General features: G+C 34.6%; 1 protein-coding gene across 1 annotated transcript; it reads right to left on the bottom strand.

The window, feature by feature from the left end:
- Positions 1–12,653: 12,653 nt before the first annotated feature.
- Crisp1 (cysteine rich secretory protein 1) lies at positions 12,654–37,784 on the bottom strand. The gene is made up of 8 exons (XM_026400902.1): positions 37,707–37,784; positions 34,973–34,975; positions 32,654–32,782; positions 28,988–29,078; positions 27,450–27,598; positions 22,168–22,265; positions 19,993–20,081; positions 12,654–12,781 (listed from the first exon to the last, which is right to left on the bottom strand). The coding sequence occupies exons 1-8, from the start codon at positions 37,770–37,772 to the stop codon at positions 12,654–12,656; spliced, it is 753 nt and encodes a 250-aa protein (XP_026256687.1). The 5' UTR covers positions 37,773–37,784.
- Between the last annotated feature and the right edge of the window lie 34,305 nt (positions 37,785–72,089).

Genomic DNA, 72,089 nt, shown 5'->3' with positions numbered 1-72,089 from the left:
ATAAACACCAGGCCTAATTAATAAAATTATTGAGGCATAGACAAGGGACAAGCTGAACAGACCAGAGGGGCAGAAAAAAAAATGTTATGAATGATACAAGTGTATTTAGAGACTTGAGTTATGATAGAATTGGCAACACAAATAAACAAGGAAAGAGTTTATTTAGTAGACAGTATTTTGATAATTTGGTTTACTCTAAGTAAAATTACACTAAATTTTACTTTATCTAAGTATAAAAGAATTATTTTAAGAAGTTCATGATGTGGAAATATTTTATTGAAAACTTAGCATCAGTTGAGTCTAGGGGTCCTGAATTTCTTTCAGCCCATTATTGTAAGGAGTTTCAGGGAAGATTTTAAAAATTCTAACAATTAGATGGTACCTGCTAATGGAGATGAAGATTATTATGCAACTAATGGTAGTAAATGGCCATTTTTTTCACAATAGAAAAATTCAAAATTATCTAAGTGTGGTCCTGTCAATGTGATTCATTTATGATTACATATTGTTTGTTATTCTATTGTTTATAGAAAATAATACCTTGGTGTTATTTTTAAGGAAGAAATCCCTTGTTATTATGTGGTGTTGTGTCACTTTGTGCCTTATGTTTTCCAATTCTGTCTGTCTGTGTTTATGCTATGGGTACCATCAATGAAAATCTATTTAGCTTTGGTGTTTAGAATTTTTTCTAAAGTTACTACAAAGGAGAAAATAGATTAATTTATAAATGATCACATACTGTAAGAACTTCTTCTTAGAATATCTGCAATTTAGAATATCTGGAATATAACCTTCCATGCCAGATATATGCAAATATATTATGCAAGGTATTAATATTGTTTTAAAAAGTTAATAATCACAATAAATGAAAGTAGGTAAAACCAATAAAGTTTTCAGACAATTCATATTTTATTGTTCAGAAGAAAACAACTGCTTGCTAAAATTCTTTCCACTGGAAGATTTTATGCATATCACATGCCATCATGGTTTGTTCCTTCATAAACATGTTTAAATCATCTCCAAATTTATAAGATGTATTATAAGATGAAGGATATCACACACACCCAAAGAGAAGATATTCTCTACTTAAATATCCAGTCTTAATCAACTAATGAGATTTGGAGATTTTTTAAAAAATCATATAAACAGAAGATTATCAAACATCTATCCTTTTCCATGAGCAGATAAATGACCCATTTCCAGAGTGAATTCAGTCAAAAATCTCTATTCATGTCTACAGAAAATTTAAAAAGTTGACTTATTTGCATAATAGTGAGCAAAGATGGGTCCATTTCTTCCAGGTTCTCTCTCTTAAAACAGAAAATGCCAAATATAACTCAAATACAATTACAGAAGACTCCTGAAGGTAGAAGAAGAGGTACCTGTGAATACTGAAACTCAAGGAAGAACATAACAATTGAATCCTGTATCTGTCCACAACTGGCAAAGCAGAAGCCTCGACCAATATGTAAAAAACAAACAAACAAACAAACAAGCAAAATCACCAAGCATAGTACACTCTCTGAAGTAGAGTAGAAAAAGCATGGAATTATAGAATGAGAAACGTTTTGGTCAACACTTGCCCAAACCTAGTCCTACACAGAGAGAAAACCTCCCCACTTACTTATGGTTTCTCTGGGGTCCAATTGAGAGACCTCAGCACATCAAAATTAAATTTCTAGAAAACAATGGCAAAGAGGAGCTTTGAAAGCATCAAAAGTGAGACATTAATTATATGGAAACATTAATTCAATAAGGAGACTTACATTCTGAAATTACAAAGGCAAGGGAGAAGAATCAACCCAAATCATTATCCTATTCTATACGCAATGAAAATATCCTTCAGAAATAAGGATAAAAAAAGACATTCTCAGATGAAGGGAAACTACTATAGTATGCTGATAGCAAACCTGCCCTAAAATAATGGCTAAAGAAAGTTCTCTATAAAGAAAAATAATTCTAACAGAAGGTGGCTTAGAATCCCACAAAAGAAAGAACAGCAAAAAAAAAAAAAATAGATTTTAAAATAAGGTAAAGTATACTAGAGTATACTTCTCATGAGTTTCTTAAATTTGGGTGGTTGAAAGAAAACTTGTAAGAATTTTTAGAGAGGTGTTTAGTGTCAATAGGGCAAATAATAATCCTTTTTAGAATTCCAAGGAAGGGAACTTTCTATACTACATTTAAGTATTAAAACCGCATTACCGCTAGATTGATGAATGATTTTCTATTTCATATATGTTACATGCCTATGTATAGAAAGAAGGAAAGAAACTACTAAGAAAATTACACCAGGGTAATAAATTGAAAAGAGATCATCAAAAATATTCAACTACTTTAGAGGAAAGCAAGGATAAAGAGCAGAGGAACATGAAACTGATGATACAAATAAAAAACAAATATAACAGCACACTTAGGTTTAAATATTAATAGTTTTAGAACGAGGAAGGGGAAGATTAATGCCATAGTTCAGTAAATTGAGTTTGAATTTTGGACAATATCACAGGGATACATTTTCAAGAAATTTTCATTAAAAAAAAAAAAAAAGGAGTAGCATGGATCCTGGGACTCTGTGCACATACCGATAGTTTCTCTACTGAAACAGAAGCAGCACTAGAGACAAGTAACTACAAGCCAGTGGACAGCTCTGTGTGTTCGCCATTTTTAAAAGTGCTTAACAATAGCCTAGCCTAATCAGTAAGCACCATATAGACTATAAGATATCAATAAGATAAGGTAGAATTATAGGATAAGTAGTGTTAAGCTATTCTAGTTATAAGCTACTTAAGATAAGTTAAAAGTAGTTGTTAAGAACTTAGTCTCAGTGACTCCATCTTAAAAGAAACTATCTTAATTAGAATGGGCAGTTAACACAATTATGAATCTTTAATTGTTACAACCTCTACCCAACCACAAACGTCAACACCACTGCCACCAAAAAATCCCCAGTGACTGCAGACAGACCCTTGCAACCTTGTAGCTGCCGGCATAACTGCTAACTTTAGCCTCTGTAACCAACTCTGCTTTGCAGATCCCTGCACAGGGAGAAGTGGTTTTTATCATTAAAAGGCTTATGTGCACGGAGTGGGGCACTGCACCCTGAATAGCATCTTGCTGAGGAGCAATGCCAGCTGGCTAATAAAGACTCCAATTTGGACAAAATTTGGACTGAGAGTGTTTTCTGAGCGATCGGCCCACAACAAATCCTGCTTGTAGAATGATAAGAAGAAATGAAAAAGAAAATAACTACAGGCTAGTGTCAGAATATTTTAAACATGTAATTATTCCTCCCTCTAGTGGCCCATTATTTCATTGCCTCTGAATTTCAGAAGTAGAGGCCTTGGTGAAAAATCTATTTCATTCTGTGCAGCAATGAGGAAGTCATCTGAAATTGTTGGGAGTCAGTGTCCCCACCTCAGATACTGAAAATGTCTAAACACCTAAAGGCAGCAAGTATTTGAAACAGTAATTTTCACCATGCACAATTTCAAGCCAGAAACCTAAATATAATTGATATTTGCTGGTGTTAAATAATTTTCATACCTTTCAGAGATTATTGGGCTTTATTTAAAGTATATACATATTTAAAAGACATTCTCCACTGGATAATATCCAAGAATTTGGTTCATTTTGCATTTAGGGAAGCTCTAGTATTTGTAAAATTTTACAAATAATTGTAGAGTTGTTAATACACAAAAGGCAATTATGTATATGACTCATCAACATTTCATGGGTTAAACCAGGCACAGTGGCTCATGGCAGTAATCCTGGTGTCTGGGATCGAGCATTTGAACTTTGAGGCCAGTCTCAGATATTTAGAGAGATTTTCAGCAACTTGTGTCAAACCTGTCTCAATAAATAAAAAGGAGTGGGGATGTTACTCAGTGGTAAAGATACCTTAGGTTCAATCTCCTGTACAAAACAAAACAAAACAAAACAAATAAATCACCATACCGATTAAGTAAACCACCAGATGATTCTGTTGAGCCTTACTAAATGCAGTGTGTATATCCTGCCATCTTGTGGTCTTGTGGAGTCACTTTTCTGTGTTTAAGGGGTAATGAATTCTGATTTTTAAATTCAAGAAAATATGAATGAAAATTTATCCCATTTCTATGTGAGACTGTTGGCTCCACATTAGTAGAATTTCTATGCTGCTTTGTCACTTTCTTCCCATAAAAACAAGCAGATATAAATGTAGGAGAGACCCTTGGTGAAAACTCTATTTCATTCTGTGTGGCAATGAGGAATCCAGCATTTAGACCTCTGGGCTGTTCTAAATGTAGGGGTTGCACCACATCCTCACTGTTTTTCAACACTCTGGCATGTATGAGCCCAGAAATGATCTGATACCTCCATTCCCTTGGCAATGAGGGGACAGTTGTGCCATTTTACATTAAGGGAAATAAAGTGCTTTCGATGATGCCCCAAATATTTAGGCTTTGAGTGCATTTTGAGAATTCATTATTAACCCTACTATAGGCACTTGTCAGTGTGGACATCTTGGAAGATCCCATTATTTTGTCTCCGTATGAATCTACATAGATTATAAAATACCAATATATAGTAGTGTATCATAGATTATAATATAGCACTATATGATAGTGCTCTTAGAACAGAGTTAAAAGTGTATTGTCTTCTCAGGGCATCATGTTGGCATTCATTCACCATTCTTTGTGATATAGGTCCATTTTCATGTCTTGCTGCTACCCATTGTGACCCAACAACCTAATCAATTTTTGATCCCATCTGCTGTTTTTTTCTATGTTTTCTCCACAGGTCTTGTTGACCTTGATTAATACATGTATACACATCACACACACACACACACACACACACACACACACACACCAGTTTTGGGGCACCTGTCCCATGATCACATTATCTCCACCCAACAGAGACCCTGAGATATATTATAGGCTTTTCCATGCTATGAATAAATGTGCTGCTGATCTATAAACACTCATGATAAGCTGTGGTCACGGGAGTGGTATTGGGGAACATTAAAATAATTGCATCATCTGTCTCATCTTTTCTTGAAGATCTTTTGTCAATAAAGCACATTTAAGGTCACTCAATTTTCATCTTTGAAGCAAACTGTAGTTTCTGTTTCATGTTATTTCCAAGGAAAGGACATTACAGAAACCTAAAGAACTTTCTTTTATATATACTTCCAGAAGGAAAGGGTGTATTTATCGAAGAAAAACAATCTCACTGACACAACAAAGATCATGAGATCATGTATTTGGCTTTATTGTACTCACACTAATTACAATGTTTCACTAATATTCACATTCATAAATATTTATGTCCTCATTTGAAAAAAGGCAAGAGTTTGGGCTTCTTGATCACTGAATATATTGATACTTTACAGCACTAAAAACTCATAATTTTAAATTTTTCTTCTACTGCCCTTTTTTCTCATATAAAGTTACAAAACTTGATATTATTAAATTGTATTTATGCAAGTTTTTTAAAAATTATAGGTCCACCAGTGGTGTATACAAATGGTTGTTTCTCTGTACTTCTCTGATGGTGGGTCTTAACCATTTATTTAACTAATTACTAGCTGGACAAAAACAGCACCTTTTAAACACCAGATATTTTCTTAAGCACTATACATTTTAATTCACTTACCCACTACCATAAATCTATACAGTAGATTCTATAATTATATCTGGATTTCAGATGAGAACAAAGAAGAATTGTCTTGCTTATAGTCATGGGTAATTCTCAAGAGATGAACGGGTTCTTTGGTTCTTGTTTTGGGTGACAGTTTGGTGTGAGATGTCCCCTATGAGCTCCTGTGCTCTTTGTTCCCTTCCTCCCCTCTGCTTCTTGGCTGCCAAGAATTGAGCAGCTTTCTTCTTCTGGTCACTTTGGCCATGATGTACTGCACCACCTTGGACCCTGAACAATGGAGTTGATCATCTATGGACTGATACTGTAAAACTGTGAGACAAAATAAACTTTTCCTTCTATAAGTTGTTCTGGTCAGGTATTTTGGCCACAGGGATGCAAAGCTGACTGACACATCTTACCCTGAATATATTTCAGTCTGGAGACAACAAAAACATGAGGGGTTTATTTAGTGAAATATAAATGACACTATGAAGTGTGTGGAGTGGGCTGTGTCCAAGAAAGGATGAGGTTTCCAGCCAAGACTTACTGTACCTGTACCAATTTTGCCTTGTTGGAAATTTTCCCATTTAGAATTTGCCCATTTTTTTTCCAGATTGACAGGGAGCTCTCTGGCCACAAGAAAGGTAGGGTCTGAGCAGTGAAATGGCCAGTTGTGTGCTGCTCTGGAGCAGACCCTGAATTTTCTTTTCCTATCTCTCCTGCTCATGTCTACTTAGCTACCTTCTCCAACAGAAGTACATGCTGTCCCCTGATTTCACACCACTGGGTGACATTACTGCCCAGCCACGAACTTCTTCATTATAAACCTAGAATCAGTTTACTACTGTGAAATAACAGACTCCAACATTGTTCAAAGCAGTATTGTTTCTGCTTCAAAATCATTTGTTAATACTTTTTTTTTCTTGTCTTGTAACTAAATAGAATCTATACATCTGGGATAGACACTATTGTATGATACAGAAGGAGTCACTGGCATGGCTTGCTTTCATAAAGTGCCTAAATTGTACTTTTTTTTCCAAAATATTGAATTGAAATGGGTAAAGAAACCCAAAAATATATTTTCGTACTAATTTAAACTCAAATTATTAAAATTTTAGCAAATATATTTAGCTTTCACTTACCATATCAAACCTTAAAGGATAACACTAAAAGGAAAATACTAAATAATACTAAAAGGAATATTTATAGAATTAAGTACCTACATTTAAAAAAGAAAGATCCCAAATAATTATTCTACTGCAATATCTCAAGTTCCTAGAAAAGGAAGGGTAAACTAATTCCCAAATCAGTAGAACACAGAAAATAATTAACTTCAGAACCAAAATTAAGGAATAGAGAACAACAACAACAAAAATACAAAAGATCAATGCAACAAAGACTCCTTACTTTGAAACCTTTGGACATGCTAAATAAAAGAAGAGAGAAGAACCAAACCAACAAAACAACAGATGGAAAAGGAGTTATCACCACAAAAACATTCATATATGAAATCAGAGGATCATTAGAAACTATTTTGAAAATCTATTTTTCAAAGAATTAGAAATCTAGAAGACATTGACAAACATGTAGACACATATGAATTGTCCAAGTTGAAACAGGAAGATATAGAAAACCTAAACAGACCAATATTAAGCAATGAGATTGAAGAAGCAATTAAAATTCTTCCACCACCACCAACAAAAATAAATCCCAGTACCAGATAGATTCTCATCCAACTTCTACCAGACCTTTAAAGAAGAGTTAATGTCAGATTTTCTCAAATCATTCCATGAAATAGAAGGGGAGGAACACTTGCAGTAAATTTTATGAATGCAGTATAACCCTGATATCAAAAACAGACAAAGATGCCTCAAAGAAAGAAAATAACAGACCAATATCCCTGATGAACTTAGATTAAAAAAAAATTCTTAATAAAATGGTAGCAAACCACATTCAAAACACATTAAGAAGATAGTGCACTATGATCAAGGGGGCTCATCCAGGGAGGCAAGTTTGGTCTAACAACTGCAAATCAATAAATATAATTCACCATGTAAGTAGAATAAAGCACAAAAATTATGATTTATCTCAATAGATGCAGAAAATGCCTTTGACAAAATCTAGTATAATTCATGTTTAAAATGCTGGAGAAACTAAGGAACTTACCTCAACATGTGAAGACTATATATGACAAACCCAAGGCCAATGACATACTGAATGGAGATAAACTGAAAGCATTTCCTCTAGAAACAAGAACACCACAAGGATGCCCATTCTCACTACTCCTATTCAACATAGCCCCAGAAACTCTAGCATGAAATCAAAGGGATACAACACGGAAAATAAGAAGTCAAATTATCTTTTGGCAGATAACATGATCCTATCTATATCTAGAAAACTGATAAACCTCCACCAGAAGACTTCTAGAGCTAATCAACAAATTCAATAAAATAACAAAATATAATATCAATATACAAAGTCAACAACTTTCCTATATTTCAATAGTGAACCTGTTGAAAAGAAGTCATGACAACTATTTTCTTCACAATAGCCTCAACAAAACAAATGCAAGCCAGAAGCATTGGTTCATGCCTGTAATCCCAGAGGTTTGGAAGGATGAGGCAGAAGGATTGCAAGTTCAAAGCCAGCCTCAGCAACCTAGCAAGGCCCTAAACAATGTAGCAAGTCTCTATCTCAAAGTAAATAAATAAATAAATAAATAGATAGATAGATATGGCTTGGTGGTCAAGCACCCCGGATTCAATCCCTTGTACAAAAAAAAAAAAAAGAAGAAAGAAAAAGAAAGAAACAAACAAACAAACAATAACTTGAGAATTAATATAATTAAGGAGGTGAAAGACTATGGAACAAGGAAAACTATAGAACACTGAAGAAAAAAATGACAAAAACTTTGGAAAATGAAAAGACGATCTATATTCTTGAATAAGCAGAATTAATAGTGTCAAAATGGCCATCTTATCAAAAGTGTTATACAGACTCAGTGGTATCCACATCAAAACACCAGTGACATTTTTCACAAAACTAGGATAAAGAGTCTTAAATATGTATTTGGAAAAATGTAAGACCCAGAATAGCAAATGCAATCCTAAACAAGAAAAATTACACTGGAGGTATCACAATATGTGAACTCAAATTGCACTACAGGTTATACTAACAAAAACAGCATCAAAATAGACATGAGGAACAGAGTACAAGACACAGAGACAAACCCACATATTTATAATCATCTGACCCTTGACAGAGGTGACAAAGATATATGTTGGAGAAAAAATAATCTTTTTAACAACTGCGCTGTGAAAACTAGATATCCATATGTAGACTAACAAGTCTTGATCCCAACTCTCACCCTGCACAAAAGTTAACTCAAAGTGGATCAGAAATTTTTCAACTGCTAGAAGAAAATAGATCAAAACTCCAACATATTGATATAGGCACAAACTATCTTAACAATACCCTTAAAGCTCAAGAAATAAAGCAAGTATCAATAAGAGGAATGGCATCAAATAAAAAAGCTTCTGCCCAACAAAAGAAACAAAAGCATAATTTTTTTCCAGCTACTCCTGCTCTAGGGGATTAATATCCAGAATACATAAAGAACTTATAAATTTTAACAATAACAAAAAATATTTCAAACAATACATAGGTAAAATAATTTAGTTATTTCTCAAAAAAATATGTACAAATGACCAACAAATATATGAAAAAAATGTTCATTATCCCTGGGAATCAGGGAAATGCAAATCAAAACAGCACTGAGATTTCATTTCATTCTAGTCAGCATGGCAATTATCAAGAATACAAATAACAATAAATGTTGGAGAGGATGTTGGGAACAAGCTATACTCATACATTATTGGTATGAGATGGACTGAAAATCAGTACAACACTGGAAAGAAAGATGGAAATTCTCCAGGAGACTAGGAATTGACCTACCATATTACCCAGTTATCCCACTCCTTACTATTTGTCCAGAATAACTAAAATCAGCATACTACAGTGATACAGGCCCATTGATATTTATAGCAACACAATTCATAATAGCCAAGTTATAGAACCAGTCCATGTGCCTGTCAACAGATGAAGGGGATAAGAAAATGGGGGATATATACATAATGGACTCTTACTCAACCATTAAGGGCATTTGCTAGTAAATGGATGAAACTGGAGAACACTGTGTTAAGTAAAACAAGCTAGACTCAGAAAGTCAAATGTCAAATGTTTTATATGAAGAAGCTAATACAAAGTAAAAAAAAAAGGAGAGGTGGATATCATGAAAATAGAAGGAATATCAATGAAACAAAGAAAGGATATTGAGGAAGGGGGGAAGGAATGAGAAAAGGGAAGAAATACAGGATGAATTTTATAAAATCATACTATGTACATATACAAATATACCAGCTGAATTTCACATTTAGATATATCCATAAAGTGCCAATTAAAAAATAAATAAATAGAAGAAACAGCAGTATAGTAGACAAAGGACTAATATGGGGATTGGGGAGGGGAGGGAAAGTATAACATTGGAGATTGAAATGGGACAATTTAAATGCCAAACATTATGTCAAAACGAATGCCCCCATTATATGTAACTACAGGCACTAATAAAAGCATTAAAAAACCCCAACTTTAAACCTTCAACATAGTTTTACAACTTTGTTTATTCAACAATAATTCATCACTCTAACCCTAGTCTTCCCTAAATTTACAAATAGAAATTGCTCGGGTTCATCTGGCACTAACAATATATTATTCATGTTTCTTTAGGGACTTATTTATTTCTAGTACTTTTCTAGAGGGGTCATGCACATCTGAAGCAACCACAATGGTCCACAGTGATTGGTCCTTCTGATCTTACAGGAAGGCTTTGAAGTGAGTTGCACAGAGTAAGAGGCAGGGGGTTATTGGAAAAGGTGAAGGTGAGTTCCCACAGCATATGCACTGAGTAAATTGTCTCCGGGGAGAAGAGCATAGGTCTCACACAGTCTAGGTTTTTAAGCAATTTGAGTCCCTTCCTAAGGGAAGTAAGTTGTCTTACCTCTCATACACGCTTTTGATTAATTAGTGGCTTATTACCCTTTGCTTGAGTGTTTGTATAACCCTTAGCAAATTTTTTCTATATGGGTCATGAACACTGATCATATGATATAGCTATGACTTGACATTTGAAACAAATAGTTTCTTTAAAGGGATATAATAAGAGTGTTTGCCACATCCATACCCCTTATTGCACTCTCTTCACAGTTTATTTCTTAACAGAATAGAGCTCTAGCTGATCTTCAATATTACCCGTCCTGCTAAATGGATGGGAGAACATGTTAATGAATGCGGCAATGCTCTCTAATGTACAAGGAACAGGAGGAACCTTAAGGTTGATATAAAAATACACCCTGCAGGCAGCACATATTAAAGTTTATGTGGGCAGCAATGTGTCAAAATTTAGTATACATTCTTGTTTGTAAAAATAAGTTAAAATTATTCAAAGAGCTTGAAATACATTAAAGTGAAGTGTAAATCAAAAAAAAAAAAGGGATATAATAAACTATGGGAGAGATTTGACAAACCAAGCTCCACTTTCCAGATGCTTGTCTTCATTGATAAAGTTCCTGTTATTCAGAGTTCCATAACATACAGACTCACTTTGATGTATATGTTCAATGTCCTCTCTGTAAATTACCTCTTTCATTGTTCTCACTCTACACACCTGTTCATGGATGACTATCTACCTGAAAATACTACATAATGTTTTGCATATCTTTTCCAATTTTTTGAAATGAGGAAAATATTATCCCCTATATATGTAGTACACCTTGTAATTAATCATTGCCAAATACATATGTTGTTAAATTTATGGCCCATAAACCTTTTTTCCCCCATGCTTCACAAATGTTTACCCAGGAATGGCAATGAAACATTTAATACACTTCCAGGTAAGCAATTGTTTTAGTCAGTTTTGCTTTGCTGTGACCCAAAGACCTGACCAGAATGCACAGAGGAGGAAAAGTTTATTTTTGTTTCATGGTTTTAGAGACCCAGCTCATGGTTCACTGACTGTATAGCTTGGGGACACAGGCTAGGCCAAATCATGATGGAAGGCAATGGAGGAAAAGAGGGAATCAGGCCCAAGCACCAGGAAGCAGAGAAAATTTCTGATCACCTGGGACAAAATCTAAACCACAAAGCATGACCCCACTGATCTGTCTTCTCCAGACACATCCTATCTGCCTAGAACTACCACTCAATTAATGCATATTAGTGGATTAATCCATTGATAGTTTACAACTCGAATAATCTAATAATTTCCCTTCTGAACATGTTTGTTATTATCTCACACATGAATTTTCAGTGGACACCTCATATTTAAACCATAACAGTGATGTTTTCCCTGCAATTTGAGACTTAATTCTTTTTACTTTGTAGAATTTGTTTTAATGATTGATTTAAAATAGAGGTAAAATTTAAAAGTAAAGAATTAAGTTAATTCTGTAAGGAAGACAAGCATCAGGTTGGTTGATATCAGTGGAGAAAACAGAAGGACGCTCAAAAAGTAATACACAGCTTTAACACAGATAATTGTTAAGAGATGAAGTTATGTCATTGGTTGAATTATGTCAATGTAAGAAATGTAAATCGCATTTTAAAATTTGAGAAACATGTTATACTTGACCTTTCACTTAAGTAATAAGAAATTTTAAACTAGCTTTGTTTCCCGATGTATCAGAATAGGAGTGTGGCATTGATGAAAATATACTAATATCTATAAACAAATCTTAAAAATTAGGACCTTGAGTGCAATTAAAAACAAATTAAATTCAGCAGGCATCACTGGAGTAAATAGGGTAAAAATGTATGATGGTGCAACTTTGGAGGTTGAGGCAGGACTATTATTTGACTCCAGGGATTTGAGGCTTTGAGATCAGCTCGGGCCACATATTAAGAAAAGAGGGGTGGGTTGGGGAGATCCAGAAGGCATCTCATTTTCACAACACAGAATAGTTGCACATAACAAAGGGTTATTTTATCTCAGTCTTACACAGACAAGTAGCTTTGCAGAATAATTTAACAGATGGGTGTTTACATCCAAGGATTTTTACTTTTGTCTTGCAATCGTTGTATTCATCATAGTAGAGGCAGGGATTAGCTGAAAGAAAATGGTATTTTCTTTAAAAAATCACAGTCACTGAAGAAAGAGATCATTCTTTTAAAGACATAGATAAATTTTATTAATAGTAACTAATTAAATTTGATAAGCAAGAATAATTAATTCTGAATAGAAAACAAGCAATGACTTAAATGAGATCTCCATGAAGGAAAATATAAAATTCTTGTCTTATTCTAAAACGAGCTTTTTCCATGACAGATTTTTTGATACATTTACCTTTAAAGACATCAGAGATGAGTAATTTTCCAGTTACCTTGTCATTTTGAAAGTACCAATAGTATTAACAATATAAAATAAATGATAAAAGTTTAATTCATCCTTATTAATTTACACTATATTTCTTAAAGACTATGGATTTGCTTTGTATTATTAAAGATAACATACAATGTATCTAAAAACTGAATAAAGAGCGATAAAGGAAGATGGCAACTTAGATAAATCCACAGTGCTGGAGCAGCTTGGCAAGTATGAATTTAATCAACAGTTCTGCAGTGGCAAACTTAGAAGCATTGGAAGTTAAAAATTAATACTTGTACTATACTGAACCTATGCATTGAAACTAAGATATACTGAAAGAGGAAGAGGACTCTATCTAAACAGATATGCAAATCCCAAACCTCTGAAAACATGAGCAATCAGGCAAACAAGTCTTCCCAAATGTTTCAGTCCCCAAAGGACCCCACAGATGTGGAACTGGATGAAATTTCAGAGAAAGACTATAGAATATTAAAATGATTAATAAGTTTAAAGAATATCTCAGAAATGAATTGAAGCAAACACAGAAGATGAAAGATGATTCCAATAAAGAGATAGGGATTCAGAAAACAAACCAATCAGAACTCCTGGAAAGAAGTGAGATACAATAAATTAAATAAAAAGTTCACTTGGAAGTATCACTAACTGTTTAGTTAGATAAAAAACAGAACTTCAGTCTCTGAAGACAGGGTACAAGAATTTGAACACTCACTGAAGAGTAAAGAGAAATAAAATACAATAAAAGACCATGATCAGAATATACAAGAATTCAGGGACAACAGTAATGGGTCAAACTTAAAAGTTAATTGGAATTGAAGAGAGCATGGAGATATAGGATAGCGTTTTTCAGAAACTTTTCAATAAAATAATAGCAGAAAAATTTCTAAGGTTTAAGAATTAGATGGGCATCCACATATAGGAAACGTATAAAACCTCAAGTAGAATCAGAAAAGAACTTCTCCAAGACACATATAATCAAAATATTTAATATAGATATGCTCTCTCTATATATATAATTATATATATTATATATATAATATTTTTATGCTCTGCATAAAAAATGGCATAGCACATTTAAAGGTAAATATTTAAAGGCTCATTTCTGAATTCTCAACTCAGACTTTAAAATCCAGGAAGGCCTACAAAAAGATAGCCAAAGCTCTGAAAGAAAACAATTGCCAAACAAAATTTTTATATCCAGAAGAGCAGTCATTAAAAATTAAAGTACAACTGAAGATTTTCCAAGATAACTAATAGAGAGCATGACCACTGAGCCAACACTATAGAAAATACTGAAAGTATTTCTACCTAAAGAAGAACTTAAAAATAAACCTAAGATCTCTCAAATGAATGAAACCACTAGAAGAGGTATCAAGAAAATAAAAATTAGGACTTAATTAAAAATACAAAACAAATTAAAATGGCAGAAAATAATAGACCTCTATCCATAGTAACCCTAAGTATAAATATTACAAACTAAAATGAACATAAGACATCTATAGAATATTTCACTTAACAAAATTTGAATTCATTTTTGTTTCAGTAGCACATAGAACCTTCTCCAAAATAGATAATATCTGAGCTGACAGTGTAAATCTTAGAAAATTAAAAAAATAGAATCATTCTTTGTATCTTACCAGAATATAATAAAATGAAATTAGCAATCAACAGCAAGAAATAATAGAAGCCATATAAACATATGAAAACTGAATAATAATCCTTTAAATGAGGAATTGATAATAGAAGAAATGAGAGGAGAAATTTTTAAAAAAATCCTAGAGTCAAGTGACAATAGTGATACAACACATCAAAATTTCTGAGACACTCTGAAGGCAGATTTTAGGAGGAATGTTTATTGCATTAAGTGCCCACACTTAAAAAAATAAAAAGCCAGATCTTCTCTGTTGAGTTCTTTATCTTTTTTTTTTTTTTTTTTTGAGCCAGAACACAATGGAGGGCCACCCTGTGCCTACCAAAAAAAAAAAAAAAAAAAAAAAAAGATTTCCACTGTTTTCTAAAAAAATAAAAAGCCACCAAAAAAAAAAAAATCTAATGATATATCCTAAATACCTAGAAAAGTAGAAACAAACTAATATCAAAACAAACAGAAGATAGGAAATCATTAAAATCAGAGCCAAAATTAAAGAAATAGAAAATCTTAAAAATTACAAAAAAAAATCAATGCAATAACCACTTGGTTATTTTCAAAGATATACAGGATTGAAAAACCCATAGCCAAACTAACCAAAATTAAAAAAAATAGATGAGTAAAATCAACAAAATTAGAGATGAAAAGAAGATACCACCACAGATATTTCTGAAATCCAGTGTATTATTAGGGAATATTTTGAAAAGTTATATTCCAATGAATTTGAAAATCTAGATGATATTGATAAATTTCTAGACACATATGACCTACCCATTTGATTTAATAGGATGTAGAAAACCTAAATACATCAATATTGAAGCACTAAAAAAGTCTACCAAAAATCTACCAATGCCCAGGATGAGATATTATACTCAGCTGAGTTCTACCAGACCTTTAAAGAACAAATGCCAGTCCTCTCCAAATTATTCAATGAAGTAGAAAGGGAGGAGACACTGCCAAATATATTCTATTAAGCCCATATCACCCTGCTACCAAAACCAAATAAAGACACATTAAGAAAAGAAAATATCAGACCAATATCCCTGTTGAACAGAGATGCAAAAATCCCTCCGTAAAATACTAGTGATCTGCGTTCAAAAATACATTAAGAAGATTGTACAACATGATCAAATTGGTTTCATCCCAGGGCTACAACATTAGATCAACATACACAATCAGTAAAGGTAATTCATTGCATAAATAGAACTAAGAAAAGAAATCACTTGATCATCTAAATAGATGCAGAAAATGCCTTCATCAAAATCCATCACTCATTCTTATTAAAAATACTGATTTTACGTCTCTTTCAAAGATGAGATTGTTGCATTAAGATTATAAAAAATATTGTAAAATGTTTTGCTTACTTTTATGTGTCATATGCTTTCTCTTTCCTAAGTCACATAATTGATTCACCTTTCAGTGTCTTGGAGAAGGACTATAGTAGATTTATGGAAGTGCCACAGGGAGATGTAGATGTCATTTTATAGCCCAAACCATTGTGTATTTGGCAGTGTATTTCTGCTTCTTTTTCTTACGACCAATAATTTGCCAAGATTATCACTAATTACCCTTTAAATTAGCTACTTTTCATTATTCTAGTATGTTCTATATGTAATACACTTCGGGAAATATAGTATCAATGATTTTTTTAAAACTTATAAGTAACATGTTTCTGTTAGGGTCTGTAAACAAGTCAAGATGGCGCCTGGCATTTTGCCAGAGGGAGTGGTTTGTGAAGTAATGCCAGCAAGCTATTAAGTGTGGAGATTCCTTATTGGTTGACTGCTGTATCTAGTTTATGTTAATTAAGATAAGCTGTGTGGAATGTATATATACCCCTCCTGTCCTACAATAAAGGGCTCCCACTCCTGCTATATCAATGTACACAAGTTGCTCATCACCCCCCAGTTATTTTGCTGCAGCCGGACTGCGGTAGTTTCTTGCTTAGCTTGTAAGGTGTTTTAATGCATCTTTTTTCTTTAATTTTTAATTTATATAATCCTCCCAATTTAGTAAATAGAAATTTCTATTTTCATAAATTTTATTGGTAAAAAATTAAACAATATGTCTGCATATCCAGGTCTTAAATTCTTAGCATTGTTTTTGACAAATAATGCCTATTGGTATATGCACATATTTCTTTAATTTTATGCTTACTTTTATGTGTCATGTTTTTTCTTTTCTAAGTCACTGTGGGAGTCCAACATGGCACATGACTGAGTTAACTCCCCTGCTGGGCGATGTGGCATCAGGCACCCATGCTGCTAGACTGCCCCGCTCTTCTAGGGTTTGAGTGACTGTGTCTTTGTGCCTGAGCCTGTCTTCCTACAGCCCCATAGGTAGAGCTATGCTTACCTGTTCCTTTATAGTATTACCCCTTGCCCTGTTTAGGATAGAATGTTCCATGGAAATACCTTGTGTGTGTCCCCTTCTCTTACTGTGCCCCTGGGTGTGGCTACCTAGATGTCAGTCAACCTGCTGACAGTGGACATCATGAAGATAGACTCAGCCACCTGAAACCTGACCCCTTGCCTCATCTGAATAGCTTCTCCTAAATAAAAGGGGTCAGCATGTGCTCTTTCTCTCTGTCTTTCTGCGGACCCTTAAGGTCACAGGAGCCGCCACAGTGACCTCAAAGAAAAAGGTACTTGTGTCTCTTGCGTGGTTATTTTGCTCAGCTCAGTTAGCCCAGTTCAACTGGAGTAAGCCCTGAGTCTTTTAGTCGTGAGAACAAAAACCCGGCAAGTCATATAATTGATTCATCTTTCAGTGACTTGGAGAAGGACTATACTAGACTTTTGTTTGAGAAAAGACAGGAAATATAGGCATCAAGTCATGACTCAGGAGTGCTGCGCCCCTCCCCTGACTCAGGCAATGGCAAGGCCCTACTGAGGTGGATGGCGCAAGGCGTCCATCCTCTAGAGGAGCGCAGTATGTTTCTGGGAATGGGCTGGTTTGTTTTTGTATTCCTTTAATAAGTATAGTTGCGATTTCTCATATGACCATTAAGTATGAAGGAAAAAACATGACTTTCCCAATTAATGCAACTACTTCTAAAGCATAGATCTGTTTGCTCTAAATGCAATGATTCAGCTGTGGAGCGTAAATTGTTAATGTCTGATGAAAAACTCCCTGTATTCCTGTCAAGGAAGTTTTTGAGAAATTAAATTAAAATCTAGAGAAGAAAAATTAATGTTAAGAAGACAGATTAGTGCTTAGTACTGGGTAACTTGTTCTTGTTCCTGTGCACAATGGTTTGTGCTCTTACTCTTGTTTGATTAAAATTAATAACAAGTCAACCACTTACTGTAACCATGGCACCGGTTCCAGTAAGTAAGTCAAGAAAGAATAGTCAAGGTATAGGCCAATAGTTTGGGACATTTGTAACTATTATTAAAAGTTAACTAAGCAGAAACAGCTCAAAGCAAAACGCGAACTGAAAGTACAAATGCTTGCTTATGCATAAGCCAAGATACATTCTTCTATTCTAATTGTAGCTAGGTAATATTTTATTTCTTTGAATAATGATTCCTGTTTTGTAACCACAAAGTACTGTGAGCCTGCCAAAATGAAAAGTATATATGATCAACTTCACAAGTAAAGATTGGGATCAACACCTTCACTTTGGTGTCTGTGTTGTTTCTCCACCCCTTTTTCGCCAACTCCTCACCATCGGTTCATCTCCTGAGACCCCCCTGTTGGAGCTGGTCTCAGACACAGGAGCCTGTGGCCAGTGCCTCCATGATGAGGTCAAGTGACAAGCAGCCTCCCATGACACTTGAGGGCCAGTAACTGTGAAGTAGGCATCTGAGCCTACCTTAAACAAGGAGATGCCTGTGGGGACTGACTGCTTTTGTAGGTACTCCCCAGACTGGTTCAGAACAACACATGGATTTGGGACAAACCCTCTAGCACTGAAACAGTGATCATGTAGCAGTAGCAGAATCTTGGCAACCTGAATCTGTGTACTACCCAGTGCTGAAGTAACAGAAACTATAGCAAAAATGAACAGTTTGCTTAGACTTTCTGGAAGGACAGGCATAAAGTCAGATTAGAAAGATGGATAAATATCCACTCCTTCAATGCAAAAAAAAATGTCACATGCCAGTAAGCATGAAGGACTTTTAGGAAACCAATCTTACCTAACAGTTAAAAATAAGGTACCAGAAACTGAACAGGCAGTAATCAGTATGGAGAACTTTTGGATAAAGAAGTTAAAACAGCTATTTTAAAGAAACTGAATGAATGTGAAGAAAATGCAGAAAAACTGTTTGATGCTCCAACAGCAAAAAGAGTGCTGATAAGGATGTGGAGAAAGGGGAAACTTTATGCACTGGAAAGAATGTAAATTAAGGTAACCATTAATCAAAAGAGTATGGAGGTTCCTCATTTCTTTTTATTTTTTTAAAGTACTTTATAGTGCAGCAATTCCACTATTGGGTACATATCCAATAGAAATGAAACGAGTGTGTTGAAGAGACACTTGGACTTCCATGTTCATTGCAGTATTATTCACAATAGCTAAGAAAGGGAAACAATCTATGTGTCAATCAACTGATCAATGAATAAAGGAAATATCTACTTAGCCATAAAAGAGAGTGAAATCCTGTTCTTTGCAACATGATGTGGATGGAATTGAGTTCTCTATGCTAAGTGAAACATGCCAGGAACAGAAAGGCAAATCCTGTATGATCTTCCTCATATATAGAATAAAAAGATTGTTCTTAAAGTAATTGAGAGTAGAGTGGTTTTACCAGAGACTAGGGAAAGAAAGAAGAGAGATAAGTGGGAAAAGTTCATCACTGCGTACAAAACAGATACTCTTAGATGTTTCAGAGCAGGTGCAGAACAAGAATCACTCAGTAAAACTCTGCCTGCCATAATAAGCAGTCAAGAAAATCAAAAAGCCAAAAAGCAGGTACCTTTTCTAGGATTTTGGTAAACTAAAAGCAATATGATAATTTATGGGCTGCAGGAAGGGAGCTCAGGAGCTTTTTAGAGAACTGGGAACATTCTACACTTAATGTTAATATTTTATGTACATTGGCTCTACTTAGGAATTTTAAACTTTTAATGAGGACTCAAATTCTCATACTCAGACATTCTAATTTTCATAGGAATATATTAAATCAATGGTCTTTGGTCACTCTGAGCATGATGGAAGGGTAAGGAGAAATAATGCTGATGTATCCTGTCATTAGGTTGAATCCAAAGTTGTACAAAAGTGGAGCACATGGTTCCTGAACCCATGGGTCAACTTTAAGCAATCAGCATTTGCAAAACTTACTGCAAAGTCTGTCTTCACAGTTATTTGGACAATCTTCACATGGGCTGCCCTTCTTATAAGGTACATTAATTGTGTTAGGATCGTTTCCCCTGAAAGAAGAGAAAGTAAATATTGTTTAGTAAAATACATCATTGTACAATGTACATAAAATTTTACTAAGTGAATACAACCAATTTTAGAAACAAATTTTGTAAACATTCTTTTAAGCAATGAGCAATAATTTTTAAGGTGGGTATGAGATTTCTAGACTTACAGATAGGAGTATGTTTTTAGCATATACCACTTAGCAATTCTGAGGATCACAAGAATATTTTTCAGGCAATGTGCATCTCTCTTTTGATATTCTAGTCCTAACAGTACTTGGGACCTGTGAATGGTTAAATCCTAACAAACAGTATGACTTTGGAGTTAATTACAACAAAATACTATTTTTTATTAATAACCATGAGAAAGTAGGAACTCATCATGGAAAAGGGCATGGTCCTTAACCCTATTAAGAAAAAAAAAGCTTACTTAATTTGAATGAGAGGTGTTTGAATTTTAGCTTGCACTATATTATTATAAATATGAAACATGTTAGTGACTTTGGTAGAAATGCCTGGGATATTAAAGGAGGAAAGTACACTAGCACATGTTATATTGTTATATTCTGTGTATGTATGAATATGTAACAACAAACCCCATCATTATGTACAATTATAATGCACCAATAAAAATGTGTGTGGGTGTTAATAAAGTGTTTGGGTAAGGAAAGAAAAAGGAGACAAAATCCTCCAGTTCTGCGATATTTGAAATTTCAAAAAAACACAACTCTCACCTGTAGATGTCTAAAAACTTAAAATGTAGATAATGCCTGGTTCTTAATTAATACAACTTTAAAAAAAAAAAGTTGTGTGCTCTGGTTTAAAAACCTTATTGAATTTATAATTATTTCTTTAATATCTTAACTATTAAACTTCCACTTTATTAAAGAAAGTTATTACTAAATTTAATAAAGGATTTAGTCAGCAATATGGACTAATGTTTTATAGAGAAAATTTCCCCATTATAGCTATTCACATATTATACTTTTCTCTTTTACATTGTTGGAAATTCATCATAGACCACTAACTCCTGCAAAAAAGTAGTGCAAATGATATGTTGTAGGTATAAATAGATCTTATGGTCCTCAGATCAAATTATTGGAAAAAAATCCCAATAAATTTTAACTAATGAAATCAAGACATGGAAGACACAGTAATTCATATAGGCCTATTATATGAATATATTTTATCTTGTTATATATTACATTCTGGTGAATATACAATGATATTAGAGGTCCCATTTGAATTTAAGTATGGAACATGTTATCAACCAACTCACATTCATTGATTCACATCGAACAATCCTTTGTTGTGGTCCACATGTGGGAGACAGTGATTAAAGGTTACATTTGAGCTCACAGTATCAAGTGTGTTGACCCAGAAAATACAAGTGGCTGAAGGAATCTTGCAGATTTGTTTTCAACTCCATCAACAGAAGTGATACAAGGTGTTATTTATGGTCAAGTATCAGAGGGCTATATGCTTCTGTGAGTAATGTCCCCTATTCTGATAGCTGTCCCTGGAGTCACTCAGGTGAGCCCCTACAGTCATTCTTTTCTTACAGATTGAACTCCACAACCAAAGTTGATAAGGCAAAGAAATACACCTGCCTCTTGCTGAAGCAATCAGATTAACTTTTCTAGGAATTGTGCTTAGTACCTGTGATTCTATGATACACAAACTTAATTTCTGAAGAGAAAACATACAATATTACTCAATTAAGAATGCAGAATAACACTCGGCTTTTTTTCTTTGTTACTTTATTGAGATTACACTGCCATTTCTGCCCTTGAATTCTAAAACTACCTGAGCTACTTCAAATCTGTTTCCCTAACATAATACTTACCCTAGGTGTCACTGACACATAGGGAGACTACTGCTCAATTGTTTTTAATTTTTATATTCTCTTAATGAAATATAAACTTATTTAGTAAAATATGATGTAAAATATAGATGTGTTTGTTTTTTTGGCTGTGTCTGTGAAGGTATAACTGGAAAAAAATAGGTTTTCTTTCATAATGTTTGAAAAACTCAGTTATATTTTGTAAAGAAAAATACATTTTTAAAAGTGGTGGGAAGCAGTGATACATACTCATGGCAATAATGACAAGTGTAGAGATACTGAGGTACACCTTGTTTGCGGCATAATGAGACAGCACAACCAATGACGTAAGAAGAGGCCCAAATTACCTGAAAAAAATAGAGTGTTTTATTACAAATTTGACATTCAGCTAAATGACTACAATAGCAGTGCTATTATCCATGGTTAAAAGTGAACAAGTGCTGGATGCCACAGCCAATGCCTATAATACCAGCCGTTGGGGAGGCTGAGGCAGGAAGATTACCATTTTGAGGCCAGCCTCAGCAGTTTAGCAAAGCCCTAAATAACTTACTAAAATCCTGTCTCAAAATTAAAAAAATAATAATAAAATAAAAAGGGCTGAGGATGTGGCTCAGTAGTAAATTGCTCTTGGGTTTAATCTTCAATATCATAAAACAAAAACAAATACAACAACAAACAAACAAACAAAAATCAACATGCTTGCTTTAGGTTTTCTCTGAGCATGGCTTATTCAGAAGCCATAGAAACATGGTCCCTTGTTTCTATTAACACATACACAGGCACATGCATGGTTATAGACAATGGAAGCCAGGCAGAGGAAATCACATCTGATAGGCAAGCAAGGATAGCTTGATTGTTGGTGTTTTCTCTCTTTTTTGGCAATTTTCTTCAGAAGTATTCTGCATTTCTGAATGTTCTTTCTAATTAAAAAAAAAGCTCTTGATATTCATTTTCTCTGAGAAATGAAATGGGCAGAGCAGGGGTATAGGTAAAAGGAGAAGTGATGTTACTCATTTTGCAGTGAATAGGTGTTCTTCAAAAGAGACATAGATGCCATTGTGTACATGGGCTGTATATGGCTGAGCATGACACTCATCATATTATCCAGTATATTCCAGTGCATGACTCTAGGTCAGCCCTCCCTCATTTATTTTTGTTGGAACTAATGAGCCCTCCCTCATTTATTTTTGTTGGAACTAATGAGTCCATGACTGGACTATCATCAACATGAGTGGCTACCATCAACTATGGTTCATTCTTCTTGGTGGTTATATAAATAATCATCAAGGGAAGGACATTTTCTTATTGGTCAGAGAGCAGGAATAATGTAGAATACTGACTTAGCTTTTTAAGGCAAAGTGACTAGGTTTAAATTCCATCCCTATCAGTTTTTGGCTGGGTGATATTTGGCAGTTTGCTTTGTCTCAAAGTGTCTTTTCATAATTTTTTAAAAAGTGTATATTAATGCTATCCTTGGGCTGGGAAGGCAGCTCAGTGGTACAGCACTTCCTCTGCATGTGCAAGACCCTGCATTCAGTGCTCAGCACCACAAAAAAAAAAAAAAAGAAGAAGAAACAAGACAAAACCAGAAACAAATGTTTAGATTGTTGGAAGAGATGTTTTTAAAAATATGATTGCTTCCACTCCCTGTTGACTGTGTCCATGTGAGCCTGATAGGATTTCACTCAGCAAGTCCTGAACAATTTGCTCATGTTTCCTTTTTCCTGTTCTGGGTCAGAATGACTTTCTATAACATATTTTGATAAAATATTATTTTTTCTTCCCCTAAGAAAAAGCTTTTATGGTTGTCCATCTCTCTCCACCATACTGCTTTGAATTATCTACTGCTAGTGAGGACATGCCTTCACCCAAACTATTGCTCTACCTTAGATACAAAGCTTTCATGATGCAGATTCAATGTGTGCAGTTTTCTCCTCTCATTCTAACACTTGTCTGGGTTTCTTAAGAAATTCTGAACTATGAATCTAATGGGTTAATTAGAGAAGTAATTTGATAATGAAAATAGAGTAGAATGTCTATTTTTCTCATGTTCTCATCACACATTAATTATTGGTAAGATCACTGAATTTAACTTATTCATTCCTTCCACCCATAGCTAAGAAAAAAGTGAAGACGTAACTTTTTTCATTAGGTTTTCATGTTCTATGATTACATTAATACATTCTACAGGGCTGCATACAATTGAAAAATGTTACTGTTTTCTATTGTTTAAAATTTTAAGCAAATGAAGGCAAATTTCTTTCATTTGTTCTCTTAATTTCTTCAAAAAAAAGCAATGAGAGAAATAATTTTAATAAAAATATTTTTAAAGGGTGTTGAATGAGTTTGACAAAAGTAAAGCGAGATTATTTGGAGTTGATGAATTTAAGTTGCTCTATCAGAGTGGCAAGGATTACATTTTCCTTACAGAATTAGTGGGTCAAGTTGACTGTCATAGGAAAGAATTGAAAGGTAAAAACTGATGTTTCAAATTTGTCAATTTTTAGCAATACAGTCTATTGGCATTTGCTAATCCTTCAATGACAAAAATTATATGACTAAATAGTCATATGTTAGGATACTCTTGGATTATTGAGATATATATTTTATGTCCAGGCTATCAATTTTCAAAGAGCAATGCTATTAGCTAATGTTTCTTTAGTATTGTAGATATTGATAGGAATGTAGATGTTGTAGGAATGTAGACATTGATATTCGTATGTGATTAAGTCTATTATTTTTAAATGTTTTAACTTTGTCAGTGTTCAACAATAATTTTAATTTAGGCTTATTTTAAACAGATTTTACTTCAGATTTTATGAAACTTAGCAACGGATACATCTAAAGTTCCTTGCTTTTAGAATAATAATGCTTTTAGAATTTTATTTTTTCATTTTAATGTTTAAATCATCTCTTTTGGGATTATTTTGTTGATTTACATGTTATTGGAAAATTCAGATATTAAAAATTATTTCTAGACATGAACTTGTTTTCTACATGGTAGCCAAATGATCTTTTAAAAACATGAATCAGATTAATCCTCCTCCTCCATTGACCATCTAATTATTTGTCACTTCATTTAAAGTAAAATGTAAACTGTGCAGTAGCTAAGTAACAGCCTCAGTTGTTATAGCCCCCCTTCCTTCATGTTCTGAACTCCTTCCACTCTCCTGTTAATGCTGACCTAGCCTTCCATAACACTAAGGATAAATTTTATGAACAGGAAACTAAGAAAGTGATTTTGATTTTAAAAACATCAAAAGTCAGAAACATTTAGAAACCTTTAACCAAGGACATGAGGTGTGTGTACACTGAGAACTAGAATCCTTGACTGAACCTGAGGTGTTTGTACACTGAGAACTAGAATCCTTGACTGAAAGGAATAAAATAACTGTCATTTGAAAAAGAATAGCTTCTTCCAAGAGGCCCTGTGTTGAAGGCTTGGTGCCCTGGGTGGAGGTTGGGAGGTGCTGTGGAACTTTAAGTGCTGGGGCATACGACATGCCCCCGAGGAGATGTTGAGATCCCTGTCTCTCCCTCTCTCTCTCAGCTTCCTGGATTTTGTTGTGAGTACTTGCTCTGATATGAGCTCCCACCATAGGATGGTATAGTCATAGACATGCTTTATCCTTCAAGGGAGAGGAAGAATGATCCCCCAAAATGATTCCAAGATCACCAGGGCTGCTATCCCCACTACAGATCAGGGAGACAAGGATGCTTCCTGCTTGGTTTTAAAGGGTGGGTCTCCTCAAGTGACTTCTGACAACAGCCACGTCAGCAGGACCTTCTACTGAGACCCATGCCATGAGGCTGCCCTACTAGAATGAAAGGTCCCAAGAGGAGGTGCTGCCACCCAAGTGGGTCTGGAAGGCAGCTTGGTCTGGAATCCTTGCGTAGTTTTAGATGTGCTTGGGATCCATCATCCATTCCCCTTTCTCCATTTCTCCCTTTTAAAATAGAAGTATCTCTTTTTATCTCCTGTTCTTTTATTATATATTTTGGTAGTAGATAATCTTATTTCATAGATTCATTGCTGGAGAGAAATTTTGCCTCAGGATGAATCTTGCCTTACTCTTATGAATATCTGATTTAGATAAGATTTAAATGAGACTCAATTTTAAACTTTCATATTGATTCTAGATGAGTTAGCACTTTGGGGGCTGTTAGGATGGAACTTCACATTTGAGGAAGACATGAATTATGAGAAGGGAAGTGATGTAATGTGATGAACTGAATGTTTGTGTCCCCTGGTCTCCAAATTCACATTATGAAGTCCTCATATCCAGCGTGATAGCTGTATTTGGGGATGTGGTTGCTAAGGAAGAACTTCAATGAAATCATAAGAGTTGGACCCTCTTGCAAAGACACTAGATCGATCTCTCTCTCTTTTCCCCTTGATCCTTCTCCCCTACCTTTTTGTTTCTCTCTCTTCATCACTGGGGAAAGACCATGTCAGGGTATAGTGATTGTTTATAATCCAGAAAGAGAGATTTCACCAGAAACTCTGCTTTTTAAGATGTCAGTCTTTAAGTGTCCACAATGTGGGAAAATTAATTGCTATTTTTCAATCCCTAATCCTGTGGTATTTTATTATGGCATTCCAAATAGGCTATTACAATAGTTATGTAAAATGGTACAACTGCTATAGAAAATGGTATGCTCATTTCTCAAATAAGTGAACATACAGTTAGCATATAAACTACCAGTTCCTCTTATAAGCCCCAAAGAATTGATCCCAGGGAGTTGAACAGACATTTGTATACTAATGTTCATAACAGCATTGTTCACAATACCCCAAAGTTGTAAATAAACCAAATAAACGAATGGGCAAACCAAATGTGATATATACATCATGAAAAAAAATCTGACACATGCTACAGCATGGATGAACGTGGATTTAAGATATTATATTGAGTAATAGCCACAGAAGGACAAATATTGCATCATTCCAATACATGAACAATTTTGAGGAGTCAAATCCAGACAAACAGGAAGGAGAATGGTGGTTGCCAGAGGCTTGTGGGAGAGAGGAGAGTTAATGAGTACAGGGTTCCAGTATGGAAGATGGAATGTTCCAGTGATGGAAGCCCAGAAACTTGAATGTACTCCATGTTGCTGGGCATTAATGCTGCAGAGCATGAAAATGGTTAAAGTGGTGATATTTTAGTTATGAATATTTCACCACAAAGCTTAACGTTGGAAAAAAGGGGATTCTCTTATTACTAGGTGTTATTATTTACACCTTTTAAATTACAAATAATTTACAAAGGAGATTCATATTTTAGGATGTTGCAACTTCCTGAAAAATCAAATGAATGAAGATGGAAACCAAGACGGTAAGCAACTTCTCTAAACCAGGTATGGAGCTCATTGCACTTCCTTCTGTTCTCAATTATAAAAGGAACTCAGGAGATTGAGTTAATAGTCTAGCGAGCAGGTATGATGATTTTCATTTGTTTCCTATCTGACTTTTATTCATACGTGTTTAAAGGCATTTAAACACTGTGTGTATCTTCCAGAACACAGATTACCTGAGTGTAATGATCAGTTCTTGATGCCTCATCTATTGGTGTCCATTCTCCATATACAAAATTTTCAGACTCATTGTACCAGATTTTAATTATGTGAGACCAGGAGATAGGATGAGATTCCCAATGTGTATTTTCTCCACAAAAGGTATCTGAAAAGAGGAAACAGGGCTGAGTTACACTCATAAGTTTTGAGAACGTCATATAAGGAGATTTCCCTCATTTTTATTTGGTAATTGGTTCACTGATGATCTAGGCAGCATCTTATAAGAGAAGGTAAAGGCAATTGTATCCTTTCTGTCAATCTTCTTTCTCATAGATCACTGGGCATGTGGTGTCAGGTTTGGTGAGAAGTTGAGAATACGAGATAATGAGCTCTGAAATCAAATCCATCAACACTGCAGTCTCTGCTACTTCCAATCTGAGGGAAAAGGGTGAAGCCAAAGAAAAGCCTGTGAGTTATAAAAGGGCCTTGGCTCCAAAGCAGCCACATACAGGATCTAGGTTGCGTAGGATCTCGACATGAATATTTATTTAGCCACCTACTTAAGGTATATCTATTGACTAGACATACTACTGAAGGATAATCTGTTTCTTTCAGGGAAAGAAAGACCCATGTTGCTATTTCACTGCTCAATAGAATTTGGACTAAAAATCCTAATAATCTGTAGATGTAAAGTTGCACTCATATTTTTTTTTTTACTATTTAGTATTAAAAGGATTCTCATGAATGTCTAGTTCTGTAGGAAGTACTAATAACTGTGTAGGAATCATCTAATTGATATGCCTAAACATAGGCTCCTTGTTGATCACCTAAAGGTGTTATGTAGCTCAACAGAGTTCACAGAACTCATTTCTCAGCTGTGTTAGGGTTCCATTGCTAAGAAATTCCCAGGGTGATTTTTGGGTAGCTGAGGTAACTCTTAAGGTACAAACCTTCTGGGTACCTAGCTGCACTTAGTCTTCTATAATAATGAGGGTTTTGGTTCTTTTCTACTTATGGATAGAACTCAACATTTGGAAATCAGAATACACACATTTTTAAAAATTAATAAAAATGAAACATTACACTAGGTCAGAGTTTACTTCCATATATGGGCAAGTATAGATACAGAGTAGATGACGAAACTTATTCTTTGTTTGTTTGTTTATTTGCTGGGGCTGCGGTGTGTTGTGTGGGCACCAGGGATTGAACTCAAGTAAGGCTTAAGGCAGGAGCTCTCAGTAGGTATGACGCTATGACAACTGAGGTCCCTAACATATTCTTACTGATATACATCCACCACTGAGCCACATCTCCAGCCCTATTTTTTATTTTACTTAGAGACAGGGTCTCACTGAGTTGCTTAATGCCTGACTTTTGCTGAGGCTGGCTTTAAACTCACAATCTTCCTGCCTCAGCTTCCTGAGCTGCTGAAATGACAGGCGTGCACCACTGAGCCTGGATGATGTAAGTTATTCTTGTCAGGTGACAGAAGAATCCACATGCTTGGTGAGATTACTTTACGGTTTTTATAAGATGCTGGGTCATATATACGTACTTTTAATTCGCCTCTCAAGTGGGTTGCTGTCTGTCTTATCACAATACTTTGAAAAAATTCTAGCATTTCCTGCAGCTTCTTCACTCCATTTCTAAAGTGGCAAGAAAAAAAAAAAAAAGACAAGCACACAATGTCATTCACATTTCCATCATAAGATGCTTATTTATTGTTTCTAAGAATTTAAGACTTGTAATATCTTTGTGTAAATTAAAGCTTAAATAATTACATTACTCTTAAATATTCTAATAGGAAAAAGGGAAAAATTACAATTCAATATATTGGCCCTTGAATTCAAAAGTTCAAAATTAAGAATAACACTCAGCAGTAGCTTCTATCTCAGAAGCAATAAAAAAATTAAGTGAACACTTTCAGGAAAACAGACAAGAATTAAAAATCTAGCCCAATAATTTATTGATAGTTTCACCTCAACATTTTATTTTACCTCTTTGCATCTCAGTTTCTGTATTTGTAAATGTGACCCATCATTCATGTCCTAAGACTTGTTTTAAAAGTTTAGTGTGATAATCTGTGCAATACAGTTGTAATATTATAAATTTTGTGCTATGTGTTCCATAAACAAATTATAGATATGATTAGAAACATATACAGTCATACATCTCTACCTGAAATTATAAGTAATCTCAGAACAGTAGATAACATCACATGCTAGAATCTCTTACCAATTCTGCATGTGTTTTCTCTCACTTTATCTTGATGCAACTTTACAAATGAGGTACTATTATTTTCCCTGTAAGTAAATAAAGTAATTGAGGGACAGAAATTTTGAATAACTCTTAAGGATCACACTACCAGCAAGTGACAAGGAATTTGTATCAACTAGTCTGGTTCCAGTGTGCCCTCTGAGATATCAATGTAGGTCAGGTGTGTAGAATCAAGACATTTTGTTGGCTGAAGCTCAGGAACAGCTATTCTCCAAGTAAGGCTTAAGGCAGGAGCTGTCAGTAGGTGTGACACTATAACTACTGAGGTCCTTAACACATTCTTACTGATATACATCCATTTAAGACTGTCCTTATATCACATGTAATACATTATCAACAAAAGGTGTAAGGTTCCCCCCACTCCCACCCCCTAATGAACTTCTTTGTAATCATTCTGTTATTCTTCAGATGACATTCTCATTTGCAACACTGTCCTGGGCATGGGAAGAAGTTTATTATTATATGAGTATATGCTGCCACCTTGTGGTACTTTTCTAGAATTACTCTTCAGGTTGAATTTACTACTGGCACTGACTGTGGGAAAACATGGTTTTGCTGGGTTTGATTATTTCATGCAAAGAGGGAGGGAGGGAAGGAGAGGGGGAGGGGGAGAGAGAGAAAGAGATAAGAAGAAGGAGGAGGAGGAGGAGGAGGAGGAGGAGGAGGAGGAGGAGGAGGAGGAGGAGAAGGAGATGATATTGTCTCATTGAAGGAACAGAGGTGACCACAGATATGATCAGTGTACAGTGCATAGCATAGTATCTTTAGGCACTGGGAATGCCATTTTAACGACTAGAAAAGAAAAAAAAAACTTGTCTATTGGTATCATTTTGATAAATGCCTAGAAATGGACCTCATTTGACTAAAATCATACATAATTCTTTGTAGTGAATGCTGTGATGCTCTACAGAGGTTCCTTTCCAACCTTAAGGACTCAAACGCTCAGCAGGTAGGAATCTTTCTGATAGGAGCTCTATTTTCTGATTCTGAAAATTGTCCTTATCTGTGAACATATTCCCATTCTGGGGCAGCACACTTCCAAAAACTGGTAGATGCCAATACCAGGCCACCTTTCTCCACCTTGGGACAACTCAATGAAACCTCCTAGTGTTTCAGCTTCCCATGAAATAAGCTGAGGCTTATGTTGTAATGATATCACCAACAAAATCCTCCCTATGCAGAATCTCTCCCTACTGCCACAGGCAGGTGTAAATCTGGATATTGTTTCCATGAGCATCCTACATGATAGTACCCATCTCATAATCTCTTTATCTTATCTGGGAAAACTACCTCCAAAACTCATTGCCCATTCTTCAGTTCAGATAACTTTGAAGCTGTCTGGGACATTACCTCTGATTAATGATGGTGTCACAAATAAGTTCCCATGGTTGTTGTCCAAAGCTATGAATGCTAAAATCTTATGTTTAAACATAAGATTAAATTGAACAACTTTTATTTTCTTTTTGGAAAATATCTTCCTGGCATTTATTTGACTCTTTCTATTTCTTTCATTCCTTAATTTTGCTGCTGCTAATTCTATTCATTTTCTCCTATATATGTCCTATTCATGGTTTCAGGCACATCTCAACCCCCATATTTCCTTTAAAACATGAATCAGTTTTACTAATACATTTAATTTACTACCTTTTGAATAACTGAACCTTAATACTTAAATATGTGTGTTCTTACCTACTTTTCTAAAGTTTCCTTTGTATTCACCTTTCATTTTCAGTAGTAAGGTCTCTGTAATATGAGATTATAACTTCCATTCATTCCTTAATGTGTTTTGGATCTCATAGTTGTTTGCTCATGACTGCTAAGGAGTTTGGATCCTGTTTCTCTTAAGAGAAGGAAGTGATAAAGAGCAGAGTCCCTGGAACTAGCCCCCTGGAAACAAAATCTGAGCTCCAGCACTTCGGATTTTGGATAAGCTACTTAATTTTCCTGGGGCTCTGTATTATAATTTTTTTAAATGGAGATGATTTTATTGTGAGAATTAAATAAGTTAATGTAATAAAGTACTAAAAAATGCTTATTAACAACATCATACTCCTAGTAGCTGCAATACGAGTCAAGTATACCTATAAAAGCTAAGGATTTGTTTTCTTCAAATAACACTTTCAATATTACGATGTCCAAGAAATAAATTGCAAAATCCTTTCAGTATTCTTCTGCTTCTTCCTCTTTCTCATTTTCAAGAGAAATTTGTCTGTTAGAATCACCCTCCACAGTCTGCACTGCAAGGGAGCAGGCTGAGGTTTCCACAAACCTGAGGATACTTCTGGATAGTAAAATTGAGAATACTCACTTTATATACCCAAGACTTCCCTAAGTTTGTCTTGTTGCAGAAGACACCGGGTTTATAGTGGAAGCACAATTCCTCTAACCCTTTATGGAATACAATAAAACTGAAAATAGATTTGCCAGTACTTCACTGGCAGCATCAACTGGCACTGAATCTGGACATCTTAATCCTCAAATAAGTGTCCAATAGCCTCTGGGCATCTTCCAGATGAAGAAAGCTATGCAATGCCTGAATAATTATTTAATCCAAGTTATTATGTACTATCAGCATCAGTTCAGCTGAGGGCTTGAAATAGTTCCAAGTCAGACATCCTGAATCAGAACATCAGATAGGTGTTACCAAGTTCTTCAGGTGACACTTTACTGAGTTCTTTTGGTGATTCTCAAACGCACTAATATTTGAGGAACACTGTCCAAAGGTACATAGGAACTGAAGCTCAACTGTCTGAGTCAAAATTGCTGCTCTATCATTTCTGACTATACAATCTGTTATAAGGTACTTACCTCCTTCTTTTGCTAAGTGCTAGGTTTGTTGTGACAAATGTATATTTAGTATATTGAAAGTTCAAGAACCTAACAAGATCCTGGTCAACACCAAGAGTATTAATCCCTCACTGGGGACATTACTGCTGGATCTTACCATCTTCAGCATGTTCCTGGCTGGTGGAACCACTCTTCTCCTGATGGCATTATGTATATTGACGATTTCTTCTTGGACAGCTGTTAATTCTGTGTTGAGTTTAGTGTAGAGGTTTTTGGATACTTTTGTCTGTTATCAGAAAATAATTTATTAATGTTACTTCTTTCAACTGGAACTTATTACACATGGCACATTATTTGCACAGCTGTGCACAAAGTAAATTTAGAATTTATATTGAATAAACAGTGATCCAGGGCATTTTGGAATCTACAGTGCCTTAGGATGTTAGTTCATGTTATGTTTAGTTAGTATATTCTATTTCTCCAGTGTGAGTTTTAAGGAATTCTAAATGTCAGGCTGAGGTTTCACTAATCTTCAGAATAGTGCATGATTGTTCTGTGATTTAAAATTTTTCTACTATGTGACTTATATATTGGGACATGTTGAAGTACATTTTTTTTATTGGGCAACAGGGAACACAATGGAACTCATCTTGAAATTATCCCATTTACAACTTATTTCCCTTCCTAGGCTCCCTCTCTATGTGTCTAGTCCACTACCCTTCACCCCACTATTTTATTTGCTTTCCAAATAAACCACTTGCACTTAAATTTTCTAATGGTACATTTCTGGGAGAACTCAAAAGTATACCTTCGTTATTGAGTGTGAAGCCCTTAAGTGCTATCCTCTCACATTCTGTAATTTTTCTCTTTTATGTGAGAAAATAACAATGTCTGCCTGCACACATGTAAGAAAGTATAAAATAGAATTCAAAGAGTCACATGACTGTTCTTTGAGTTTGCTTACCTTTTATTCTGCGACTCACTAAGGAAAAAAAATAACGTGGCCAAAATATTCTAGGCTAGTATTAATTGTTATAAAGAGTATTTGGGGGGCATATATCACTCTGTACTTCATAACCTTAAAAAATGAGGGAGATGGTCATTATTTTATATTACCAGGTTTGTGGAAGGGAAGAGGGCGTAAATGTGGAAGCCAGAATACCCCTCTAGAGACTGTCCCTGTAGACACCATTTTCATTGAAAGTAGACTCATATGGTGCCATTTTCTTCTCTTATCACATGAAGCTCTGGTCTAAACTAGGGGAGACTTTGGAGAGTCACAAGAATCCACATACTATGTTAAGGTTAGAAGTCACCTTGCTCTTCTGGAAACCCTAGTTCTACTAAAATACATGACACTTTTGCTACCATGTCATCCTTGAATATTTGTAATTTCATATTGTGGTTTTTCTGCCATTTCTTTTCATTTGCAGAGATTGTGCCTCCTAAAACAAATTCATCCTGTTACCCAGATTTCTGAGTTACCTGAATGGACTCTTAACATCCACATGTAATTCTCCAAATCTCTACTGTCTTAGGGACTTGAACTCTTCTGCTGTTAAACCTTTCCTGCAATCCTTTTCATCTCTCCACTTTGATTGTCATAGAATATATTTCATATTGTCCTCAAATACCATACCTTCCAACTTACTTGATCAAGTGTATTTCCCTGTCTGGTCAGGATTTCTAGTTCCAAGTTGTTGTGGTTGACCACCCTGTTCTTCAATGTCATCTAGCCTTTTTAGCATACACATGTCTCTGCTAGTCGACTTTTATCTTTTCCTCTTTTTCTATCCATTCTATCTATTCTTTCATTTCAATAACTGACTTTCTAGAATACGAAATCCTTCATCTATCACCCACACCTACAAATATCCCACCTAGGAACACCACAGATTTGGATAAGAGTAACAATTCCTCTGATGGCCCTGTCAGTTGAGTATTGACAGAAAACAAAATCCTATGAAATAACAAATAATGGTGTCCCTTCAAATCAATATGAATGATTTCAAATTGTCCCTTAATTGTTCTCATTGATTCTACTTAATTACCTGGTTAACTTACTTGGTCTCTCCCTACAACATTATTGAAGAACTTTTGCATTTTCTTCTATTCACACCAACCTTTTCTCAATGGATTGTGAAATATTGTACTTCCCCAGTAAAGAAAAGTGATGATAGAGCTGCTTCCACTTCTCTTGCCTAGTCTACCAACCCAGCCTCTGTATCTGTACCCATACTTTTCTTTTTTTGGTGACATCTATCTTGTGGATAGAGGCCAGGGATGCTGCTACTAAACTTACCACAAGGCCCAGGTTAGCCCTCCACAACTAGTATTATTATTCCATAATAATATGCCAATACTGCGGAAACTGAGAAACCCTACATAGAATCAATTCCTGTTAAGGTTCCATAGAAGTTCAACTTGTATAGCCAATATTGTTTAAGCACTTGATCTTACTTAGTCTATTGCCCACTGGCTCCTTTGATTAAGCTTTCAGTGTGGGAATATTCTTTCTTTTGGTATAAGACACATCCAGCACCTTTTGTTCCTCTGCCACTTCTCAGGTTTCTCTTCTTCCTTCTGGACTGACTGTCACTATAGCTTTGCCTTCTCTTGGCCCCCCAGAGCCCCCCCAGTACTGTATTGCTTTTATTTTCTTTCTCCACTCCCCTTGCTATTCTTTTACCTACCCCAATAAAAAGCACAGGCACCATGGAGACACTTTCCTATTGTACTCAAGAACAGTTTACAATTCTCAGAAAGATGAAATCTTTAACAAGGTATTGCTCATTTCTTGGCTTGCATTTAGGTTATGCACCCTGACTTTTCTCTACCTCAGTCACAGTGATGTCCCTTTAGTGATCCTACTGTGCCTTTTCCCATCCTGCCTTAGAATATGGGTCTGTGCCTGTTCGTTTGATAGCTTGCAAGACCAACTTCACCTTCAGATCTCAGGTCTACCAGGTCCTCAGAGAAGATGCCAAATTCCTCAGACAATATTGAATTTTTCGAATAACTGACCACAACTCCCTATACTTTTCCTTCAAAGGTCTTTTTATGTGTTGTCTTCCAGATTCTCTTGGAAAACTGTTTATCTCCATAGGCAAACAATTTCTGTCCCATTAGATGACTAATACCCCAGGAAACTGATACTAGGATAATTTAAAAATAAAATTCGGGCCTGATATTTAGTCTATAGCCTTTCTACTTAAAATCCAAAAAAAGAAAGCATAAGATGCTTTGTTTACAAGTTGGCACATCTTATAATTTATTTTAACTGAGATTCATGTTTAAAGCTTATATAGTACATTTATGTTTGTGTTTAATTTGTCTAATCTTCCTGTTTCAATTTAAAATTCTGAAGCCTTAATTTTATGAGCAAACTGTCTATAAAATTATATGCAAGTGTTTCAATGAAACTCTGCCTATGGAATGTATACATTTCATTTTATCATTGACTTCTGCTCTTATCATTGTCTTTGTGGATTCTTGATCAGTAAGTAGATCAGGTTCTGGTTACCTTGAATGGAAGGATATCTTCCTATTTACATTTTGCTCTAGGCTTGTAAACAGTGGCACTGATTCCTTCTATCCTATGGCAGCCTGGGCCAGCCCATCTCCTGGGGTTTGGGTTAAGTGGCTTGAATAGCCTAATATTAGGTCTTCAAGGGAGATTTCTGACTCGCTGCCATTCATCTTTTTCTTTGGTGTTGTGGCTCAGCTTCAAGTTAGCTTTTCCTCATTGCAAAGTGTGAAGTATGCCCTTCCCCTTCGGGGAACTAAAAAGGGTTAAGAATCAAAGGAAGATTGGGTATGGTGGCACATGCCTGTAATCCCAGTGGCTCAGGAGGCTGAGACAAGAGGATGATGAGTTCAAAGCCAGCTTCAGAAAAAGCAAGGCACTAAGCAACTCAGTGAGATCCTATCTCAAAATAGAATACAACAGAGGGCTGGGGATGTGGCTCAGTGGTCAAGTGCCCCTGAGTTCAATCCCTGGTATAAAAAAAAAAAAGAAAGAAAGAAAGAAAGAAAGAAAGAAAGAAAGAAAGAAAGAAAGAAAGAACCAAAGGAAGAAGAAAACATTTTCAACACTCTACTTCCAGCCTATTACTAGAGGACTGTTGGGTAGTAGACACTTGGTCTGCCTTTGTAGAGCAGGGTGAATGATAGGATCCCAGCACCAAACTATACCCAACAGCCTAAAGCATACAGATTTTCTTTAATCAGATACCTTCTACTTGTGACTTCTCTTACCTGGCCTGTGGAAACACACACACACACACACACACACACACACACAAACACACACAAACATTGTCTTTGACAAAGCTATTTATTTTGAAAGGATTTTAATAAATTAAAATATTTTTATAGCATTGGAGTTATTTAAAGATGAATGTTATTGACCGATCATAAATTATTGGGGACATGTTCTTTACCATATCACTGAGTGTTCTGCTTTTGTTTTGTGATTGTTGAAGTTCTTTTCTAAAATTTATTTATTTATATAGTAATTAATTTATTTATTTGTGTGGGACTGAACATCAAACTCAGGGCCTCCCACATGCTAGGCAAGTGTTCTACCACTGAGCTACATCCCTAGTCCAAAGTTCTTATTTTTAGCATGTAAAGAGCTAGTCCTCTGATATTGATAACATGGTTAGCAGTCCCTCATACCTCTCTTTGTCCTTGGTACTTTCCAGTTTCATATTTGATTTAATGGCTTAAATTTTTATTATAATAATAAATCATATAGCTCAATTGGTATATTGATGTAATAACTTGTCTGGGAATATAAACAACAACAGTGTTGTCTGTTTTTGTTTTTCATTTAGTCAGTGGAAAATGGATATATTTTAAAGAAATAGTTCCTTTTGCATATTCTCAATTGTTTTTGTTTGTTTTGTATCACTGCAAAAAAATATGAAATAGGCTTGGGCTCACAGAGCTAAATAGAACAAGGTTAATTTTAGTGCCACCCCCTTCTTAGCCATGAAACTTTACCATGTACTTAATCTCATTGTTCTTTGAATCTCTAATCAGTAATAGGGTATGAAAAACTGTACTTGTCTAACAGAATTACTGTGAGAAGTAAGCCGGTAATTGTTGACATCTCCTCATAACAGAGACTGTAACACTGTTATATTAAAGGGTTAGTGCTTATCCTCATCTAAAAAGTAACTTTGTAACTCACCATCCTCACATACTCTTACCTCCAAAACAGGCAGGAAGCCAGCAGCAACTGCCAAAATTAAGAAGTATTTTGTTGCCATTCCTGAAAAGAAAAGATTATTCTCAACTCATACAACAATGTTTTTAATAAGCATTTCTGAACCACTTTTACATGTGTTTGCATTTTCCGCAGAACAAAGTATGTGTTTGTTACCAGGACCCCAGAAAGAAATATAGAATTGTGGTTGAAAAGATAATGAACTTCTCAAAATTGTAAATGTCTCAATCTCCTGAACCTTTAAATATGCTCTATTGGGTGGCAAAAGCGAATTAAGGTAGCAGATGGAATTCAAATTGCTGACCCACTGACTGACTAAGAGTGGGGAGACCTGTCTGTGCTGTGTTACCCAGGTGGGTCCAAGGTGATGGCAATGTTACTTACATGTGGGAGGGGAAACCAGGAGAGTCTTTGTTAGTGACAAAGTGTATGAGAGACTTAACCGGTCATTGCTGGCTTTGAAAGTGAAGGGGAGATGGCAATCAAGGAATTCATCTTGCCTAGAAGCAGGGAAAGTACAGGGAACAGATATCCCCTATGGTTTTCTTACTGATACCTTGATTTTAGTCGAGTGAGACTCATTTGGACTTCTGACTTCCAAAATGATAAGATAATAATTTTGTGTTAAATTTTTGAAACCCTAAGTCTCTGATAATTAGTCACAGTGGCAAGGGGAAACTAATACCAGAAAGCAGCAAGATTAGATGTGAATTCAGCATTGTTTACAGAGAAGAGATGTGATCTTTCTTCTTTTTTTTTTAATTAAAGAGAGAGAGAGAGAGAGAGAGAGAATTTTTTAATATTTATTTTTAGTTTTTTCGGTGGACACAACATCTTGATTTTATTTTTATGTGGTGCTGAGGATGGAACTCAGCGCCCCACGCATGCCAGGTGAGCACGCTACCCCTTGAGCCACATCCCTAGCCCAAGAGATGTGACCTTGATGCTAGCAATTTGGGTATGTGATTTAGAGATGTTTCATATATCTGACACTCTCCTAAGAATGGTTGGTTGTCTTTGTGAGTCAGAAAAATCAGTACACTGTCCTTTATTTTTACATGATATAGTTAGCAAACTCTAGTAGTATAGGCACTTTCTTTTTAAAATACATCAAATTTATTTCTGAATCCATCCATCCTGCTGAATGGGAAGCAGAAAAGCCTAACAGTTTGGTTCTCCTTTTATGGGGTACACATTTTTAATGAGCAAGTTCAATAATTTATGTAGAATAAAATAGTGAAGAGAACTCATGCTTGTTCATCTAATGATGTGGTTGGCCACTTTTTTCAAACTTCCCCTGCCTACTGAAGAGCACATTTAATAAGAGGGATACTCTTTAAATCGATTCTTTCAGGGAACACACAGATGCAAACAATTTCATCTTTGTTTCTCATTTCCATCTACTTTTCCCCCTTCATTTTTTTCTCCAAAGTTTCACTACCCTCACACTGCGAGATTTAAAATCATGTAAAAATTTATAAATTAGTTGAATTTACATATGAAAATATAATCAATATGAAATTTTCACCTTACTTTCCTAGAATTTCTACTATTATTACATATTCATTATGAGCATTATTTTGATAAAAAAGAACTATTTGTAATTTACTTCAATTTTTGGATAAAGTGATTTTTTTCTAATATAATTAATGCCATTATCAACATTTTTGCACACAGGCCCCTGCCATTTTTAGGATTTTTTTTTCATAAGTTGCCATGGAGTTGGAGCCCAGAACTGAACATTTATTGAAGTCTGTGAGGTTTTTTTTCTGGAATAATATAAATAATGTAAATCTAATTTTACTTCTAAGTACAGCCTAAATTTATTTCTAATATTTAACATTCTTTGTAAATATGTGATAGATGACTTTGTATTTTCAAATGTTAGAATTCCCTGACACACATGCTCCTCCATCACAATCTGTTAATTTAAAACTGTGTGATAAAAAGCATACTGATTCTGAAGTTGAAGTATTAGTGTTTTGTGCTAGGTTCTATTCTCCATGACACTTTAAATCCACAGTTTCCTGAAAATCAGCTATTTTTTGTTTAAAATGAAATCCAACATGCTGGAGATACAGATGTCATTCAAGTTCATTGGACTTCAAGAAAAAAATAAAAAACCTCTTTATCATTAACTAATATTATTATGAATTACATTAATATCCTTAATGCAATTCATAACTGCAAATTGAAAGCATACTATGCTTTATAAAAGGACTCTAATTCTGACTGAAGGCATTGGAAAACACATAATATTACTTAGATTATTGGAAATATATATATATATATATATATATATATATATATATATCACAGATTCTTTAGATATGAATATAAAATCTTTTGTTACAAATGGATAAAAAATATTGTTTTATAATATATGCATAAGAAATTTGATACAATACTACATAGAGATGATTTAATGCCTCAATTTATAACCTCTGCACGCATTGAAAGAAACTACAAGAAAACACTCTGATCTCTTGAAAGTGATTATGGGAAAGTTGGCATCAAGTGGGATTATGATTACCTAGAATTTTTTATTCATCCAAAGAACTTGGGTGGATCAAAGATGAAGACACCTATGCAGAAGGGAAATTGATAATAAAGCACCCTCATATCTTTTAGCTCAAGTTTTGGCTTGGGTAGAATGTGTGTACTCAACCTAAAGCTCTTCAGAAAACAAAATCAAAAGGAAAATAGAAGGACCCCCTTGATTTGCAAAAGTTTCAAATAGCTACTTGGAGCAACTAAGTCAAAACAAGAAAGAAAAAAAAAGAAATTCATACTCAGACATCAGAAGTATATTAAGCATTCAAGAATAAGGATTGAATCCAGGTGATCATGAGGTTATCCATGTTGGCCCCACATTATGAGAGTACAGACGTTGGTCTTTCGGATAGGAGATATCAGCTCAAAAAATTGGGAGTCAGAGCATGGGACAGGAGGAATAACAAAGAGCAGACCATAGGCAGAGGTAACAAAGATCCATATATGTAAATTAGAATTGGAGAATAGGACTCATGTTGAACAGAGATTGTGGGTGTAAGTAATGTAAATGGTCCTAGGTAAGAGACCCTGTGGAAGAAGATTGAGGTTTATTTATGAGAACATTGGAACAGGATATGTCCAGAGTCTGGCCAGGGCTAAACCTATGGCATTTGCTAAATGATTCTCTATTGCCTGGAGATTGAAAACCTGAAAACTAATTAGACATTCTGACCAATGAATCATGTAGTTGCTTGAATTTAGGTAAAATCAGTTCTTATGAACAAAAGTATTACAGATGAAGCAGAAGCATCAGCCTATTGGCTTTATTAGCATTATTTCCTTCTTAGCACAATTATTTCAAATGCATGCCCTGGGAATGCATTCTACTGTGTTAAACTGTTCGACCATGACCTTCTCCAAAAGCACTTGCATGAAGAACAGTCTTTTTCTTTCCTTGATCAAAGAATTGATAAGAATGAATTATACAAAGAAATTTTTTTTTCTATTTTTAAATCTTTGATTTGGTGAATCTGCTAACCTCCATTATCTATTACACAAAAGTGCAGAGGTTGATAAATTCGTAAGTATATTTATAGTTGTGCAAAAACTACCAAAATCAAGGTACAGACATAGAATATGTTTAATACCTAAGAAGGTCATTGTGCTCTCTCCAGTGTGTAGCCCCCAAGAGTAAAAGCTATCCTGATTTTTATAACTATGGATTAGTTTTATCAGTTTTTAAACTTTGTATAAGTAGAATATATATATATTTTAGTGAGAAATCTCTTTTACTTAATATTGTGGCTAGGAGTTGGTTACATATTGCTTATAAGGAAGTTCCTGTGTGTTAATAGCTATGCAATATTGATAGGTAGTAGACACACATGAGTAGTGGGAACATGAGGCTAAGGGGATAATTCTATAGTCTACACCTACTGTACTGCTTTTAAAAAGCAATTTGTCTGAAGCCACTCTGGACCTTCCATGTCTTAAGTCAATAGGATACGCTATGTTCTTCAGCAGCAAACTATTATCCACAGCTGGCCCAAAGAGTTCTCTCAGCCAATTAAAAAAACCACAAGTTACCCTGAGAGAGTACTTTATGACTTTAATACAAACTAGATTTCAGGACTCAGGAAGACAATTATTAGAAGCAAAGCCCACCAACCATAAAATCTGTTAAGAACAAGTTACAATTAGAACCAATCAGTGTAGGCTAAGGTGACCCAGATTGCCTTTGGATCTTTAGTGTGTCATTAAAATAGAAAAACTTCCCCTCCATGGGGTAGGATCGTAAGCAGTGGGGACTTAGAAGTCTGAGACAATCCTGCTATCAGTCAAAAGTTGAGAGGTAGATCTGGGTGGAACTCTCTGGAAAATTCCCTCAGACCCCTGATAAAACTGGAGCAAGAGGGGGGGTGCACCATCTCTCTCCTCTCTGAGAAGACCCACTATCTTCCTTTCTCCCTTAAAAGTGTCCAGTTTTTTTCCCTTTGCCTTTCCCTTCTCATAAACTCCTACCTACTACTATGCCCACGTAGATTGATATTCCTGCTGTGAGGTCCCAAAGATTTGGTTGCAGACCCCTGTTTTTTCTTCAGCCCTGTGGGTCATTCTTACTCTGCAGTAATAATCCACTGGATATATACCATATAATTTTTTGGCCCATTATCTTTTATACGTATTGTGATTGTTTTTAGTTTGGAGATATGAAAAATTTCTATAAACATTTTCTCTGCAGACACTGTTGTGACTGTTTTTTGATATCTGCTATATACTCCAGAGTATAATTAACCAGTCATATTGTATACATGTTTTCTTTAAAAAGGTATTGTAAAATGTTTTTCTAAAGTTGTTTTATCAATTCATATTTTTACCAGTTTTATGTCCTCACCAACTCTTTGTATTTTTAGTCTACTTTCACTATTATCCATCATGTTTGTGTACTATTATTTATATTTTTCTAATGACTAATGATATGAATACATTTTAATATATCTATTAGTCACTTAATACCATCATTTTTACAGTTTCTATTCAATTTTTATGTCCATTTTTGTGATTATGTTGACTACCTTTTTCTTATTGCTAAATGTTCTTTATATGAGATATTAGCCAGATGGGTTGCAAATACCTTTCTTAGTCTGTGTCTTATATTTGAAGTGTATTAATTGTACCTTTTGTTTAAATAAAAGTAATTTCCATATGTGGGACCATGCCTGGATTCTAGCTGGCTGGATTCAGCTGCCTACTTTCATAAGAAATAGACAAAAGATGAAAAATGAATAATGAACTTTATGCAGTTTGATCAGACAGGAGAGAAGCAATTCAATTTGTTTCTCCTGCCTCTCTCTCTGAAGCAGTTACATTTCACAAAGACAAAAAAACAGGTGACATGCACATCTAGGTTTATTTGGAAGGATGAGGGGGGCAAAAAGAACAAAAAAGCAGGAAATACTCATATGCAGATTTAGATTGCTACTCCTACATAGGCCTGAGAAGGGGTCAATGTCCATTTTCAACTGCTTTTGTGCCTGTCAGTTTGGGAAGTTCATTCTCACAGGAAGAATTTGCTCTGAATTTAGGGAGGGGATTCCTCAAATTCAGTCTGTTTCAGTTTGTCTTTTTCCTTTATGCTTAACTTATGTACATATGTGATGTATACATGTGTGTGTTCTATTTCAGAAATTCTGGTTATTTTAAATTAATGTTTCATGAAGGAATTTTCCTCCAGAAGACAATTCAACATTGACAAAATTTTGGAGAATCACAGGGCTGGGGGGACTTAAGTTGTCAGGTATCAAGACCTACTATAATGCTTCCATAACAAAGACAGTGCTAGTTACATATGTGTATAAAACAAAGGATCAATGGAATGTTATGGCATACAGAAACAGATTCACTTATATAATTATCTGATTTATGACAAAGGTTCAAATGCAATTGAATGGGGAAGGTCAGTGAGATATTTAATAGGGAAAAGATGAATTTTGATTTCCATATCCAACTATAAGTAAAAAGTATTTTGATATAAGCCATAGACTTAAAAGCAACTTCTTCCTTATTTACTAAAGATCTGAATGTGAAAACTGTGTTATATTTTAAATCAAGAATTTCAGTTCTCTGATGATCTACTATTTGATGTGTGCAGTCACATCTCTTCTAAAGAAATTATTATGTTGGCTATTCCTCTTGAATTTATTCCACTGCATTTCATATTAAAGGTCCCTGTAAACAGGAGAGGGAGGCAGCTATTGATAGCCTTGTTATATACATTCAGAGTAAGATTTTATAAGGGCAGAGCCCAGAAGAATACTTAATAAAATATTAATGGACTAGGGATGGTAATGGAAAGGGAATTAGGTGGAAGGAAATGTCCAAATAGAAGATGTTATTGTAAAAGGCTAAGATCAATTGTGTACAATGATCTGTGCTTTGTGGAATCCTAGTCCTAGCATGAAGACACTGGAGACTTGAAGAAGGATTGGAGACTGAAGATAAAAGGGCTGCAGAACAAATATAGATAGCTCAAAATGTCCTCTCCCCTATGAATTCTCAATTTTTCCAGAACATGCAACCTTACAGTCTTTGTAAAGGAAAAAATTTTCTTCCTCTTTTCCATGAAATGCCTATGGATTGTCCACAATAACATTTCTAACCAGTTTTGCCTTCAGTTGTAAAAAGAGATACAGAATACTTCCTATTTGAATATTGTCCCCTTCAGCTGGCTGGTTGTTTTGAAAGAAGCTCCAAACAGTTCATGAAAGACATCAGCCTAACACTATCAGAATTATATAACGACATGGTAATTGGTCTCACATGAAAAATGTTTCTCTGAAGCCCTGCCACAAGAAGCTGAACTCAACAAGTTGTATTACTTTGGATTTGTATAGTATGTTATATATATAAATCCATTTATTAAAACTGGAAACTGTGGAATTTGCTTTTAGATTACATTGGTGTTAGGATAAGACTTTGAATACAATCTTCCATTTAACATCACAAGGATGCTATAAGTTAGCCACTTATTAATGTCTATTTCCATTAGAGAAACTTAAGAAGACACAATATAACTTACCCAATCCACACAGCTTGCAAATCTGTGTCCTACTAGGAATCAGGTCTTTAGCTATTAATGTTCTCTTGCCATTAAATGATACTTCACTGGGAAGCTTTGTTCAATGAGGCAGTCAGGACAAGGGAAATGCTTATAATAGATCAAGGGATTCACAGGAGACAAAGAGTGTGCATACAAGGTATTTCAAACCAATCTAGAGTCTGACAATTGTGAATCATGATTTTTTGTGGATATATTTCTAGTTTATAACCTATTCAACATCTTCAAGGGACCTTGACAATATTAAACTTTTACAGTGAAAATAAGTTGCAAAGATTAGCTGCATGATTCAGTGAAGCTTCAGTCAGCAAGGAAACTGAAAGGGAAAATGACTTAATGAACAAGGAAAGGGGAGCACTTTATTGGCTTCATTTCATTCATTTATTGATTCATTTATTCATTCAATAACTATTGAGATATTAATATGTACCACACCCTCTTGTAGATACTATAGCTACAAAAAATAACCAAACATAATCTGCATAATCTCACAGAGTTTGAAGTCTAGTGCTTGGCATTTGGTACATGCAGTGCATTTATGGGAAATGGTTCATTTATGGGAAATGTGTCATATCCTTTGAAAAGTTATGGGACTAATAAAGAAGATAGTTCATTTTCCTAAGGAACTTTGGGTTTTATCAGGAAAACTGTCTGCGGCAGGCAACATTCTAACAGAAACTTATGCAAAAATAAACAAACAAAAAAAACAAAAAACAAATAAACAAACAAAAATATAGAAAAAACTACCATGAGAAGTATTATACTAAATATGAAATAGTAAAATTGAGTTAGAAGGAGAAAAATGAATAGAAATTTTCAAGAAAAGGATATATCACATATATAAGGGAAATCATATATGAGAGTAGAAAAATCACTGGTTGAATCAGATGTTTATTTTTTTTATTATTCTGAAAACTTGGGAAATGTCTGTGTGTGTGTGTGTGTGTGTGTGTGTGTGTGTGTGTGTAAGTGTACTTATATTGAAATGTCTCTCTACATGGTTTTCTGGTGTTCTCCCCCCCCCCCCAATGTGGATTGGCATTTTGCTTTGGGGAAGAAGAAAGACATTATTTAATAAAAAATACTTTACTCATATCTTTTCTGAGAGAGATCAACTGATTATCTATAAGGGAAGAATACCAGGTAAGAAGTAGGTAGTCATGAGTTGTTTAGTGTTAGTGCAGTGGTAGGAGTTAGCACATAAAAATTAACTTAATGATTGAGGCTCTTAAGACAGAATTTTCTGGTCTTGCCCAAAAGCTCACAATGAGTGCCTAGGAAATGGCTTTTAAGTGTTAAACACACCAAATCTTCTCTGTAAATTCTTTAACATTAAGAAGACAGGGAATTTTACAGGATTTCTGAAGGAAAAGTCACAAATTACTGAGTGACATTTTTCCCTACATTGTAAGAAGAAAGTTGGAAAAGAATAATGTTTCTTCACTAGACCAGCATGGTTTTTATATTGGAAATGTATGATTGTCATTTATTTCTTGCTACACTGCTATTTATAAGGAAGAATGTTGATTCAACACCAAGTCAAGTGTTTGTGGAAACTTAATTGCTTTGGTTTTATCTGTTGGTCCTGTCAATTCCTGGCATTGCTCTAACCAACACAATGCTGTCTGTATTTATATCACTGATGACTTCATATAGAGTCGCTATCCAGCTTTAAATATGGTTTTAAAAGAATTTGGGAAGTGTTGGAAAGCAGAGAACAACTTGATTTGCATGTGAGCCCCAAACATGGGTGCCAGTTGGCTGCTTCTGTTCATCTCTTTTCTATTTTCATAGATTGTTCTCTTTCTGCTTGAGCTTTTTAGCATAGTAGGAAATGATCTGCAATGACTTTTTTTCCCCTAAAACAAAAAAATGAGACACATTGGTCTAACATATGATATAACAACATGATAGAGTATTTTAATTTGGAACTATCCCAGAAAACCCTTGGGAGATAAATGAAGACTAATGTGTTTATAAGCACATAATGTTCGTTAAAATACATGCATTATAAAACTTTAAAAATCAATCATTCACTCGGGGATCAGCTACCAAAAGTTTTAGAAAACACAAACATACAAGACAGTGAAAAATAAATCAGTATCCACATGTTAAATATGACTTGAAAATGTTATGTGTTAAAGAATAGTTTTATATATTCTGGCTGCAACCTCCGGAGAGCAAGATTCAACCTAGTAAGATCCCTGTGAGCCACTCATGCTGATATATCTGTATAAAATTTTCTATTGTCTTTTCATTTTAGTGGCTTCACACTTATGTTCCATGGCCCCAGACATCCTCTCTCTTCTCTTTTTTATACAGCTAAACTCTTACATGTGAGAGTCCCTTTTGTGGGTAGTTGCTTCTTCACATTATTTACCAAATTTGTGCTTATGTTTCAAAGTCCTCCAGGTAGCAAGGACTCAAGAAGTGTAGACTTGCTTAGAAACTTGGGCCAGCACATCTTAGAATCCTTTAGATCCCTTCAAATCCAAATGCATCTCACATATGAAAGAGAACTAAAGCCATTTTTTTAAAGTTTAATTTTAAGAAAGTGTGGGATTTATGGCATGTTGAACTTTTTTCCCTTTCTATGCTAAACTTTATAGCTTTTATAATTAGTAATGAAAATCAATACATATTAATCCTTCTATTCAACTTTGTTTTACTTCTCTACTTCTTGTAATAAATAGTCCTAAAGTTTAATAGTTTAAAACAATGATGAATTTTAAAAAGATCATTTCCAAAGGTGTGGATAAGGTGTAAGAAAACCAGTATGGACAAAGCTGTTACCAGTAATAAAGTAAAATAAGTAAATTTGTCACTCTTTGTCTGAGTGGATGAGAGAAAGGAGGAATCACTAAAATCTGGAAAGCAGGAGAGCTATGTGGGAAGGGATGCCTTGTAGGGAAATAGGATCTTAAGTGTCTAAACACAGCCAGCTCATGAGAGTCCTTCAGAGAGAATAAATGAGAAAAAAAAAATACTTGGGAATTTGACCAAACTCATCCCAAAGCCAAGGTGCAAAGATCATGTTGATACAATTATGTAAATATATGTGTGCTAAAATCATGGCATTTGCAGGTAAATGGATGAAGTTGGAGAATATAATGCTAAGCGAAGCAAGCCAATCCCCCCAAACCAAAGGCTGAATGTTTTCTTTGACATGAGGATGCTGACTCATAATGGTGATGGGGGAGGGGGCATAGGAGGAAAGGGGTATAGGGCATAGGGGAGGAAGGGGAAAGGAGGGGCAAAGGGGTAAGAATGATGGTGGAATGAGTTAGACATCATTACCCTAAGTATATATATGAAGACATGAATGGTGTGAAAATATATTGTGTACGATCAGTGACTTGAAAAATTGTGCTCTATATGTGTAATATGAAATAATTTACATTCTGCCATCATGTGTAACAAATTAGAATAAATAATTTAATAAAAAAAATGTGTGCTAATTTCTCAACTTCAGTTGCTTTGAGACAGAGCTATATTTTCTGCTCACAAATTATGAAAGAGGTTGTTTTCTGCTTGAAATCAATTTCCAAATGTTGCTTAAGATGGTTTGTGTAGGGCTTAGAAGACTTTTAAGGAGGCTGGGGATGAGGCTCCAGCGGTAGCGCGCTCGCCTGGCATGCATGTGGCCTGGGTTCGATCCTCAGCACCACATACAAACAAAGATGTTGTGTCCGCCGAAAACTAAGAAATAAATATTTTAAAAAAATAATTTTTTCTCTCTCTCTCTCTCAAAAAAAAAAAAAAAGAAGAAGAAGAAGACTTTTAGGGTCTATGTTGAAAACAGCCTAATTCTGCCAAAGCCCAAGAGTTTGAGGAAAGAGAGTGAAAAACTCTAGCACACGTATTTTAGTCAGCTTTTTCTCTGCTGTAACTAAAATATCTGACAAGAACAATTTTAGAGAAGAAAAAGTTTATTTGGGGACTTGCAATTTGAGAAGTCTCAGTCAATTTCACAGCTACATTCCTTGGAACTCAAGGTGAGACAGAACAACATGGCAGGGTGATGACAGAGGGAAGTGACTCACATAATGATCAGAAAGCAGAGAGAGAAGCTCCACCCACCAGTCACAAAATATATACCCCAAAGCCATACCCACAATGCTCACCTCCTTCAATGCACCCTGCCTGCCTTCAGTTACCATTCAGTTAATCCCATAAGGAGAATAATTCACTGATCAGGTTAAGGTTTTCATAAACCAATCATTCCACCTCTGAATGTCCATGCGTTACCTCAAACATGAGCTGTTGGGTGACATTTCACATCCAAACCATAAGAAGAAGCTTGGATTAAAAGGATATTTTAAGTAGTTATAACTGCTGAGAAGAGTGGCTTGAACAGTGGCTTAAAGGGTAGGCTCCAGAATCAGAACACTGGGGTCCGAATCCTGGGGCTGTTGTTTACAGGATGACTGACACTTCACATCTCTGTTTTTTTTGTGTTCCCATATGAAGAATGGATCACAACAATTCCAACTCTCAGCATTGCAGTAATGATTACATGATTTTTATGTATTTGAGGCTTGTAAATTCTTCCAAGCATGAAGCATGAGTTATTTTTATCATCATTATTATAAGTCTGATATCTGTTAGAGGGACTTAAAATTCAAAAAAAGACCTCAAAACAGTGCAGAAAAGTTTAATTTAAAACAATGATCAGGGCTGGGGATGTGGCTCAAGCGGTAGCGCGCTCGCCTGGCATGCGTGCGGCCCGGGTTCGATCCTCAGCACCACATACCAACAAAGATGTTGTGTCTGCTGAGAACTAAAAAATAAATATTAAAAATTCTCTCTCTCTCTCTCTCTCTCTCTCTCTCTCTCTCTCTCAAAAAAAATAAAACAATGATCAACTACCATCCATCATAAAACATTATATATATATATATATATATATATATATATAGAGAGAGAGAGAGAGAGAGAGAGAGAGAGAGAGAGAGAGAGAGAGAGAGAAGGGCTTAAGGAAATAGGTATAACAATGAGGAAAAAGAGATGGCTGCTCCCAAAATTTCAATAAACAGGGTGATCACCCATGTTGAACAACACAAACTGGAATTAGGTTACCAAGAAATCTTGCAAGTATGAATGGAAAGAAGGCGGCAGTTTGTGACAAAATGGAGAGGTTTACACAAGACATAAGCAGAAAGTAACAGCATTTGATTTTGAATATAACAAAAATTCAGCCAAAATCAAAGCCTGATTATTCAGGGCTGTACACACCATATATTTGAAGAATATATAGAAATTGATCAGAAATCTATAAAAGGTTGCCTATTAAAAGAAGGAATCAATCAGAAAAATGTGATTATTTATTCAAGAATATATCACAACTTACCTCATTTTTTGCCCAAAATGGGAGGTTGAAGATTTAAAGATTTTAATGCTTAAGAGACACACTTGGAAAACTTTAATAAATTTTCTGTCTCCCATTACTATGACTTCATTAACACCACCAACATAAAAGTGAGACATAATCTTAGAGATAAAGAGTAGTGGTCTTTTAAATTCAATGTACCTTGTTGTACAGTGTCTTCTTTATTTTGTTGGAAAATAATATATGCCTTATTCTGAATAATCAAGTCTGGACCTGCACTTGGAGGAATACTTTCAAGGGTTGTGTTCCCTACACAGCCTAATAAAAGAACATGGAAAGCACTTTTAATTTGATTGCCTTCTAGCAGGGTTTGACTGCCAAATGAAAACTCAAAATTTTATAAAGACCAAGTTTAACATTATTCACAGTAGTGAACTTTCAATACAGTGAATGGTTCCTAGTTTAAAAAATAAGCATTATCTCCAGATATGTCTGTGCTGTCACATTTATCATTGCTTCTTTGTTTAAGTCTTTCCAGACACATATTTTCAAAATTAAAGAATAAAATAAAAGTTGTGCTATGTTCTTGGACAAATACTCACATTTTTCTGGGCTTACTCCTTCTTTTAATACATAGTTGCTTTCAGTTTTCTGATACATTTCCATGTCTTTTTAGGAAAAGAAAAATAAATAAATGAAGGGGAACAACTTTAATCAATGATAGAACTTCAGCATATTTGAAGCTGATGTAGCTTTTAATTACCAGTGACAGACTATCTTTAAGTAGTTATTGAAAAATAGCTAGAGTGATCTTGAATAATATTAGAGTTAAAATTTATACAGTTTCTAGGAATGGGTACAGTGGCTCACATCTGTAATCCCAGTTACAAGGAAGACCAAGGCAGGAGGATCAGTAGCAAGTTTGAGGCCAGCCTAGGTAACTTAGGAAAACCCTGTCTCAAAACAAAACAAGAAAACAGCTGGGGATGTAACTTGGTGGTAGAGTACCCCTCTATTTAATTCTCAGAAACTCTATCTATCAAACAGTCAATAATTTATCTATCATCTATCTATACAATTTCTTCAGGTTAGTACTAATGCCCAATGCTATGTTTCTTTAATGGACCAGTTAATTTCAGGTAATTTGAAAGTCTTAGAAAATCTGATATTTTTTCTGTCTCCTGCAAGAGAAACTCAAATTATAACTGTTAACCAGCAGAGTAACAACAATTAATTCTGAATATAAATGTTAGGGAAAAAATCAGGTTTTTATATTTTAACTAAATCTGAGACCCCTTTAAACTCATTTCTTGCCTTTTGATCTTCAAAGATTAACTTAAAACAAAATTTGTATAACTTGACTTTCATGTTATAATAGAAGGTGTCCTATGACAGTTAACATGTCCACTAGTTTTTCCTAATTCAGAAATTTCAAGCAGTTCAAAAGCCAAGATGGCACATGGGCAAATGTAAATCATTTGATACTGGACTTATAGTAGCCTCAGAAATTACCATCTCCAAAATAGGTGTTTATCAACAATATTTATGAAGAATCATGCCTTGGATAAAATTTGCGGCCATTTTAATTCAGATCAGAAGCAGGAGGACACGGTTCTGAATGACATAACTCTAAAATAAATTCCATTATAAAAACCTCAATAATCTGTCAACAGTCAAAAAGCATAGATACTAGTAATTTGATTACACAAATAATTAAGATCAGGCATAAATTTGTCAAGGTATGACATATTACTTAAGCCAGTTAGAGGGGTATGTGCCTGTATGCAGTTGTAGCTATTCATGAGGCTGAGGCAGGATTGCTTGACCCAGAGGTCAAGCCAAGCCTAAGAAATTAATATAACCCTATCTCAAGCACAGACAGGCAAACAAAACTCTCTAAGGGCTGGGAAAGTAGCTCAGCGGTAGAGCATCTGCTTAGCATGTGCAAAGCCCTGTGTTCAAACTAGAGTACTGAAAAAAAAAAAAAAAAGCCAGCCAGCCAACTTATATTTTATATTTAAGGAGAAAAACAAGAAAAGCATATCAGCCTTTTTAACCTATTTACAATGGCAATATTCCTAGGTAATAGGGACTATCATAATCTCCTTTTTACAGATAAATTGATTATGGTTTTAAGAATAACCTAAAGTCTTAGAATAGTAATGGCAGAACTGAAATGTAGGCCCTTTAGCTTCAGAGTCTAAATTGTTGAACATTAATCATTAAGAAATTTTTGTCATTGTGCAAACATTATAAATAATACTTTATCTGCCACATTAGGGTTGTCTTCACCACTGTCTGGCCCTGTAACCTCTGACCCTGCTCAGGCACTAGCCATAGACCTGTGTCCTGATGGAGCAGATTCATGTCTCAATCTGCATCATTGTCAGCTTTGGTATGAGCCCAGGTGTAACCCTGAGACTGTGCAGGTCCTTACAGCTGTAAGACTAAATGTGGCCCAGTTTAGAGTCAGCCTTAGTGAACAAGGGATTACCCTCACCAACCTTACCCCAATGTTGATCAGCATACCATGGTGTAAGACTCTCTTGCCTGGGACTATGATAGAGTAATAAGCATGAAGTTTTTCCTTGAAACTGTGTAAGGCTGGTGAAATCTAACACTACAGGTCCTACAAACCTCCATTCCCAGGTCATTGCCTATGAACAGAATCCACCATTCTAAATTGTTCACTTTAACATAGCTTAGTGAAATTTTTTCTTAGTGGAATTTGACAGATCTGAGCAAAAGTTTTAATTTTTAATGTTTAATTCATACTGCTATTCAAAATGTGCATTCTTTTATGAGAGAACATTTTGCTTATCAAAGAAATCTCTAATGTTTTGTTTAGTAAATAAACGCTAAAGAAAGAAAAAAAAAATAGCTAGGCATGGTGGAGCTTGCCTTGTAATCCCAGCAGCTCAGGGAGCTGAGGCAGGAGGATCAAAAGTTCAAAGCCAGCCTCAGTAACTTAGGGATGCCCTAAGCAATTTAGTGAGACTGTGTCTCAAAATAAAAGATTAAAAAGTTTTGGGGATATGGCTCAGTGGTTTAGTGCCCTGGACTCAAACTCAAACTTCAGTACCAAAAATGAAGGAAGAAAAGAAGGAAGGACGGAAGGAAGGGAGGAAGGGAAGGGAGGAGGGGGAGAAAGGGAAGGAAAAATTGGTTCATACTTCCTTTGTTATAACACACTGATCATAGGATTTTAACATAATTTGATTTTGTTTTACACATTTGTGGACTCTTGGTATATAAAATTAAATTCACTTTACCTAGAGTACTCACCAAGCTACTAACCAAGACTGCCTTAACATTTCTCTCAGTTTTTCTAAACTTTAGACAGATTTCTTTCTGACTAGAGGCTCCTTACCTCACTTTTCTTAGAGTATTTATTTTATAGACCTTGCAATTGTAAATTCTTTTTCTGCTTCTTTGAAATGTAGAAGGTCGTGAAATCATCACTTTGAAATATCATCATAAAAAAAAAGGCCCTGTCTTATAGACTCTCTGGGAAGAAAGAAGCCTAACTTCAATGAAAAAGGAGTAAACACAGATGGTCTAGTCACACTGACCAACCTACCTGGTGAAGTCCTCCAGTGCTTTTCCTCGAGCTGGCCCGAGTATTTAAAAATCCTCCTATCTTCTGTCTCAATGTAGTTAAGTTTAATCTCTCTTTTCTGTAGCAATGGAATTTTAAACCTGTATTACAATAGTCTTGAATGAAATTTTCCTTACCATCTTTAACAAGTGGTGTATGCAGATTTTTCTTTATAGTCTCTTTTTTACTGTTTCCTTACCAATTTCTCATCATCTTTGATACTCCAGGTCGGTGTTATGAAGTCTCTATTTCAAGGAGACGACAGAGGAGAAATGCTCTGGCCTTCATTTTATAGTATAAAATATTTTCCATCCTTCAGAACTTACTAATACATTATTATGACTCTAGAAATTGTGTTATGTGAAACATAAAATTTGTCAGATTATCAAGAGTATCATTTTATTCAGTTGATTGTGAAAGAAGGAATGTTCATAAATGAGAAACATCTTAAAGGAAAGGAGGAGTGTGTGGTTTTTCTAAGGGCAAGTTAACAAAGGAGCCAGACACACAAGCATGAGAATGGCAAGCTGGGAGAGAGAAGTCTCTGACCTAAGACTGTGTGAGGGCAGGTTGGCCTCTGCACTGGTGCACATCCAGGGGAGGGTTCCTCAATTGTTGCTTTCCATGAGCATATGGCTCAGATAAAATTCAACATTTTCAGTTATGTGCATTTGGTTAAACTTTCAAAATATTTGTATGGTACAGTCATTCTCATTTTTTACGGTTCATTTTTTTCTGTATAGTATGCTAGAGAATTTGGTTAAGAGTTAATAGTTAATATTGATAGTGAAGTCTATATATGGAAAAAATAGTGACAGAAATGAAGGTGCTTATGTCCTTTATTTTCAATGAGCAAATTCATTTCTCTCAAAGTAGGAGTTTGTTTTAGAATGTGAAAGAATATAGAACAGTTATTATATAAATTCTTTCTATTTTAGGTGACTCTATAAATAAACCAAGACATATATTAATGCTTTTGCAATTTTTTTTTCAGTTCCAATTGGCTTATTCCTCTGTTTTATTAAGTAATGCTTTCCCCTATAACATGAAAGATTATACTTAACCTTCCATGTTAAGTGCTCAGAGGGCAAAGATTGCCTGTCATACCAGAATTATTTTTAATTATTTCAACAGATGCATCCCTATGTTCTAGTTTCTCTGTAAGAGAAGCAGTCTCTGGTAGGAATCTTGCTTCAAATTGTAGAGCTGCCCCTTGTCAGAAAGACATGAGGATTTTATTTTTCCTTTGGAGAAAGCTACCAAGCAAATACAAATGTCCTATGACCATCCCATAATGTCTTCTATACTCTGACACTATTTCACCCTAGCCTTCAAAGATGCCATTACCCTTTGCTACAGGATAATTGGCTCAGACTTAATTCTGGTCTCCATTCCCTGTTGCAAGAGCCCTTTTATTTCCCTTGTAATAATACTTTCAAATAAATGTCTTCACTAAATGTGGATATGTTTTTTATTTGACATATATGTCACAAGTTCATTTTATATTTATTTTAGAATTGTGATTTTAAAAAAGAATTATCTCAAGTGGCAAAATGTGGAGACTCCCTCACCCTAATTCCCCAGATCTGAGAAAAATATTCTAATTTAAAAGATACAGGAAAGTTAACAGATTTAGCAGCTGATTTTCTACAAGCAGAGAATTTTGATTCATCATGTAAAGAACAACATGTAACTACCTCTCTCTTCTTTTTATTTCTTAATTTTCATTGTGCTAGACTTCACTTTGGGTTGCTGAATCCAAAGGTCTTCTGGTTTAACTTCTACAATATGTGAGCCTCCTAATTGTTGCAGGGAAGGAGTCTTTAGCCTGGATAAGTAAAGGAGTGTATTAAGGGAAAGTGGGGAGAGTTTAAATGGAATTTTCAATCCATTATTCTTGGTCTCACATTTCTATCATTCATATGTATTTCTCTTTTTTAATGTTTTTTTTTTTTTTTTTTTTTTTTTTTTTTTTTTTTTAGTTATAGATGGACACAATGTCTTTATTTATTTATTTTTATGTGGTGCTGAGGATCGAATCCAGTGTCTCACGCAGGAGAGGCAAGTGCTCTAACACTGAGCTATAACCTCAGCTCTCATATGAATTTCTGTTCCCAAAATTGGACCATAAATTCATATCTTTTAAATTTTGCATTTTCCCCTGAGAGTATCATAATACTTTCCTTATATTTTCTAACCAAATATATGATAAACTAATAGTCACCAGATTTGTTTATAATCCAAATTGCCAAAATCTCTTAAGAGTTCGTCCTATATTTTATATGCAGTAAAATTTCTTAAAGGAAAAGCTTTATCTGAACTCCAAGTATCATCATAATTGCCGTTATGAAGCTCTGTATTTCTACTACAGCAATCAAGACAGTTTCTTCCAATTTTTAAAAAATAACTATTTATAGTTTGAAATTTTTTAAGTGTGAGAAGAAAAGGGATTTTTAAAATGAGTCTTATCGATTTTCTACAAAGGGCTTCCCTAAGTCTAAAAGAAGAAATGACTCAGGAATTCCTCAGTTTAGGAGTAGAGGGTGAAATGTGTTGTAATTTTAGAAGAGCCTGTAAGTAGTACAGATGGGATACAGAGATAGCCAGGCAGATGGTGCCAAGGCAAGAATAGCAGCTGCCGATGAGTGAGAGCTGAGCAGATGGTGCAATGGCATAGGCCACGGCTGCCTTCAGCTGTGAGGAGTATAATAAGTTCATGTTCGAAGATTCTGAAACAGCTGTCCTGAAGCTAGTACAATATGAGGTCATTAATTTCAGTGATCATTTGGTAGTGTGCACTTGTGTTCAGGGTTAGGTAAAGACAACCAATGATTATTGAAAAGAAGAATGTCACTAGAAGAATATAGCCATTGATTTCTTATTTTCAGCAATCTGATGGAATAAACAAACACTATTTAATTTTTCATACTGGCAGGTATAAGAAGGAGACCTAATATTTGCATCAGGCATTATTGTGGAGATATTTCAGGCCTTACCAAGACATATTATGTCTTAATCCTTCTTGCCAGTTTTTCTTATCATATGAAAACTTTCACATGCATGGGAATCAAATGGGATATTTTCTAGAAAAATACAAAATTCTAGGTTCATTCCTTAAACTATTAAGCCAGAAATTCTAGAAGTGAAGTCATAAATGTTATTAACAAGCTTGTCCAGGAAATCTCATGGACACTAAATTTAGAGTTCCTAACTAAAGATATTTTGGGGGGAATTTAACATAAAATCTTTATGAATAGTTAATTATAAGAAAAAGAAATTGTATTTAGGACTTATGTATATGGGAAGTCAGACGGTATGAATTTGACTTATCCATCTCTCAGGTCTTCTTGTCTTTTCTGGACCTCTTTCTAGAGACCAGAAAAGTTTACCTTCCAAACAACTCTTCTGTTCAGTTCTGAACATAACTCTGTGCTAAACTGGTCTATACTGTCACCCCAGGATACAATAATCCCCAGGTCTGCTTTGGGGACTGTTATTATACATCAGCAAATGTAATGACTAAAGTGTAAGTAAATATGTATAATTAAGAAATTGAATATAGCTGGAACAGGTAAGGGTGGACATGAAAAAGAGGAGGGCAGAGAAAATATTTATATGTTAAAAGATTTAAACTTTTTTCTTGAGAAAATTTTTAAAAATTGAAATATTTATTCAGGTAGTTTATAGCTTTTTACTATCATTATAGAAAGATCATCTTTATCATCCCTCTGATATTTAGGTATGAATACCTTTCAAAGGATCCCTGAAATTTAAGGACTCTTAGAAATAGAATTCCTCTCATATCTCCACTTTTCTGCATCAAAATATGCCCCTTTTAAAATTGATAAAGGAATTAAAAATTAGAAGATTTATTATAGGACTTAAAATTTATAATTCTGAAATACTTCATTTTTAGAAAAAGAGTGCTGAAGGTATTATACATATTAGAAAGGAAAAAATAAGCCATGGGTAAAATGTTATTCATGCAAGAAACTTATATCTTTGTGTCATGCTGGCAAATGTGTTTATAACTGCTAGTACTCTGAAGATGTCCCAACTTACAAGTGACTTTCTATATCTCTTGACCTAACTATTCAAAAAGTGTTAAAGATGAAAATATATCATCTTTTTGGACTTGTGATAATATAATAAAAATAGCTTTATGGTATTACAAGCTTACAATATGGTAAGTGTTGAACATATGTTTGTTACTTTATTCTCATAATAATACTATTCAGATGTAATTTAATAATTCCAATTTTATAAGTGTAAAAAATGATCCTTGAAGAAATAAATAATCTGGCCAAGATTGCTTAACAAATGTGTTAAGAAATGTAGGGTGCTGGGGATGTGTCTTAGTGGTACAGCACTTGTGATCTAACTTTATCCTTATCTTCCTATTTTATACAATGGATGTGAGGACAGTACCCCCATAGCATACCTAAGAGTATTAAATAAAATACACATATAAAGTGAATAAGATAATAATTTAGGCTCATATTTGGATCGTGTGGGATCTAGAATCACCACAGCATTGGAAGAAAGGGCTGTAGTATTGCTTATCAGTCTTGTTTTTATTTGTAAGCCTAGAAGTAACTCATTTCACATTTGCATACTGTCAGATATTCAATGGTCCCACTAACCTCAGAGTGCTAAGAGGGATAAGTAACTGATGGAATATTGGGGGAGCACTAGTGTCACTCAATCTTATATGAACCAACAAAATTGAGTTCAAAATTATTTCAATAAATGAACTCCATGCAATGAACTTTCCTCTTAGAACTGCTTTCATAGTGTTCCAGAGATTTCAATATGTTGTATCTGTATTCTCCTTCCCTTTTAAAAACTTTTTAATGGCCTCCTTGATGTCTTCTGTAACCCATTGTTCATTCAGTAGCATCATTACTATCCAAAGTACATGTATGAAGACACAAATTTGTGTGAATATGCTATGTATACAACCAGAGATATAAAAAATTGTGCTCTATGTATGTAATAGGAATTGTAATGCATTCTGAAGTCATATATACATAAAAATGTACATTAAAAATTATTTCAAGAAAGGATTGCCATAAATCTTAATTTTGTCTCAGATATAAATGAAATGGATTTAAGTTGGTGGAGGGACTCAATCCAACTTTCAGATATTTTGGACTATGTAATCCAATCCTTCACAATCTATTTTAATTTTTGTAAAAATTCTCATATGCTAAATAGTCCTTATTTATAGACATTTTTTTGAATTCTGACATTTATCCATCCATGTTATTTAGGTATCTGTAATTACTCTGCCTTTTCACATACTATAGTGAGATTTTTATATTCCCGAAGTTTAAAGCCTGAACAACCGAACTGGTCAAATCAGAGGGTAAAAGTTTATGCCTTCTTTTTTTCTCAAGAACCAGTTTTAAGGCACAACATAACTCCATAAACAGCAAAATGTTACCAGAAACCCCCCACTTTTAAAATACAAGGCCTAAATAAAGCATAACAAAGCAGTCATGTTTATTTACAATATTAATTAAAAACTTTCTCCATAACACACAGTCATGCATGGTAATTTTTCCCTTGTCTCTTATTAATGTGATAATTCTTTTGAGCTTTTCTTGTCTGATGATTTCAAGAGTACATTATGAAATTATGGTTAACATTTTACAAATATTCAATTAATAAGAGCTTATTATGCCTGCAAATTTTCCTACTTCATTACCTTCTGTCACTACATAATAACCATAACTAAGGAAATAATTACTTTCCATTCTAAGAATTCCTATAGGAACAAATGATATTTTTCTGGCAGTGTTCATGAAAACTTGAAGGTATGCCAAAAATAAATCATGAGAAAGTGCTGTTTGTCAGGATGCTTAGCCCCAAAATGGGTTATTGTCAGCATTCAGCAGATGTGAGGTGATGACACAGTGGCAGGTCATATTTCCAACTAGACTTGGCAGTCCTTTAAGTAATAGAAGCCAATGCGTGTTAGCCTTGACTTGGGCTAGAACACCCCTTGAAAAATCACTTTTCCTCATTAACACATAAGCAGCCCTATTCTTGACTAATGAGCATATCTTTTCTTAAAAGTAAATACCCAAAAGAGTAGGTTCTATTTCACACCCACGTTGTGTATAAACTGCCTCTTCAGAGGAATTATAGTCAGAGGACCAGTGGACTTGGTGAAGGTGAACTTTATTTTGGACAGAAGGATACTTCAGTTTGGATGCCTTTTAGGATAATAGTCATGCCTATGGGGATCTAGGTGATTATTATGACCAGTTAACATAAGCCTTGTTTCTAATTGTTTTCTGATTGTAGATACATATGCATGCTTATAGAAATTCCACTTATTTTAGGGGAAATAATCCCCCAAAATACCTTTCCTACAAGATGCAGTTTTTTTTTATGAACACAAAATTAATTCATTATTTTAAAACACTCAGTTACTTGATCTTTATAGATAGCAGTTTCAAAGACTATCAAGAAATTAAAGCTAATCTACTCTTATGTAATGAGAATACAACGCCAAAATGATATTGCAGATTTACTTTTTCTTTTTTATTTGTTATTTTTAGATATAAATGACAGTAGAAGATATTTTGACATATTATACATACATGGATATAACTTCCCATTCTTATGGTTGTACAAGGTGTGCAGTTACACTGATAATGTACTCATATAGAATATAGGAAAGTTATTTTTAAGAAGACTATAGGGACAGGATAAAGGAAGGACAGCAGAATAAAATAGACATTATTATTGCTGTATGTATATACGTGACTGCATGACCAATGTGATTCTGCAACTTGTAGACTCAGAAAAACTGAGAAATTATACCCCATCTCATTCAAATGTATGACATGTCAAGATCATTGTTCTGTCATATGTAACTAATTAAAACAAATTAAAAAAGTAAAAAAGAAGACTATAGGGAAATATATATTAAATAAATTAGATATAAATAATCTATTATATATATAACCTTCACTCTTGTTTTCATGAACCAAGCTTTTCTCAACAGGGATTTTTGTAGTCACCAAGTTTCTAATGTGCTTTGCACTCTTCATTTTAGGTAATTTATAAAGTTATGCTTACTATACCTAAACTTAGGTGCTAAGAGGAAGACTTACTATTTTATAAGGAATGTTAAGGACCTAGCTTCATGAGTATTCTTATAGTGTAAATGTTTTGTTTTTGGTCTTAAATATGATATAGCTTGGCAAAAAGTTTTTTGAGCAAAGTATATATTCAGAATGCATTAGTGGCTGTCCTTTGGTTGAAGGAATAGTTTCAAGACAGTAATAATGAATGTGACATAAGCTATCAAGGCATATATTTTGGTGCTAAATATTCAATCACTTTAACTCTTACAACAACACTGCATTGAATTCACAGACACCAAGAAGTTAAATACCCACCTAAAGTCAAGTAGCTGTGAACTTCTTGAGATAGGATTTGAAGCCAACATTTCTTACTTCTTGCTCATGATGCATCCATGATTCTCAACACTCATCACATCTTATGAACTTTTTTCCTCAATGTTAAACTTTTTCAGTCTAGTCTCCAACATTTTGATGGAGGTCAAATACTTGTAATTTTAGTCAGTGATTTAGGAATTCAATTATAAACCAAAATACATAAAATTAGAGATTCATGGTTAATTGTTTTTACTGCAGCATGTTGAATTTCTTTCATCTCATGAGATTTACCCTTTTGTTTAATAGAAAATTTATAAAGCACTTTAATACTTAAGCTCTTTCACCTCTCATAGTAACATTGGTTATTAAGAGTGTCCAGAGTGACTATGAGAACACTGACATGCATATCATTTTGTACATCTGATTTTTACCAGAAGATCTTGCTGCTCTTTGATTTGAGCTTTGACTAACGGAGCACTTATCAACTTATATTATTTCCCAACAAAGTATTTGAATTTTGGTTCATGTAGTGACATATTTGCATGTAATTTTATATCCTTTTTTTTTTTTTAACAGAGTAACTAAAAGGGAATGAAATGCCAGAATAGTTAGGATTTGAGTATAGAAAGTACTTATCACAGTGTTGTTTGTGAAAGATTAGTAACTATAAGAAGATAAAGTATTATAATGCAACTGAAAATGGATTCAATTTACCTTTTGAGTCCCCCTTTTGCTTCTTTAAGATAACACCTGAAGCAGAGTAGTCTTCAGTGCAGTAACCAACACAATGTCACTACTGTGGACTCAATTATCTCTTTCATTCTTACCATCCCAACTTTACCCTTCAAGTAAAAATTCAGACTTGTTGATATATTAATGTTGATAATAACTAAAACAAGGAGGTTAAAACTTATTCTGGGTATGTAAGCCTTGGTATTGAACTTTAAAAAGATGTTTAGAAAACTCAACACAATGCCTATAAAATATCTTTTAACCTAAAATACAGATATAAAGGAAATTGGGAGTATATCAGAAATTGGATAGAATTGGGATCAAAGAAATATCAACACATAAAAATCTCTATGATGCTTTCTGTCAGAGTCAATCTTGGAAGGACAATACACACATAGAATGATAGCAGATGCCTTATGATCAAAGAGAAAGAACAAAGCAAGCATCTCTAAGTTACCACACATTCCCATGCCATTATTAAGGATAGAAGACAGGAATTGAAGGTAAAAAAGCAAGAGAAGTGAGAGCCTGGTGCCTGAGAGCACTATAATAAAATGCCAAGGGTTCCCAAAATGGAGTAACTTAGAATGATGTGGGTTTCCTCTAGTAAACTAATCCAAGTTTTTATTGGATGACAATTTTCACTGCCGGCTTCCATATACAGAAATAACTTGTTTCATTGAAGCATATCCTGAAAGTTGATATACAGGTGTTACTGTGAAATAGAAAAAAGAATGCTGCATAATCAAAATAACAAAGGCCACTGTAGGAAATAGCAGGACATACTTTGAGTGCCACTTAAAACTTGGCTAATCTCTGTACAGATGCCTGAAAATTTATCTTGGCTAAATAAAGGTCTATATCACATTAGAAAAATAGCATGGAAAGTTTTAACAATTTGGGATTATATGATATTATCAGCATTAATAAGATTAACACATAAATACTCAAAAGAAATGGAATTTTCCAGTGGAGGACATAAATTATTCTACATATTACTGAAGGGCATGTTTATTTTCTCATTTGATTTTTGAAATTAATTAATTTAGTTATTTATTTATTTTTTTTTTTAGTGTTATAGATCAAACCCAGGATCTCATGTATGGTAAACAAGCACTATACCAATGAGTTACACCTCTAATCCAACTTCTGCAATTTTAAATTGAATAAACCAGCAACCATTATGATTCATTCTGCTGCTTGTTCTGAATGTTGACATTACTAATTTAGGCTTATTTTTTACTGATTCAATAAAGTGATTAAATGTGATATTATAATCTTTTTTAGGGTGTTAATTTTTTGTGTCAAATACTGGTTGGTGAAGTTTTAAATATTTTTGTGAAATATTGTGAAAAATATAGAATGGAGTAAGAAATTTTATGTAGTAAAATAGTTTGCAAGATAAAGTCATTGATAGCACTCCAAGTATGTGTCTTTTGTTGACAAATTGTACACTGGATAGTCAAATCTCAAATTTTCTTAAACTACTCTCCTTCTCTTTCTCTCTTTCTCTCTCTCTCTCTCTCTCTCTCTCTCTCTCTCTCTCTCTCTCTCTCTCTCTCTCCCATCTCTCTCTCTTATACCCTCACCCTTTTAGGTCCTGATGTATGTATTTTGACTTTCTAATTTTATATCCATGTTAAAAATATACAAATTGTAAAATATTCTGTACCCCAATATTAATAATTCTCTGCCTAGTCTTTCATATTTGAATCCAGAAACCTTATGATCAGATAAATATCTTGTTAATTTTTCAACATAGTATAGTCTATTCCCTGTGATCTTTGGACTTTGTAGAAGACATAGCAAATTGTGAAACTGGCCAAGGTTAAATATAAATAAATTACAAATGATTTTGGAAGGTCCTATGTTACAGTTATTCACATTGCATTTCCATTCTCAAACCACATAACGATAGGCAAAACACTATTAGTGCGTATTTAAAAAGATATTCTTATACTAAGAAGCAGATTAAATACATCTGAGTAGCACAAAGGGAATGAAAAAAAAAATAGTCACTTGAAGAGGCAAGACTTGTGGGCTTCAGTACTGAAAGTATTTAGTGGTATGTGTAAGTTTAATTACCAGGGAAAGCAGCTGTAGCTGTGCCTCACCCATTGTGAGGGAGCAAAGCACTGGGTACAAACCATGTTTGCAAATGGAAGGTCAGAATAGTTTGGACTGTAGTTAAACTCTGTAGTCTAATGAGCAATATATCAGGATTATCAGAGAAGGGCAGGGACAATCAAACAGATTTGAGGCCAAACCATATACTGAACCCATGTTACTGTGTTTTTTTTTTTTTTAAGACAAAATACAGAACCAGAAATGAACATACTCATCCTCACCTGAGAAACAGAGGGAATCCTAGAAAAGCAATCATAGGCCCAACAATCATGAAGAAGCATGTAACAAGAGAAAATAATCAGCCAGCCCAGAAATTTCAAAATATGGCGCCATAAGAGACATTAATTTTATGGAAGGATCTTGACAGGATACCTGTGTTCTGAGATAATAGTAGTAAAAAAAATAATCTAAAAAGGAATTAGAGTAAAACTGAATGAACTTCTCAGAAAATTTGATAGCCTTCCAAAAATAAACAGAAGGCTATGAAACAAAATCAGTTGAGTCTATATCAAGATCTGTTGTATATAGAGAAAGAGCACATTATTATTCTCAGAAACAAACAAAAAGTTCTCCCAATATATTATCCTTCACTGTGAGAGACACTCTACAGCTCCTTAAAGCTGATTCTGTTAAGTGTAACAGCCTGGGATCTCACAGTTAAAAAGAAGCAAAAATTAAGATCAGATGTCCAGGCTTACTTAAGCAATGAAGAAACTCTCTTCTAATGTGACCCATACTAATTCCTTTAACCTATCAACAATCTGAGGAGCCTTCATTGTTATGAGCTGCCTTGTGAAGATAAAAGGTAGGAGGGAAAAAAAAAAAAGCATCTTGTCTCAAACATTTATCTCAAAGTCAATAAACTTGCCATGTTTTTAGGTTTCTACTTTCAAAGACACCAATTGTCATATCTTTGAGATTGACATTAATCTTAACCTAACACATGATTTGCCTACCTCTAATCATTTACAATTACCTGTGGCATTCTTCATCACTGCTACTTGATTTAGGCAGAATTTCCAGGGGGAAAAAAAAAAAAAGAAGTCACCTGTTAGATCACCATTGGGATACTGTCTTTACCTTCAAGAGTGTATTCATCATAGATAAAGAATTATAGGGTATTTGTTAAATCATTTTATGCATCCCTGACTGTACTTAATACTAAATCAGAAGAAAATGTAGTTGCAGCCCATTTAGGCCCTCGGGGTCTGGACTGTATGGCGAGTGCTGAAAGTGCTCAGTGAGCCAAGAAGCTGTCAGCACCATGATCACTGGTGCCAAGAGAGGCCCAGGCAGACTGCTTACTGCTGGCACTCTTCTTTCCATGACAGTGACGCTGATGATGAGAAGGACACCCCTGCTGCTGTTCTGGTCCTTGTCAGAACAAGAAATCACAAGCAGATCTACAAATAGCCACTTCAGTGTCTTCTAGGAACCAAATGCAAAATATTCCTAGTGTATGTAAGGCAGGGGGATCAGAGTCAGGTGGGTATCTACAGCTATGAATAATAGCTTACAAAGCTTTATCTACCTCAACCATGTTTCTATCTAGTAGCAAATATAATTAATGGAAAGTTGAGAAGAGATTAACTCTTCTCCTCAATTCCTAAAATTGTATTTTGAATTCCACTGCTAATTTATTTCCATAGCTACTCAGAGCAAATGCAATCTCAGATAACTTTTGGAATTTATATGAATATTTGGTTTTTATATAAGAAAGAAAGAATCCCAAAATATAAGAATAAAATACCAATCAAATATGACAACTTATAGTTTGATTTATAATATCCTGTTCAGAGCAATAAAAACAATTAAAGAATTACTCAATAATCAGTCAGTTTTAAGAATGACTGCTTTTTCTAATTGTCATTCTTAATTTTAATTAAGATATCATTTACCTAGCACTTAATGGAAACATTTTGAAATTGGTTTCATCCATATATGTATAATATGTCAAAATACACTCTATTGTCATATATCTAAAAAGAACAAATAAAATATGCAAAAAAACCCATGTAGTTTAAATAATATTTTCCACTGCTTGTGTTACCATGTTATCAAAATCTTTTAGAGAGCAAAAAGAGTTTAAATCTACACAAAATAGCAGCTGTGCAAGCTGAGAAAGGTAGAAATCATGAATGTACCAGCCTTGTACAAGGTGATTACCAAGGTGAGTGTTTTATCAACCAAGAGGAATAACTGAAAATACATCACATTTACAGTTCTGTATAGATTCCACTATTACAGCTAGTTTTTTAAAAAATTTTTCAGGAATATTAAAACTGTTGAATTAAAAAGGGATTCAATGGATGGATTTTTTTTATTACTATATCATTCTTATACATTTAATATCTATTACTGATTTGCTGAAAATTTACTGGGTGGTGGAGGTATTTTGAAGAACATGAAGCAAATATCTCCATTACTGAGAATTACACAATCTAACTAAATCAACCAATTTTTCATGAAACACTATGGATGTTAATGGTTTCCTTATTTCTCTCTTGGAAATAATGATTTTCAACACTCTCACTCCACACCTATCCTCAAATATTCTTTTTCTAGTTACTGCCTGTCTCAGACTGAAGTCATTGTATCTCTTTATAGAACTCTATATTAGTGTTTTCTAAATATCAACTCCTTGACATAGACTGTCTATGTTTACTATATAGATATTTTTATCTCCTGTTTTTGTGCTCCATTAAGTCTTGAAGTTGCTGCATTTGTTTAGTGAGTGCTTGATTTTTAATTAGATTTGTACCTATTCTGGAAATCTAAGTATCTATATCTCATGGCAGAATCTATCCACAGATATAAGTTCACCTGACATAATCAAGTAAAAAATAAGGGGTCAGAGGCATGTAGGACATAGAAAATGAAATCAGGTTTTAGGGTTCTGACCATGGCCCTCTCCACAGTATGAGCTGGTTGCCTGTTAGCAGTATCCTCAGTCACTCTCTGCATCAGTCTCTTCATCTGCAAATTGGGCAGAATGATCAATCTCATTGGTAGTTGTGAAACTTAATAAGAAAATGTACATGAAATCCTTAGGAAGGGCTCTGATACATTAAAATACTCAAGTATTTTCACATATAATTTGTGACCCTACTTCATATACATTGTAGGGCATCACTAAAGTGTTCTGATAATGGAATGAGGTAATTAATAGAAATTAATTGCTATGTATTTAAATTTAATATATATATATATATTTAATTATATTAAATTTACTGTAATTAACATGTTAAATATATCATTGATTACACACTAATGATATTGATTGTATTAATGGATTAAATTCTATTTAATTAACATAAACTGAACACTTTTACTACTGTGTTTGACTCAAGTATTTTCCTCTATGAAATATTCAATTGTCAATATGTAGCTCAACACTGAAGACTGATTTTGTTAGTAGATGTGAAGTATAACTGTCAGGGCTGTGACATAAAAGCTAACTTTCATTGCAGCAAGTAATAATTAAATTCCCAGCCCAAATACACATATATAAAGCAAGGAAAAAAATTAAGCATTGACATAAAGAAGTGTCTAATGGTGGATTCTTTTATCAAGAAACTGTACTTCTCACAGTGGGATATCATTTGAAATAAGGATGATTGTCTTCCATCTAGGTGAGAGATTCTTTACAAAGACACAAGTGAAAAATATTTAAAGCAATTTGAATTTTTTTCAATACAAAAATGTTTGGTTTTAGCTTTTTGACTAAACAATAAAGACAATGACTATGCATTATCATAATATTTATCTTTACACAGCTAAATGAATTACTTCTGGAAAACATTTAAGTACATACACAAAGAATTGGAGAAACATTTGAAATGAAGATAAAGCTGTAATGTATGGCCTGGTGGTCAGGAGATACACTATGAAGTACATGAGGAAAGAAGGAAAGGTGGGCCAGTCCTAGAGGGAGTCTTGTATACCTCACTGTCATATGTAATTGATAGTGCTGAGTGTCCTATTGCATTGCTGTTGAAAGGGTGGTTCGTGGGTCACTCACAAAAGCATTGCTTGATACAAGAGCTCAGCTTTTTACGTATTCAATGTTTAGATGATCCAGAGACTCTTTTCTTTTATTAGGGAAAAGTGAGCTCTCTTTCTTGGATTTTGTGGGAATTTTAGAGGTGAAAAAACAGAAGAAACATATACAGACCTATCCTCCTGTATCTCTAGATGACTCAGGTTCTGTATAAAGCAGTGAGAGTCTAAATGTCATCAGTTATCATTATCCACTGGGTGAATAAACCTAAAAGACATTATTTTTCTATATCTCACCAACTAATGTTATGATACTTAGTTAACCAAAATTCATAAAATAAAGCAGAGAGTGCAGATAAATGATTAAAGTTTCCAACAACTTGTGTTTACATTTATTTACCTTTAAACAAACTTGCCTGAGGAATTGACAGCTTGATGCCTCTATCTTATGTAGATCACATAAGCCCTGAAGAGAGGAGAGAATCATTTTAGGAGGACCTTAAATGAATTAATCAAGAATGATGGATTAAACTTAAACTTGATCTTGCCAAATGGACATTGAAGGGGAGTGGCAAGTAAATTTATCAGAGCTTATATAAAAAACAAAAAAACAAAAAAAACCTTTCAGAATGAGAATGAAAATTCCAATTTCAACTATAACCAGTATCTGGCAATACCTAACACTCTATTATGATAGGAACCTCTCACTTACCCTGGATTCTGGTGGTTTTGAAGCATCTATGCAAGATGTGTGTGTGTGTGTGTGTGTGTGTGTGTGTGTGTGTGTGTGTGTGTGTGTTGTGAATGCGTGCTTTTGTGTGAGAGCACCTAATACCTTGTCCTGCATAATCTGGTTGGTAGCTACTCAGTCATGAATGGGTGAGCAAGGAAAAGACAAGGAAGGGCAAATGAAAGCCACAGCAGCCTTATCTGACAAATAAGCCCCTGGAAGATGGGGAATTTCTGTGTTAAAACCTCCCCAGCCTTAATTAATAAAAATATCATTTCTGGACTTCTCCTTATTATTTCCTGTAACTGAAACTCCAATATCACAGCCTCCAATCACCCTGGTAGCCAAAACCTCAAGAACCTCACAAAACTTGATGGGGGATATTCAGAGGGTAATGAACCAATTAAGGGGGCAGGAAATTGAGGAAAAAAAAAACAGGACAACTCAATAACAAACTCAGTTTAAGAGGATGAGGAATTGAAACAAAATAGAGGGACTCAATTTCCTGCAAAACTTCAACTTTGAGCACCTGATCCTCTCTTGTAGGTTGTCCATGTAGGTCCTATGCCTTCAGTCAAAAGTTAAGAGGTGGACTTGGGTGGAACTCTGGAAATTTTCAAGACTTCCAATAGAAGTGGAGGGCAGGGGGGATGTGTTGTTCCTCTCTTTTATGAGAGGATTCACTCTCTCCCTTGAGAGTATCTCTTTTCTGCTTTCCTCTGTCCTTTCTAATAAACTCATTCCTGTAACTTTGAGCAACACATCTGAAACCACTCTAACCTGATCCCAAGAACCCTGGGTGAACTGGAGGCCTTTGTGCTGCCTTAATTTCCCAGAAGGCCCACACTCTGCAACACTCCCACTGAAAATGAGCATTCCATGCAGATTTTGATTGTATATTTCTTCTCCAGGATCTCTTATTTTTAGATAATCATACATCTTTTGTTTTCAACAAGCCGAAAGGATTCTGAATTTACAATGAAGACTCAAGTTCAAATCCCAGGTTTGACATTTACCATGTTTTTAATCTTGGTTGAGTATCACCTTTCTCTGAACTTTACTTTCTCATTGATAAAATGATGTCACTGATCAAACCACCTTCTTGTGTGGATGTCTGTGATTTCATAATTCTTGAACTCCAACTTCTCTTATTCTGACAGTATTTCTTTCTACATCAGCAGGCACTTCACAATGTCTGTATAAACAACTACATGATTCTTTGAAAATTGGTTAATCTCCACAAATTTACTGAGCCTGGGCATTTGTTTATACTATGGTTTTTAGTAATTTGTGGATATGTGTGTGGTCAAATGTTAACCAGGATTTATCTTCTAAGTCAAGAATCTTTACATAAGGTAAAGACACATGAAAATCTGATTAAAATGTGAAAGTAATTCTTTTGAAGTTTACAGAAAATCTGAGATTACTTCCTTCACACACATACTTTTTTTTTCATACTAGGGATTGAACCCAGGGGTGCACTGTACCAGTGAGCTATATCCCTAGTCCTTTTGATGTTTTAATTTGAGACAGGATCTTGCCATTTGGCTGGGACTGCCCTCAAATTTACAATCTTCCTGCCTCAGTCTCCTGAGTCAATGGGATTACATGCATGTACCACTGCTTTGAGATTATATTCATAAAGGGTAGTTGGGAGCTGGAGGAGAATCAGAATCTACTTCATGTTGTAGATATAAAAGTGTAGTAAAAAATTGGAGGAAAGTATATTTTAGCACAGTAAAATATTTGCAGAATAGCAATTTGCAAATGAGGGCATTTGAGGAAGAAAGTTTGGTTTTTCTATAATTTGTGCATCTTAATTGCTGAGATAGGTAAAGAAAACTTTCTCTAAATATGAAAAGAGTAACCATTTTAAGAATAAATTTTTCTGTTTTAGAAGAATAGGTTTGGAGAGAGAAAAACAGGTCAAATATACAGGTCATAATGTTCATTTATTAGTATGTGACTCAAATTATTATTTCAACAAAATAGTGGATAGGCTTATCCCCTATATAGTACACTTTTTATTAGTGTTCCTGTGTGTTGTTACTTCTCTACTGAAGAGAAAATGTACAGGTTTGAAATTTGTATTTCTTGGGAAAGAGATAATTTGGAAGTTGTTGGGTTTGTAAAGTTTCTATTCTCCCCAACTCCTATTCTCTCTCTCTGAATGATATCCTAAATTGTTTCACAAATCTCATCTTTTGGGAACGCTCCATATTTCGTCTCTGGAGCTTTAATAATTTATCACTTTTGTATTATTAACACAAATTAACCACAACATAAACTCTTTCTCTGAGTTACCTTTGCAATTGCAAATGATACCATTGCTTTAGTGACTTGCACAAGCCATTAATCAGAGATGTTTTTAATTAAATGTAAAGTGATAATTGCCTTTCATAGGCAAATTTAGTGTGTGAGACATAGAGACAAATTGAAAGAGAATAGTGTGGATTTTCCTTATTTAGTTGGATTTTGGTAATACTGATTGCTCAGATCTTCCTGCTTCCAGAGTAGCTAGGAAGACTGAAGAAAGGCAACATTGTTGAAGCACAGTGTTTTAAAAATTGCCTACCTGAACAGTATTATTAGGAAAGAGCAAACCCCATGCTGGTGAAAGGTGACAAATTGGCAATCTCAGGGAAGAATTACCTATCTAGAGACTGGGTACCAGATTGACATTGACTGGGATGAATCCTCCCATTGCACCTCCATGGGCTCATCTCTGCCAAGATCAGAAGGAGCTGACAGCCTCTGAAATGCCTGCTCTGGATTCACATCTTGTGACCTGTTTGGCTCCTGGCCTCTCAGCAGAGACCACCAGCAGGGGAGCTAATTACTGCTAGTATATAACACCAACCCTCTCCCCAAGGATTAGCTGAATGGATATCACCTCTTTTATAGTCCTGCTGTGAACAGCTATTACCCAGTAAGGACTTGTCCTCAGTAATGATAAAGTGGAGCTTTGCATCAGAGACCTAGAAGTAAAGAAAGGATCCATAATGAATCCCAGGAGTCATTGCAGTCTCCACTAGTCTTGCTCTAGTCCTAAAAGGACATTTTTTAAATCTTTGTAAAGTTTTTTCCTTCCTTTTACAGGCTGTATGTTTTTGCTTGCTGTCTGGTTTCCATTTCTCTCTGCATAAGCAGTTTTAGGCTTTATTTAAATGTTGCATTTCCAAGTGTTCATGACTTTGTGCAGGGCTTGCCGCACATCACTCATGCCTTATTTTGCAGGGTGAACGGGTAATTAGCATCTTTCACAATTAGCCAGGATTTGCTCTGCTAATTTCATTCCCTGATGAAGGTGCTAACTTGG

Source organism: Urocitellus parryii, chromosome 8 (assembly GCF_045843805.1).
Source record: "Urocitellus parryii isolate mUroPar1 chromosome 8, mUroPar1.hap1, whole genome shotgun sequence".
In the NCBI taxonomy this organism is placed as follows: domain Eukaryota; kingdom Metazoa; phylum Chordata; class Mammalia; order Rodentia; family Sciuridae; genus Urocitellus; species Urocitellus parryii.
Note: the sequence above shows the minus strand (reverse complement) of the source record. Positions and strands in the feature narration are given on the sequence as shown.

What these genes read in the sequence shown, in the direction of transcription:
- Crisp1 (XM_026400902.1), bottom strand. Translation starts at nt 37,772, where the DNA reads ATGGCAACAAAATACTTCTTAATTTTGGCAGTTGCTGCTGGCTTCCTG. An exon ending in GAACTGATCATTACACTCAG is followed by an intron (nt 22,266 to 27,449) that starts GTAATCTGTGTT and finishes TATTTTTTTCAG; the next exon opens with GTAATTTGGGCCTCTTCTTA. An exon ending in ACTTGTCATTATTGCCATGA is followed by an intron (nt 20,082 to 22,167) that starts GTATGTATCACT and finishes CTCTTCTTTCAG; the next exon opens with GGGAAACGATCCTAACACAA.